This window comes from Scardinius erythrophthalmus (genome assembly GCF_964197995.2).
Source record: "Scardinius erythrophthalmus genome assembly, chromosome: 16".
In the NCBI taxonomy this organism is placed as follows: Eukaryota; Metazoa; Chordata; class Actinopteri; order Cypriniformes; family Leuciscidae; genus Scardinius; species Scardinius erythrophthalmus.
In genome coordinates, this window is record NC_138236.1 from 10,896,173 (window position 1) to 10,957,120 (window position 60,948).

At 37.9% G+C, this 60,948-nt stretch overlaps 3 protein-coding genes across 3 annotated transcripts; 2 read left to right on the forward strand and 1 right to left on the reverse strand.

Moving 5' to 3' along the window:
* The first annotated feature begins 18,333 nt into the window (after positions 1–18,333).
* On the forward strand, positions 18,334–20,118 carry LOC308704322 (uncharacterized protein). Its single transcript, XM_081388527.1, has 2 exons — positions 18,334–18,457; positions 18,940–20,118. The coding sequence occupies exon 2, from the start codon at positions 18,942–18,944 to the stop codon at positions 19,464–19,466; it is 525 nt and encodes a 174-aa protein (XP_081244653.1). The 5' UTR covers positions 18,334–18,457; positions 18,940–18,941; the 3' UTR covers positions 19,467–20,118.
* Positions 20,119–28,609: 8,491 nt separating this feature from the next.
* On the forward strand, positions 28,610–56,586 carry cep162 (centrosomal protein 162). The gene is made up of 26 exons (XM_081388590.1): positions 28,610–28,748; positions 28,997–29,070; positions 29,275–29,425; positions 36,757–36,909; positions 37,039–37,189; positions 37,307–37,365; positions 37,465–37,535; positions 38,142–38,172; positions 38,251–38,376; positions 38,471–38,632; positions 40,119–40,200; positions 40,282–40,522; positions 40,753–40,972; positions 41,520–41,635; positions 41,714–41,902; positions 44,526–44,663; positions 45,136–45,248; positions 45,364–45,469; positions 45,567–45,693; positions 45,781–46,049; positions 46,968–47,216; positions 48,373–49,019; positions 51,189–51,330; positions 51,509–51,607; positions 51,696–51,830; positions 55,918–56,586. Exons 2-26 carry the CDS (start codon positions 29,011–29,013, stop codon positions 56,137–56,139), a joined length of 4,059 nt encoding a protein of 1,352 aa, XP_081244716.1. The 5' UTR covers positions 28,610–28,748; positions 28,997–29,010; the 3' UTR covers positions 56,140–56,586.
* Positions 56,587–57,896: 1,310 nt separating this feature from the next.
* Positions 57,897–60,392, reverse strand: mrap2a (melanocortin 2 receptor accessory protein 2a; the record flags this gene model as incomplete). The annotated part of the gene is made up of 3 exons (XM_081387984.1): positions 59,955–60,392; positions 59,345–59,444; positions 57,897–58,317 (listed from the first exon to the last, which is right to left on the reverse strand). The coding sequence occupies exons 1-3, from the start codon at positions 60,070–60,072 to the stop codon at positions 57,897–57,899; spliced, it is 639 nt and encodes a 212-aa protein (XP_081244110.1). The 5' UTR covers positions 60,073–60,392.
* Between the last annotated feature and the right edge of the window lie 556 nt (positions 60,393–60,948).

Sequence of the window (60,948 nt, forward strand, 5' to 3'; positions counted from 1 at the left end):
AACAAAGAAAGTTTAAAATGGAAAACAAAAAACCTCCCACTAAATTGTCTTAGATCTCCATTCTCTCCTAATTGTGACTGATAAGTGGTGCATCCCGGTGGTCCACTTTCAGCACAAACACATTTATAATGGCCATCACTGCCAACAGCCCTGCTGTGATGACTGTGAATAAGTGAGGTTACTTAAGTTTCTTAGTGCATAGAAAAGCCAATTAATCTCCTCTTATTCAGTTCATCGATTGCATCAAGTGATAAGTCTGAAAAGGCCATTTCAGAAAAACTAATGCTGACAGTTCCTGTTGGCTCATCACAACTTAAACCTGCTTAATGGTGTTTCGGTATATCTTTAAATACATACTGAACAATATCTGTCTTGATTGTCTGTCATGAATGGATCAATAAATCCTTGGAGATTCTATTCTAGCTCTCGGCTCCAGTTTTCATGTTTACTTGTATATTACATATGGTAAGGGAGAGGTTTTATTGCCCATCTAAATCAGTCTCACCATTTAACAAAGTTACACTGTGAAACCGTTTACACACCGCTCATCAAAAACAAAAATTATGAACAGATTACTTCATAACACAGAGCAATATTGGACCCACAAAGCAGCTGATACAAGACAAGAAGACTTGTGAAGGCTGCAGCTCCTTCACTGTTACCCACGTACAAATTTGTATGTATTACGATTTATGAATATTAAAATCTTGGCATTAATGTTTTGACTCTATTGTGTTTTGTTTTGTTTTGAGTCGCATTTACTTAATAAGAAATAATAACATTTCACTCTGTTCATGACTTCTGCTGCAAACTAGTTTTGGAGGATTACTTGATGTTAAACAAGATTACACTTTCAAACCTTAAATGAATAACATTTTTTTTATCGTTTAACCATTTTGTAATATTTAGTTTGTTTGCCGTGAGACACAAAAGGCGCTTTCTCCTATACAGCAACTGACGAAAGAACCATAAAATACACCAAAACACAACATAAAAAGTTTTTGCTAAGACCTTTATTCCTAGGCTGGGATAGTGTAGAGCCCTTTGAAGCTGCATTAAAACTTTTGCATTAAAACTATTTTTGCCTGAAGAAAGAAAGACATGAATATCTTGGATGACGTGGGGGTAAATTTAATTCTGAAGTGAACTAATCCTTTAAATCTCATTTTCTTGATTTACCGCGTACCATGTTTTACCATGCCTAATATCGATCTAGCTCAATGCAGTGTGCAACAAGTGACTCATATAGTAGACGCTTAGGGAATGCACAGAGTAGCATTATGACAACTTTCAACACACTCAAATGTATCTAATATGACAAAACAGTGCTGCGTTACCCCACATACTCATGACCGGAAGAAGAAGCGGTCTATTGCATAATAAAAGCTCCACTGCTCTCGAGCTTTGTGTCGTGCTTGTCTCTCATTAGCAATCGCGACAGTTCCACTCCAACGGCTTTTGTAACATTAATAAATCTTTAATACATTTCTGGTCATCCATGAATATGATTTCTGTCACATCGGATTCTCCACCGGCTGCAGAGGTGAAGACAACAACTCCCATGATTCCGCGAAATCAAGGCGTCATCAAGCTACGCCTTTGTTTTGAATAATCGACCTCTAGTGGCGAAAAATTACATAGTGTGGCTTTCAAGCAGAAAGGATTCTGATTGGCTGTCAATGTTTTTATAATTCATCAGCTGAAAAAAAAAATCTATAAATGATTCCAATGATATAGTTTTTGTTTGCCGTTATCGTTATAGATGTGGTGTGGACTATTGTGTGGTGCTATTCTTTTATATTTAGAATGCTTTTTTTATAGTTATCGTCCTTGGTGTGAATGGGCCTTAAGACTGGAATTACTGTCAACTCATTTCAGAATCGGTTCTTTTGGGAGACAATAACTCAATTTATTGTGTACTTTAATGTTTGAAAATTTGCTGACCTTTTACATTCACAAAAAGCTGTATTTCACACTACATGAAATGTAATATCTGAGAAAGCAAAATAAGGGCACTTTAAAGGAGTGGGTGGGTGGGTACGAAGGTAGACAGACAGACAGACAGACAGACAGACAGACAGACTCTGTGATATCTTGGCTGTCCCTTAAGCAGAACTCGATTATTTGCCTGCTGTTCTGTGGGTTTGCTGGGTCCCTCGGATGAAGCTGAGACTGTCGGGAGACTGTCTGCTCTGGAAGTCTGTGCTCTCTAGATGGCAGGCTAGCTTGAGAGTTTGACAGGCACACCTGCGCCAGGCTCACACGATGCCAGTTCTGTCTCTTTATCAGCTGAGGATACATTTCTGATTGAGGGTACCTCAGATGATTAAAAATGTTCAAGCATAAATACCACCAAACTCCAGCTCCATTCATTGCATTTTCCAATGGTATTTTTTCCTCTGCCCCCGAAGTCAGCCTGCAAACACCTGGCCTTGTTAACTTCACAGCAAAGAACATTCCCATTTAACTTCTTAAAAATGAGCAACTATTTGAATGTATCATTGTGGTTCTTGAGTTGGAATACATCCAGAGCCTCTTATATCTGCACCCTTTCATTGAGTCTATTCTTCTTGCACACTTTTTTCCGCTACTCATTCATTCCATTGAAGCTTTAATAACATGTTTCATTTTACCAGGTGTGCCTCATGATAAATGTGAATGTTTCTCATATAGCTTGCACCCGTTAATTCTTTCCACTAATTATTGTACTGTGGCTTTGCGGAAGGAAAATCGCTACTTTCCTTCATGTCTTTGACTTTGTGTGCTCTCGCTTCCCTCACACAGAAGGGAACCAACTTGCGAATAGTTTTCAAATTATCATGAAAAATGTTGCTTTGCCTTTTGCCTTGCATGAATCAAAATCCACTCAAAATCATATTTTCCTCTTTCCAGCATCAACAGTCCAGTGTTGTCAAGCATAAATATCCGTTTAATCTGTATTCATCTGTATTATCTGAGCAATTTTTCAGGCTATAAAGTACTATTCTCCAAAAAAAAAAAAAAAAAAAAAAATCTGAGAAGTGACATCATAAGCTTCTGAAAAAAACAATTTCAATAAGCCCAATTACAGAATTAATTTATACAATAAAACTCAGCAAGTAAATAAACTGTTGTAAGTCTCACAAACCTAAAATACACATCGCAATAATCATTTCCCGATTTGTTTTTGTCGTAATCTGAAGCCCTTTTTGCTGGAAATCAAACGTCTGAGAAGGTAAGAGATTCAGCACCACTTCACCATATTTCTTCAACATTATCAGACACCTCCACAGAGTGCTGTTAAATGTACTTTCTTGGAGATAGCTTGCATTCACAGTTTGTTGACATCTACTAAAGTTGATTTTAATTTCGCTATATTACCTCTGAGAGATATCCTGTCATGTGAGGTTAAACTAACCATAATGAAGTCTACAGGCAGGCAATTTGGCAAGCCACGGGGTACATTGCTCCTAACAGGAGGATGTGAGACAAATCAAACTTTATAGACATTAAGAGAAGGAGAGCCGTTCTCCACAAGTCAAACTGTGCTGAGTAGCTTTTAATCAAAAGAAAGAAGCACAACTTAATTGAATAAAATGTTATCCAAGAGCCAGAAAGGGAAAGTGGAATTTATGGTACATTATGTTGCCCTGATAAACAGACTTGATCTGAAATTTAGCCCACACAAGTCATTCCATCACCCACTGCTCAAACTCTTCTCTCCTACTACTCACCCAAAACCATCTCAGAACATTGGCCAAATTGATTTTGTGCAAACTTCTACAATACACTGGAGACTTTTAGAGCGATGAGAAGCGCTTTTCATTCATCAGGCATTTCATTTTCATTTTTGCTTTTCATTCTTCAAGCACAAATACAGAATTATTGTCCTTATATACCAAAGGATGAGGTCTAGCAACAGGGTTTTGTTCTGTATTATATAAGATGCTTCAATTACGGTTCTCTCTATGAAGAATTTTATTATTTCTGCTCTGTTGGAATTGTATTATTATAATATTAGTAAGAGTTTTAATTCCTACTGTAGTTATACATTTTCACATTCTGCATGCAAAATAATGAATAACGAAAATGACAGTTCCTGCATTTATATGTGTTTCTAATTCTTAATTTATGTCTTTTAAATAAATTTATGAATTTATGATTTTTAAAGTCAGGTATCAGATTGAATTTGGCATCTAATGGCAGACAATAAACAAAGGTTGTCCATATTTGAGCATAAACATTCTGATATTTGCACACAAAAAAGACAATTTCTGCATCGTTCATTTGCAAGGATTCAGTTGATCTCAGAAGAATCTCAGAGATCAAAGATCTCAGACCCAAAACTGGCCATGGCTGGGAAACGAGAACAAAGATAGCTAACAAAAAGTCTAGCACTGGTCCTAAACTAGAACTGATCCATTTCTCACCTCCAGTGCTAATGTTTCATTATAGTCTTAAGGCCTATTCGGACGGTAATTGTTTCTCATGGGGACGCAAGGTATTTTCAACATTTACAGGGGCTAGTAGGTGATTTTATTGCTGTCCGAATCCAGAATGTCAGTGTTTTTCTCCCACCACCCTCATAAAATTCCCTGGCCAAATTGCCTACTGTTTTTTGACAAACACCAAGGTCATGTGGTCATTTAATTGCCGTCTGAACTCAGCAAGCAATTTTGCGTTTAAAAGACGTCTAATAGCCATCCAAACACAGCCCAGACGTCTTAGGCAAAAACAGGGCAGAATTTGGGCTGTCAGTGAAAGTTTAATAGATGTCTAAAACTCATTTAAATGAAATGAGTGAAGAAATTAAACCAAACACTGTTTACTTTGCTTACGTGATGGAATGTCATGCATCTCGCAAGTTATTTTGGCAAAAACGACAAGTAACCAAATTCAAGATTATTTTGGCTTGAAGTGGTTACTCATAGCCAGACTATATCGGGTCTATAACCTAGACAGTGAAATTACGGCTATTGCTTGCTGGGAATCTACATCTCTGAGTTTACAATAAGAGATCAATTCAAAGGGACCATCAATGTTACCATTTACTGTTTAAATCCTTTTTGACCATTGCCGAGCACCGTATGATAACTGTTGCACTTTTCTGTAATTTGCATGCAGTTTAAAGATGTAGACTTTTATTACTGAAATGCTGGAAAGTATTTACAAGAACAATATTTCATCATCACTTCACCGCAGCAAGTGGGAGCTGCAAAAAGGAGATGCAATACAATTTTAAAATATGTAATATGTATATTAAAAATACAAACCAAGTTGCACAACATAAAGCTTTATGTTCACCTCATGTAAATAAGAGACTGCATTAACTTATTTCTGCTAATTTCCACATTTTTTTAATGCCATCCATCATTTTGAGAGTTAAAATGCAAGACAAAACCATTCCAACTATAGCGCATCTATTTTCATATTTTTAAAAAGGAGGTTTAAATAATCAAATAATAGGATTGCACGTTTTGAGGTTGTTTTCAACCTGTTTTATTGTTCTGCTCATTGTTTTATTGTTAATGCAGCATCTGGACCAATCAGACACACACAAATTATTCATTATATTTAATGAATAATCCAGCAAACTCACTCTCCCAAGGTCTATGAAACTTCCCCCAAAACTAGCATCCCAAATGAAGCTAACACACTGGCAGAACCTGGTGTCCTGTTACAGGACACATTAAGACTGATAAGACTTTTTAAGACCCTAAAAGGAATTTGCAGAGTTGTGACTCTCACTTAATTCTTGCTGAGAAGGAGAAATAAACCCTTTTAATCCTATATATTCTATATATAACCACTTGAGAAATGTATAAACATGTATCTATTTTTCCCATCTCATGATTTTCCTTTTATGTGGTATGGCCTATGTATTCATTCTCTTTTAAACAATTTTGGATTAATGTTTCAGACTTGCACACTATGGTTAACCAAAATCATGTAGCATGTTTAGTCTCTATAACTCCAATCTTCGTCCCCCATTTGTTAATTTACATTACATTTTGCTAACTTTGTGACTCATTAGTATTATAAGAATCTTGAAGATTCTTTTGTTAAACACCCAATCAAATTACATGTTCAAAGGTCTGCTTGAACAAAAGGTCGTAAAGAAATTCCCTCCAAGGGAACAACTTCTTATTGGCTCACAACCCTCCAGAGGGTGTGACATCTTCACGCTTTAAAAATCACTGATCACAAGACCACGCCTCTTACTCTCTTAGCTTCTTAGTCTCTTGAGCCCTTTAGACACAGAGTTTTTTACACACAGAGTTTTACACACAGAGATTCCAGAAAATTCACGGATAATGTGTCCCGGTATTTGTCCCGGGATCGTTTGATTTTGGTTCATTCACACTGCCAGTGATTTTCCAGAATCTGTGCGTGCGTTCACACACATCCTGTAAAGATCCCGTAAAGACACGTGACATCAATGTGACGTAATGTCTCAGCAGCATCTTAAGTTTGCTTATGAGCTGCAATTTGAAACCACACTTGTGCATTTTTTTTTTCTGATTCAATCATAAACATGCGCATCACGTACCATTTCACTAGCTGGCGAACGATCTCAGCTTCAGCATCATCACTACGACACACCCCTTATGGCATTGATTACGGCTTTTGTTCACACAGAGCGTATTCCGGGACTGATCCCAGCAATGTTACTAGGTCCCCGTCCCGGGATCGATCCCGGCATCAATCCCGGGACGTGTTTGCGTTCACACAGAAGGCACTCTAGCAATTTTACGGCAATTTCCCGGGATCAATGCGCTGTATGAAAGGGGCTTTAGGCTCTTAGTTACTTTCTGAAATCCTGATGTGAAGATGATGCTGAACTAGAAGTCTTCTAAGGACCCCCAAGCTTGTGCCAGGCTGCGGCCTTGTCTTTCTATTCACCAAAGATCCTCTGACTCCCACTGGTTCTTTCTCTCATCAAGACAACATCAGCAAAGATCAACTGGAGCCTCAACAAATTGCATCAGGACAGTTTAATTCAAATTGGCAAGACAAGCAAGTATCAAACTTAGTCTTATTATTTGATACATTAAGTATCCTTACCCCTTTTTAAGAAGGGAGTGTTAGGCCGTGTGTCCACCAAAGCATTTTTAGCCAGCTGAAAACGCCTAGCTGTAGGCGCTTGAGAGTGTTTTGGTAGCGTAGCATTTTTTTCTTTTGAGACACTTTGCTTCTTATGATACGGAATATCTGCGAAAGTGTTACTGGTATCTCATTTCACACATATTTTGTTTCTGTGTTGAATCTATATAAAAATGTCGATATAATGTAACATATTTTCTCTGGCTCTTGTTTTAAAATATTTTGTTCCGTTATTATGCTTGTTGTTGTCATCTGTTGACGTTGCACAAGCAGAATGTGGCGGTTGGTCAGTGTGGTATTAGTCCTGCCCCTCCTCCACTGTGATTGGACGCTTGGGTAAAAAGTGACAGTGATGAACGCTGCGTTTTACCCAAAGTTGAACATTCTTCAACTCTCTGCGACCTGTAAAAAATGCAGAGCGCTCAGTGCTTCAGCGTGAAAAAAAAACGCTCAGCGTCTCGTTATGCTCATGGCGTTATAAAAACGCAGCCCTCCCATTGAAAACAATTGAAAAAATACGTCAGCCGCGTGAAAAAAACGCTTTGGTGGACACATGGCCTTAGAACTACAATGATGGTTTGCTCAAGGCTGTTGATCTGCTGAATTTCAAACAATGCTATAACTTCTTGCTTTCCTGTATTCTGCTTCAGCTCTCTTTCCCTTGGTATGACCCAAACTGCATGTATGTGTATGTTAGAGTAGTTTAAGTGTTTAATCTAGTTAGTAAAATCTTGTTCATGTCAGCGTAAAATTGTCTGTGTTTCAAGCTCATACATATACTGGAGTCCCTAATCATGGAGGTTTTGACTACTTGCTCTTAATATACTGTAAAGTAAGAAAGACATTTTCTATACCCCGGAAATGTACATTTCTTAGAATTAATAAACAATTAACACTGAGTGTTCACGGGACAAACAGGTTAATTGATTGTAATATTAATTTACAACATTAAGTTAATTCTATTAACTGATCCAAATATTCATGATCAATTATAACAAGTTATGATTGATTATTAATATTTCCTTAGAGCTACATTAATCTTCTAGGTTGTTTATTAGTTTATTTCTCCTCTGTTTCCTGCCTGTTTGTTTCTATGGTTACAGATTGATTTGAGTCCTCAGTTCAGCTGTTTCGTTAATCTTATTAACTTAAGCCCTATCACTTTCTGTTAGTTCCTTGTCTTGCATTGTTTTACGTCAGTGTGATAGTGGTTGTGTTCCCTCCGTGTTATTCTCCAGTTTAATGTTTTGATTCTTGGATTAAAGACCTGTTTCAGTATCTCCCTCGTTGTGCACATCATAACAGCCAACGACCGTGACAAGGATGTTGTTATTACCTTAAATATTTATTCTTATTATAAATTATTAAGTTATTTTTATTATTCAAAGCATATGACATTTTATTTAAATCAGAGCAGACAATCATGTGATTGACCACGTGAGCAGTGCGTTCCCGGGTTCGGCAAAACTCACTCCTCCACAGTGGTTCACGTTTATGTTTTACGTTAAGTCTTTTATTTAGTATTTTGGCTTAAGGTGTGTTCGACATCGGCTGCAGCTGGATGTAACCAATCGGCGAGAGTTGCCGTGTGCAGGCGAGGAGGAGCTGCAAACGGAGACGTGAAGTCGGACAATTTCTGCTTCCCGTAGTCGACACTCGCGCTCCATTTGCATACTTTACCACAGCTGAAGTGAGTATAAGTGGAACTGAAGGCGTGAGAATAAATACAAAACACACGTGATAGTTGTCATGCAGTAAATCTGGCCAATCATGGAACAGCTGTTTCGTCATCAAAGCTTGTGCAGCCGCTCTTGAGAAACTGCGCTGGCTGAGTCCTCTGGCTACTTTCGAATCACTCTCGCGGTACTTTGATGGCATACGTCACAGTCACGTGGCGTCGGCACTGCCTCAAGTCGGACACAATTTCTAACCGGCATGCACTGCTTCAAGTCAGCAGCCGATCAGTCTGCACATCGCTGTATGAAGTTGAACAAGCCTAATGTCGAGGTTCCAGGTTTTATCATGTGATTAATTTCCCGTCATGTGCTTCCCTAGTCTCTTGTGTCACGTCGTATTGGTTCATTGTGTTCAGGTGTCTTAAGTCATTAGTCCTTATATATATTTATATATATATATATATATTAAAAAAACTATAGCTCTTATGTTTCCATATCTTGTTTAGCTTTGTTTGTGTAACAACTAGTCTTTGGTTCTTTTGTATTTATATCATATTTTGGTTTCACTAAATTGCACTTGGGTTCAGCTGCAACTTACCTCACTTTCCTTTTGTTTTATTAATCCAGTCATAACCATGTTTGGTTCTCTCTGAAAATGTCATTTTAAAACTTAAGGTCACTTGTGCCCAGAGGTCAGGGGACGTCAGAGTCCAAACCGTAATTAATGGTCCAGAAGCCAAAGATAAAGATGAAGTTCAAATGTTCAATACTCCAGATAGGTTTTCCTAGCGGCAAAATACCCCCTTCCCTCACAATTCACACATTTCCTTTTCTTATCTTCATTTAACCTTGAATCAGAAGATAGAAGCCCTCATCTGTGGTCTCAGCCCTGTTGATAGACACAATTTATTATCTTGTCGCTTGTTCATGCACTTTCATATTTTCCCCCACCATCATTTATTTTCTTCTCTACAAAAATAAATTCATCTCAAAGCCCAGGCTCAGCGACAGGAACAAATCAATGTGTTTCTCATTTTGGACAGTAAATTCAGACTTTGTTCGGAAAGCTATCGCTTAATCTAATGTTAAAAAGTGTGTGGAATGTGTTGAAAGAGCAGGCGATGGATGTGGCCGTTTAGTTTTGATGGGATTCTTAGATCATTAAGCTGTGCTAGATTTCATTGGGCGAGAGGAACTGAACTCATCTCCTTTTCATCTGCCTTTGATATTCACCACCGACATGAGAGTCTAAAATAGACTTTTAATTTATCTGGAAATGCCATTTTATTTAAGTCAAACTTGGGGCGGTGTAAATACATTTTTTGCAGTGGTTCTCACTTAGTTTTGCTTCAGGACCCAGATTTACATTGGACATCAACATGCGACCCAACACCAACATCATACAAAAGTAAGCAAAAATGTCTTTCAAATCATACATTGAAATGTATTAACTAAATATGCCCCACAATACGCTAATTAAAATGACAGTCCTGGATTTTAAATGTCTTCTGGTCAGATTTACTAAACAGTGCAAAATAGCTTGAGACCGCAATCCCATAAAAGCGCAAATGGGAGTGGAAAATTCTGCAGCTGATCTGCTGACAATGTGCAAATTAAAGAACACAGACGCAGCCAGCTCATTTCCATAATGACCAAGGCAATCTTCCGAGAGCAACGAAAATTAGCGTAGGGTCGCAGCAAATTAAAAAATAACGTGGCTTGGTAATCGATATGTTCGGATAACGTCTTCCTCTGGCATTCCAAGTAAATTAACAAGAGTGGAGAAAATTCTCTCCTCTCTATTCTGAGTAATGCCTCCTCCTAGCAGCAAGTATCACAGCCATGTCAAGCGCAAAATGGGTTAAGACATTTTTGGGGCATTAAATCATGGCACAAATACTGGTAAATTGACTACATTAAGGCACCCACACACTACAAGATAATCGGGTCAATTTTGGGCCCAATCCGACAATAGGTAAAGTCCAGATTATCTTGATGGTTCTATAGATTATTTTATCAGATTTTACTGTGGTTAAGAGTGAACCGATCTCAAATCGTAAATATTCAACATATTGAATACACTGCTCAAACAAATAAAGGGAACACTTAAACAACACAATGCAACTCCAAGTCAATCACACTTATGTGAAATCAAACTGTCCACTTAGGAAGCAACACTGATTGACAATCAATTTCAAATGCTGTTGTCCAAATGGAATAGACAACAGGTGGAAATTATAGGCAATCAGCAAGACACCCCCAATAAAGGAGTGGTTCCGCAGGTGGTGACCACAGACCACTTCTCAGTTCCTATGCTTCCTGGCTGATGTTTTGGTCACTTTTGAATGCTGGCGGTGCTTGCTTTCACTCTAGTGGTAGCATGAGACGGAGTCTACAACCCACACAAGTGGCTCAGGTAGTGCAGCTCATCCAGGATGGCACATCAATGCGAGCTGTGGCTAGAAGGTTTGCTGTGTCTGTCAGCGTAGTGTCCAGAGCATGGAGGCGCTACCAGGAGACAGGCCAGTACATTAGGAGACGTGGAGGAGGCCGTAGGAGGGCAACAACCCAGCAGCAGGACCGCTACCTCTGCCTTTGTGCAAGGAGGAGCAGGAGGAGCACTGCCAGAGCCCTGCAAAATGACATCCAGCAGGCCACAAATGTGCATGTGTCTGCTCAAACGGTCAGAAACAGACTCCATGAGGGTGGTATGAGGGCCCGACGTCCACAGGTGGGGGTTGTGCTTACAGCCCAACACCGTGCAACACGTTTGGCATTTGCCAGAGAACACCAAGATTGGCAAATTCGCCACTGGCGCCCTGTGCTCTTCACAGATGAAAGCAGGTTCACACTGATCACATGTGACAGACGTGACAGAGTCTGGAGACGCCATGGGGAACGTTCTGCTGCCTACAACATCTGTGAAGAGCACAGGGCCCCAGTGGCGATTTTGCCAATCTTGGTGTTCTCTGGCAAATGCCAAACGTCCTGCACGGTGTTGGGCTGTAAGCACAACCCCCACCTGTGTACGTTGGGCCCTCATATCACCCTCATGGAGTCTGTTTCTGACCGTTTGAGCAGACACATGCACATTTTTGGCCTGCTGGAGGTCATTTTGCAGGGCTCTGGCAGTGCTCCTCCTGCTCCTCCTTGCACAAAGGCGGAGGTAGCGGTCCTGCTGCTGGGTTGTTGCCCTCCTACGGCCTCCTCCACGTCTCCTGATGTACTGGCCTGTCTCCTGGTAGCGCCTCCATGCTCTGGACACTACACTGACAGACACAGCAAACCTTCTAGCCACAGCTCGCATTGATGTGCCATCCTGGATGAGCTGCACTACCTGAGCCACTTGTGTGGGTTGTAGACTCCGTCTCATGCTACCACTAGAGTGAAAGCACCGCCAGCATTCAAAAGTGACCAAAACATCAGCCAGGAAGCATAGGAACTGAGAAGTGGTCTGTGGTCACCACCTGCAGAACCACTCCTTTATTGGGGGTGCCTTGCTAATTGCCTATAATTTCAACCTGTTGTCTATTCCATTTGCACAACAGCATTTGAAATTGATTGTCAATCAGTGTTGCTTCCTAAGTGGACAGTTTGATTTCACAGAAGTGTGATAGACTTGGAGTTACATTGTGTTGTTTAAGTGTTCCCTTTATTTTTTTGAGCAGTGTATTTACAATCATAAATCCTGTTGTGTGAGGGGAACCACGAGAACAAACTCACACACACTCTGTAGATTGTGGAAACGATACCCAATCAGAAAATGAGCTGACGGAAGACAGAAGCATAACACAACTTCATTCAAACCTTTTTCTTTCTTTTTTTCCCATTTTTTTCTGTAAAAAGCAGTCCAAACACTGTTATCGCCATTTCTTCTTGCCCGTCGTCCGCCATGTTTGTTTACTCTAAAGTTACGTTTGACCATGAGAGATTGTAGCGAGATTTCTCATTTTCACAGTCAGGACTGGTTGTTTGTTAAAAGAGAACTCCGGTCAATTTTAACATTGAGCTCATTTTTTTGTAAATTTGGAGTGCTGTCAGTACAGAGAACAACGACAAAAATCGGTGTTGCCTACACCGTGTTATCCTATTTTTAAAATTTGCACCCTGTTGAACAGTCTTTTAAACCATTCAAAACAGTCCACAATTAAATAATCAGTTACTGCATCACATCTTTGTAGTTCAGTTTGCTTTGATTAAGCCATTTTCAGTAGAATGAAACATTTGCAAGTTGTAAATGGCTCAGATTTGGAATGACCTGGAAGTAAAAGATGGCACAATAGATGATTTGATTTGATGTTTGATGAGGGGGGGAATGGACCCCAGCCACAATATTTCATTTTCATCAGACAACTGGGCAGTTCCATAACAAATTTTGAGTCTTAGTGTCAATTCATATACTTAAGAGCTCATGAATATCACAAAAAAAAAAAATTGAGGAAAAATTAATGGAAAAATAGCACTTGAACGGGCATTAGATGGTTCTTATGGTCGAGTTCTTATGGTTGACCTCTTTATCCACTGTAATAAATTTCCTCTTAAAGAAATATTAAAATACCATGCAGCTGTACTCAAGCCATCAAAACAAAGTGCTCGGAAAAGCCCCAGCATTCAAACAGTCATTAATAATAATGAAAATAATAATTCGTTACATTTATTTAACGCTTTTCTGGGTATTCAAAGCACTTTACATAGAAGGGGGGGAATCTCCTCAACCACCACCAATGTGCAGCATCCACCATGATGCGATGGCAGCCATATTGCGCCAGAACGCCCTCCACACATAAAAGCTTATTGATGGAGTGATGAAGCCAATCAGTATGTATGGGGATGATTAGGAAGCCATGATGGACAGGGGCCAATGGACAAATTTGGCCAGGATGCCGGGGTTACACCCCTACTCTTTTTTCTGAGGAACATCCTGGGATTTGTAATGACCACAGAGAGTCAGGACCTTGGTTTAACGTCTCATCCGAAGGACAGTGCTCTTTGACAGTATTGTGTCCCCATCACTGTACTGGGGTGTTAGCACCCACACAGGGTGAGCACCCCCTGCTGGCCTCACTAACACCTCTTCCAGCAGCAACCTAGATTTTTACCAGTAACAATGGCAATTTTTGATATCAGGAATTTTTTTTGACTAGTAAAAATATTCATTCATGATATCAACAATGACGTCATCACTCGCAAAAATACAAATTCTTGATATCAAGCCCTGACCCAAGCACTTAATTTTAAAAAGTTGTGGAGACACAACCTAGATTCAAATCCTCATAACATTGTTCTCAGGTCGGCTCAGCATCTTTGCAGGTGGGTTTATTCTTATCCTAAAACAACTTGTTATTCAAGCTCCCACGGCCAAATCAGAGTCAAAATGTGTAGTGTTTTTACACTGACCTCTACAAAGGCAGGGCTGTAGCATTTTTTATGGGATCACTCGTCATCCCTGCCCTGTCCTCGTGCCCTTCCATTTGTGTCCCATCTTCTGTGCCAATCATCTTTCCATTAGTATTCATTTAGCTCTTTATAGCTTACTCCCTCTTGGCCTCAGGGAGGTCTCGCTCCCTATTTTTCTCCCATTGTTTTTTATCTGCCCACATCGACATGCTTGGCAACCTGCCACTCCGCCACATCCCTCTCTCACTAACACACACACACTAAAAGCCTATCAATTAATGGTCTGCTGGCACAGGGACACACAAACATGGACAGATACACTACCACCATATAAAGGGATATAATTGGCATGTGTCATCCATTTACTTTATTTATTTATTTTTTGCTGTGACTTCATTTTGCTAACTCGTGTTCACCAGCTTGATTCACTTTAATTGTTATTTGCCAAATGGCACAGATTATAGTATACCTTTGATTACACAGACAATGAAATTGTTCTTGAAATGATAGGATTTTTTGTGGTAGCACCGTTGCCTGTTGTAAAGCACGGTTTGATGATAGAAATAACATGCCGAATTGAACCCTCATTTGAATTAAATGATTGCAAAACATATTTTTCGTCCCTAAAAGCACTGCCGTATGACAAAGATGCTTTCGATCATTATTCTTTGATTCTCTAAAGAAGAGAATAGAAGGACAATTAAACAGATCAGATTGAGTATACTTCACTAAAGTTGTTTTCTTGCTGCTTAATAGGTGGGAGTTTGTACAAGAAATTACGAGCCACTTGATATTCACAAGTGACAACACTTCACATAAATAGATTGTTTTATGCAAAATTAGGAATACCTGTGGTATGGCTGTGTATACCATTTCTTTAGGATTAAACTACTCATAACATAATATAAGATATTAGCCACACCACTCACCCCTAATTTGCTAGGTAGAAGATATTTCCTGTCTCAATTGGTACGTAGTGGCAGTAATAATGCACTTTCTATTTGTTCGCAAAATATTGTCAATTGGAACATATATTTATGGCTTATTTAGTTAGGATGTTAGGCTTTATACAAGCAAGAAATTTTCTTGGGTTTATCAAACACATCTCATGGCAAATTCGTTTACGCTTTGGCGAATTGGTGGCTAATTCATTTAAATTTGTACAATTTCATTTGTATCTTTTCACATGATCTACTTACTCCCCACCGAAGCTTTGGTTTAGGGTTGGAAACTTTATGCTTACTTTTTTTTTTTTTTTTTAAATACGTTTTCGTACTTATCACATTGTACAAATTCGTGTGAAATCGACACCTGGCGAAATACTTATGTTTTCTCATGATACTGAAGACAAGAGTAATGGCTAAATAAATGGGACTGATAACATATCTATCTTCACAAAATATAGACCTTCTTGACCTGAACCAAAGCTGAAACTCAACAAGTTTCTCCCCTACACTTACATATACATACAAGACATGTACTGTAGCATAAATATTATAAGCAGAACCACCTAAAACAACTCTCCCTCTGCAAAAGCAAGCACACATCAAACATGCAGTATGATGATGCACTCCAGATTCCTTAAATGTGACTACATGTAAGAGTGATTACACATATGGCTTCTGCTCTGGGTTTGATGGAGACCCGTTTCATTGGGGAGAAACACAGTGTAAATCGAGTGTGTAGAGCAATTTAAAAAGTGCCTTCTCGTGCAGGCTGACACTGCAGTGAGGGGATAAAATATAAAGCAGACCCTGGAGCGCTTGGCAGCACTGCGATAGAAGTGTCAAACACGCTTATGAGAGAGTTTTTACTGCCTCTCTAGCCCCCGCAGTCAATGCAGACAGACACTAAAAAATCCACCAGCTTGTGTTCCTATTGTGTCTCAGTGGGACTCGGCTGTCAATTCATCAGAGATATAAATATATATACGTTCACAAAAGTGCAACAAGAAGTGGCTTCTACTCAGTCTTCAGTGGGTTCGTCAGATGAAGTCATAGCTGGTTGGAAATACATTAGATGGCTGAGTGCACAACATACGTCTTCCTAATATCACTTCATTAGGGTTGCATCAAACTCTTCAACTCCATGGTGATCTAAACTAACTTTTATATTCCCTGCTAACTGAGGGCTAACCAGCTGTTTCAAATAATAGAGAAGCAATAACACCCACACCTTTGAGCCTAAAAATAACATATCCAAAGTAAAATTGTTGCAGTTCTTGATTAATTAGTTAAAATGAATAAAAGTAGTGTACTATGCAGAAACATCTCATGGATGCACTGGGACGCATCCTCAGTGATGTATCCTGGGATCATTGGGTGTTTCAGGTCTCGCAACATCATGCACCCTCACCCAGGTGACCCAGCCGGGGTTGATCAAACCCCGACTTGGTCCCAGTAGCAGTCCACGGATCAGCCCTCTTAATCAAAAGCCAATAGTATGTTTTTCGTCTTCAAATCGAACTTGGGTCTCCAGCCAACAAAGTTTAAATACCATATGGCTAGCACGCTTCCCATAATGTTTACGCATTAGGCCAGTATAGGCTGAGAGAAAGCAGTCTTTTGTGGCTGTTTGAACGCATTCGAGTACATGAGAAAAAAATAAAAATTGCAACTCAATGCGTTTTCAACTACCTCTGGAAGTGGACGAAAGCGGACAAGTCCAAAACATTTTAGACCCCATTTACACCTGTATTTAGTGTTTTTATCATTACTTTATTTCAATTATTTCATTAATAATTTGGCTACTTAAACAATGCACACAAATAAACAACTCTGTTAGTGGGAACGGCTCTTTTTTTTAGGAGAATTCGCCCCAGCGTTTGTATTCCAGCAAGTCGTTTCAGTAGGGCTCAGCTGGTTAACTTCAGGTCACACTTGGCATGAAATGGAAGAAACTGATCTTTATACTCAGTGCAGCTCTGGATGGCTTATAGCACCCAGAGGCAGGGGGAACTAATACGGTGTGACCCTAAAGTCGTGTATACATACACCAGAGGAATTAAAGAAACTACCCAAGAGCAAGAACGGCCACGTTGCCAGGGAGATTAGCCAAGCAAGCTTTTATGCGTGCATCAATGTAAGCAGGAAGATGGCAAAATAAATAAATAAATGCTGCAAAATGGAACATTATTTGGTGTTAAAGCTGTAGAAATGAAATGCTAATGCCTGCTCTCTCACTCTCTCTTTGCTGTCTCTTTTTTATTCATACCTTCCTCTAAAAGCTGGGCTTGTTTGCCATGCTGGGATCATTTAAAAGTATAATCAATTTGTAATGAAGTTGGGAAGCTTTGATATGACACTGTGAGTTGCAATGAGCGAACAGTGAAGAGAAAAGCCACATTTCTGTTTTACATGAAATGTGTACAGGAAAGTAACTGTCACTGCCCACATCAAGCATGTAGCCTACTAAACCAATTAATTTCTGGTAAAATATGGTGAAAAGTGAAGGGAAAGAGATGAATAATATGCTATTTATGTCATAAACATGGAATATATACAGCAAAATATTGTTGAAAATAACATTCTGCACTATAAAAGACACTCAACTTTTGAATAGTTTGCTTACTCAAAAAATATAAAAAGCACATTAGCTGGACCTTCTTGAAAAAAAAAGCGTTTTTGAGCTAAAATTTATGATACCATTGTTGTCCGATTTTATAGCTAATTTGACAAATGTTATTAAAATATTATCTTGACAAAGTTATGGACATCTCACTCTTTTAAACAGATTTCAAGAGTTGCACTTACATGCCTATTACCTACACAGAAAATAGCTGCCAGGGAGGGGGTTTCCAAAACAGCCAGAGTGAACTGAATTGCCTGAAAGGGAGTTTAGACATGAACAGAAACTGGACTTTCCACCTGCATATATTCTTTGAAAAAAATCTCAAAGCACAGATCCTGTAGGTTATCGCATGCCATATTTGCTTTTCTCTAGGGAAGAAGAAATGTGTTTTTTCTCTTTTCAGTCACCACATTATGTGTTTTAATTTCACAGCTGTCATGTTTTGAATTGAATCAGAGCTGTTAGGATTAAGATGAATGCATTTTGATAATTCATAATCCGGAACTGAGACCAGGCAACAGGGCAGAACACATCTGTCATGTAGATTTCACATATTTAACCACTTCCTCTTAGATAGGGCGAGAAAATAGGCTTGAAAAACGTAACTCTCAAACCAAGGACCCACATACTCACATACTATAGAAAAGATTCTATAAGAACGCAGTTAGCCTCACAAAATATAGACAGCCTCCTCAAGAAATTCCAAACCCACGGTCTGCTGCATCATTCAGGTAAATTAAAATGACGTCTTAATAGAGTGTACGATTTTTGCTGTTATTCTTTGTTTAAAAAAGCTCTGCACAGGTTCCAAAAACTGTAAATGAGATGCAAGAAACACTCCGGAATTCAAAAGTGTCTATTCCTGTTCATTTAAACAAGTTTATGTCTAGATGTATAACAATACCAACAGGAAAAGCAGGTACAAGACATTCTTTTCATGCCAACATGATAAAAATATGTAATAGAATAAAAAGGGGACAAAAAAGGATTGTTGACAATACTCTACTCAGATCAGTATATGATCAGTATATAGAAAATAACCTTGAGGGAACCTTGCCAGAATGTTAGCCAAAGTTCTGAAAATGTTCCCTGTGAATGTGCATTAAGAAATAAGGTGAATTGTGATTTAATGTTGACTCTAAGGCTTTAGTCATTATTTCCAGCTGTTTTGAAGTTAAATTAATATATAATTCTCCCTGCAAATTTCATACAGAAATGATAAAACATCTCAGCCTTTTGTTTGCCATCTTGGTCATCACCATTGAAACATTAAACACTGAAGAGGAGCTAGAGGAGACTGGATTTGGAACTCCACCACCCAGACACGGACTTGCTCTAATTAAGTGGTATGTGAAAAATTGCATTGACAATAACATGGTGGCTCTCTGCAATCCGGTGGCTGGAGAGTTTGGGTTCCATTTGTTTCATAACAGCGGGTCCCTGCTCCCTCCACTGAAGGACAAATGGACATATTACTTCACCATTGGAAACCTTCACTACCGACACTCTGAGGATCTTCCCTATGAAGTAAGGAAGTACTATGATCCACATAATGAACTGAGCAACATGGACAGAGTCATTGTGAAACTCAACATGAACAAGAACAAAATCGAAGAGATTTACATATCAGAGCACTATAATCCTCCTAGAACTTTTCAATTAGGAACCTCTCTCATCGATGACTTACGATGGCATCAGAACGCAGCAGGTTTTCCCAATAATCTCTCAAAACATTTTTAGCTGAGACGTTCTATTACACAATCACTGTATATTACCCCACAAGCTTCCACTATTTCCCCACAGCAGATGCCTTTTGCACTTTCAGTTTACTAGAGATTTATTTAAACAACTTTCACTTCTTCTTCTTTTTTTTTCTTCTATACTTCTATACTTATACCACTTCTCAATTTCTTTCTCTCCATCACATGCCATGAAACAATTTAGTAACTTCCTCCATGAAGTTGAGCGTGGACTTTCAACCTGGGTGGGTTTACTGTTTACTGTAATGATTAACATTTGCCTACCTTTGGTCATATATTATATTATAAATATAGGCTTTAAAAGTGAACTGTGCATTCTGTGCAATTTTTCTTTGTTAATATGTTGTCTACTTTCCCAGCTTAACATATAGCCATAGTGTTCATTGGTGTTTTTAGCACTTAAATGTACATTTTTGTATGTTTAAATATATACACTGAAAAATACAATACAAATGTAACCCATCTACAGGTAAATACACAACTCTAGGTTCGTATACAAGAGGTACAGACACAAATGCATGGATGGATTCACTGTAACAGTTTCAATGTAACTTTAGTCAGAAAATAATATTGTACAGAGTCACAAAATAATGTAGCCGGCATTCAAATAAAATATAATAAAACCCCTTTTTGAAACGAATATTGGTATGTGTTTCTCTTTTATTATGGCCAGAGAAAGTCTACAGGCTTTGTTATGACAGACTTTGTCGATGTGCTCTGATACCGAAGTGGTTTTTGTGTGTTTTCAATATATTAAGTTATTGTCCCCATAACATATTAGTCCACGCAGATAATTGTTAAACGTTCTGCCAACGTTGTTAGCTGGAAACTAACTGGCTAGCTCGCTTCTGGTCACTAAATAGATGCATTACCGGCGTTTGTACATTGTTGTCCTGATATCTGAACTATTTATTTATTTTTCAGATTGAAATGTTCTGTCCGTTTTGTGCTGCAAACCACTTCGGTATCAGAGCACATCGACAAGTCTGTCATAATAAAAGAGAAATACCAGAGAATGTCTAATAAGGCCGTAGACGGGCTCTGGAAATACTTACCTCTTGTAGCCGTCACTGATTATGGCCCCCTGGAAACATTTCCGTTGTGTCTTTGCGGTTTGCAGTTTGTTCCCTATTTGCTTGTGCTGTGAATATTTGCAGCGTACGTGATGTGAAATCGACAAAGTTGTTTTCTGAATATGTAGTTGTTGTGGCGTTTGTAGGCTATGTGTTTTCTGAATATGTAGGCTAGTTGTTGTGGCGTTTGTATGTGTTTTCTGAATATGTAGTTGTTGTGGCGTTTGTATATGTTTTCTGAATTTGGAGGTGTTTTCTGAATATGTAGTTGTTGTGGCGGCGTTTGCATGCGTTTTCTGAATATGTAGTTGTTGTGGCGTTTGTTTGTGTTGTGACCCTTCTAGGCCACCATAGATTAGCCTACATGGTGTTAAACAAGAATACACTTTAAAACCTTAAAAATACCTTATTCAATCGTTTAACCATTTTGTAATATTTGGTTTATTTACAGTGAGACACAAAAGGCGTTTTCTCCTATAGACCCATAATACACTAAAACACAACATATAAATTCACAAAAGACATAAATTTTATTAGCTTGATGTATTTCAAATCTTTAGAATCCATACGTTGTTTGCAAGAAACAGTTCCAAATTCAGCCCTTTATCCAGCGATCTTCATCCATTCTCAGCAGAGACCGTAAACGTCAAATCCCGCGCTCGTAGTGAATTCAAATTCAAACTTTTGGTACCGGTTTTGACATTTTCTTAATAAATAAATTATTGTGATTATACGTGTCTGTCTGTTGTTTTTCTTTATAATTGTAGCCTAACGTTACGCAGTTTTAAGAAATTGTTAGGTTTAGGGGTAACGTTAGGGGTAGGATTAGTGGCTCAAACTATGTTTGAATGCTTTAATGTTAATAAAACTGCCATTTCCCTACACATATCTGTCCATTACATTTTATCCTTTTAATATTGTCAATAAAATGGGTATGTTTAGGTGTGGGAGTAGGGTTAAGGGATCTTACATTTATAATCTATAAAATGGTAACGTTAAAAAGGAATTTATACAGATCTTTATGATATGAAATATTTGTAAATGGTTTACGTTTTTTAGCTGTAAAAACGTAATAATGTTACGTTTAAACGTTGCAGATACGTCCATATTATACGTTTCAGCATACAAACGTACAAAACAGTACGTTTTTTATCTTTGAAAATTACGTATTAATACCTACGTATTAACAATGAGACCAGGCTGATCTGTATGACCAACCATCAGGAAACATTACAATATCTTAAAACATTTATAATTTCTGCAATTTTAGTTGATGATGTGGTGGTGGAAAAATTATACATTTCTGTATAATTCTGATGTAATTCAAATGATTAAAATCACTGAAGAAGGGCTAATGGGTTGTATTCATTAATTCTGTTTATTAATGCAAATTCAAGACAATTTCCCTTCTACAAATCAAAAAAAAAGGGGAAGACCTCGGACAATAAAACATTATACGGCATTTTTGCGCAATGTAAACATCTGCCTAGAAAGTAACAGTGACAGATTACTGCAATGCTTACTAATGGACAAAAAAAATTGTTTATTGTGACGTTTACGTGATGGATGCAAACTATAAGCCTCGCATGATTCAAGAATTACAACACATTCACTAAAGAGCTGGATAAGCTTTAAAATGTGAGTGGACAATTTAAATCATGGGACAGAAGTAAGAGTGGACATTACAATAGTTTGCAAATCAAAGATTTGGATATTTGGATGAAAGGAATGATGTAAGAACATGAACAAAGCAGCACTGCCACCAAAAACCAGGAGTGCTTATAGACATATATCTAGAATAGTCAGAAATCAGAATCCATTTTCTGAAATGTCATTAGTGTAAATTATATCTCATTACTGTCTAATGTGCTTCTGCAATTTAAAATACATGGCCATTGGACAACAAACCTACAATAGTCTTCTTTTTCATTAGTCAAGAGATCTAATTTAAACAACTGTCAAAAAACACACACAGCCCATTTCTTTGGCAAACTCTTTACAGACTCTTTACAAATGACACGCATAATTGCCTTAGTATTCCATCGTGTTAAGAATAGACATTACACTGTATCAATGGCATTATTTGTATAAATATATTTAAACTGGAGAAGACGCATTTCAGTATGTGCGTCTAAACGGTGCTGGTTTATGTCTGAAGTACTACTACTAGTCAATTAAATGTCCAGAAAACAACTGAACATATCGCTCAGCTATGATTCCGCCGTGATTAATGTTCAATTTACTGTAGCAGTACACGGAAAACGCGATCATTGTCCACCATAATTTGTCCACGGAACACGGTAGTCGCGAGTGTCCAGTTCATTTTCAATAGGAGATATGCGGAAAGCAGCAAAACGCGAGCGGTTTCGCTGGTGGCGCAGAGGCGATGCACAAGCGGTGCTTGTGCACCCAAAATCCTGCGCTTTCACAAACATGGCTCTTAGTGGCAGGTGCCACCAAAGATAAAAATATTTGATCTTTTTGTCAGTGGCAGCTGAATGTGAATTGAAATGAGAATTGAATTGAATGTGAATTGAATGTGAATTGAATGTGAATTGAATGTGAATTGAATGTGAATTGAATGTGAATTCAAATGAATGTGAATTGAATGTAAATTGAATTGAATGTGAATTAAATTGAATGTGAATTGAATTGAATGGAAATTGAATTGAATGTGAATTAAAATAAATGTGAATTGAACTGAGAGTGAATTGAACTGAATGTGAACTGAATTGAATTGAATGTGAATTGAATTGAATGTGAATTGAATTGAATGTGAATTGAATTGAATTAAAATTAATGTGAATTGAATTGAATGTAAATAGAATTGAATTGAATGTGAATTGAAATGTGGATTGAATGTGAATTGAAATGTGAATTGAATTGAAATGTGAATCAAATTTGAATTTAAATTTTAATTGAAGTGAAATGTGAATCGAATGTGAATTGAATTGAATTTAAACGAATGTGAATTGAATTGAATCAAATGTGAATTGAAATGTGAATTGAATCGAATGTGAATCTAATGTGAATTGAATGTGAATTGAATTGAAATGTGAATTGAATGTGAATTGAATTGAATCGAATGTGAATAGAATGTGAATTGATTGTGAATTGAATGCGAATTGAATTGAATCGAATGTGAATCGAATGTGAATTGAATGTGAATTGAATCGTATGTGAATTGAATGTGAATTGAATCGTATGTGAATTGAATGTGAATTGAATCGAATGTGAATCAAATGTGAATTGAATGTGAATTGAATTGAATTGAATCGAATGTGAATTGAACTGAATTGAATCGAATGTGAATTGAATTGAATCGAATGTGAATTGAATGTGAATTGAAATGTGAATTGAATGTAATTGAATTTAATTGAATGTGAATTGAATTTAATTGAATGTGAATTGAATGTGAATTGAAATTTGAATTGAATTGAATTGAATGTGAATTGAAATGTGAATTGAATGTGAATCGAATATGAATCAAATTGAATGTGAATTGAAATGTGAATTGAATGTGAATCGAATATGAATCAAATTGAATGTGAACTTAATATGAATTTTAATTAAAATGTGAATTGAATTGTCAAAAGTCAATTGAATTGAATGTTAATTGAATGTGAATTGAATGTTAATTGACTGTGAATTGAAATGTGAATTGAATTCAAATGTGAATTGAATTGAATGTTAATTGAATGTGAATTGAATGTTAATTGACTGTGAATTGAAATGTGAATTGAATTCAAATGTGAATTGAATTGAATCGAATCGAATGTGAATTGAAATGTGAATTGAATTGAATTGTCAAAAGTCAAGTCAATTGAATTGAATTGTCAAAAGTCAAGTCAATTGAATTGAATTGTCAAGTCAATTGAATTGAATGTGAATTGAATGTTAATTGACTGTGAATTGAAATGTGAATTGAATTGAATTGTGAATTGAATTGTGAATTGAATTGTGAATTGAATTTAATCAAATTGAATGTGAATTAAGTGTGAATTGAATGTGAATTGAATTGAATGTGAATTAAAATGTCAATTGAATTGAATCGAATGTCAATTGAGTGTGAATTGAATTGAATCAAATGTGAATCGAATGTGATTTGAAATGTGTATTGAATGTGAATTGAATGTGAATTGAACATAACTGTGCATAACTGCTTCAAAATGCGCTTTTTCGGTATGGGTGTGTGTAATTTACATTGTAGAACAAAGCGTTAAAGTATCGTGAAGTTATGTTTCCCACAGACTATATTTTACTCATAAATTGAAAAATCGCATAGGAAAATCTCAAGGAAACCAGAGTTGAATTAGGCTAGTCTTCCGGGATCTGGTGTAATCCCTGCAGGTCTCTATAGGGAAGAAAAGACTAACGCATACTTGCATTTCATGCCGACTTTAAATGCCCACTATAGCTGCCTGTCAACGACTCAAGTAAAATGAAATGGAATTTAATGAAATGTGAAGATCATAGACTTAAATCTAATGTTTCACTCAGTCTGACCATGACAAAGAGATGAGAATTTTTGGCTTTTTCCACCAGTTCTCGTCTTTCATTTTCTTTTTACCATTTTTCTGTTCGGCAATAGGGGGGAAGTCAGGAGTGCTTTGACAGAATTCTAAAGCAGAAGAAAGAACAGATCTTGGGATGATTAATGTGCCTCTCCTCCTCTCCACTGAAGAGCAGTGAGTCTGTGCCTCTCCAGAGTTACTGTGCAGAGTCCCTCCCTCCCATCCCCCAGAGTCAGGGCCACCCTCCAGCTCTGCGTCTCGCTGCCCATCTCACTCTTAACTGAGGGATCATGAGAAGGTGAACTGCAAAGAGCCAGTCAACTGAGATGAAAATCCAATGCCCGTGAACGTTGAGGGCAGGATAGCTCACTGGAGACAGGGTTTTAAGTGAAGGGCCTCTGAAAGGTGAAGTGATTCTGTGAAGATAATGAGCTATATTAAACTGCAGTTTTGTTTTCTCATAGTGGGTTATATTTTGACACCTTTGTAGTGGTCTTAAGACAGATGCACTTGGTGATCAATGGGCTTTGGTCGGTTAAGGAGGAGTTTGGAGGGCAGGTTTGTATGCTCAGGGGATTACACCTAAATCCCACAGATTGAGATGGGCAGGGAGATGAACAGAAGCCAAGTGTGACTGTTTCTAGTGGTCAGGGATGTTACAGCTAATAACGCATACACAGAGCAATCCTGCCCCCTTCTGGAAGATGGTGGATGTGCAATTTTCCCTCACTGGCAGACTAAACTACAGTAAACCTACATCCGATATGTATAATTCTCTAGAATATAGTATGGGAAAACAGAATGCGAAAACAATAGGCTACGTCCAAATTCACAGTATTCATTAAACAGAAGAATGATCTTGCAGAGCATCGCGCTAGCAACAGCAAGGTCATGGGTTTGATTCCTAGCAAGTAGCCTACACATACTAATATTGCGACTTTTAGATGCAGAGTTAAATTTTTCATTTTCTAGAGCAGGGGGTTTAAAAAAAATTGTGCCACAAACCCACAAATATTATCATCCTCATGCGAAGGAACCCCCAAACTGTCCTAAAACTGAACAGGTTTCTATATAGTTTCTTGTATAAATTAATCAAATATGTCAAAAAATATATATATATTTGGAAAATATTTTGTTTATATTAAGTTTATTACATTGTTTTTCTACTCATAGTGCTGTACTGTTTTATTAATTTTATTAAAATTGGTATAAATATTAATGCTTACATTTTGTATTTTACATCTAATATAAATCCAATAGTAAGTGCTTTTAAACATGAATTCAGATATCTCTGGATATTAAAAGATTCTCCCAGTCCAGCCGTCATAATCTTCCATTTATTCTATAATATATGCCGATGTATATATCTCCCAAAACACTTGGTTTTCATCAGCAGATGTTATGACAGGTTTACAAAACTGAACAAAAGGGCCTGAAACTTTGTAAAACGTAGGTCATGAATCACAATTATAGATAATGAGTTTGTTCAGAAAGGAATTACAGTGAAGAAGCCCTGTGTGTGTGTGTGTGTGTGTGTGTGTGTGTGTGTGTGTGTGTGTGTGTGTGTGTGTGTGTGTGTGTGTGTGTGTGTGTGTGTGTGTGTGTGTGTGTGTGTGTGTGTGTGTGTGTGTGTGTGTGTGTGTGTGTGTGTGTGTGTGTGTGTGTGTGTGTGTGTGTGTGTGGCCTCAGTGTCATGTCAGGAGCGGACACACACGTCTCAATAACCAAAATCCCCACTCATACCATCATAAACAGCTTCTCCTCCTCTATGTGGCAGAAATGGGCCTGAGGCAACAAGCCCAGAAAGCTGATGATGAAGCGGGCTGCCAGGCTTGAGTGTCCCCCGCCAAAGTGTTTCAGGAGGCAGTAGTAATTGATCGGCCAGGAGAAGAGAACGAGTGAAGGAGATTATGTCTGGAGAGACTACCAGCCTTAGTGTCTAATGGGCCTCATCTCTTCTCACATGTGCAGGCTCATTTTTCTTCACCACTTCTCAATCTATCTGAGCCACATTTAAAGAGGAATCTACATTTATATCCCTCTTTTCTTTAAATTCAAGACTGGAGAGTGGACTAGAAATTTATTATGAATTATTGTTTTTCCAAAAAAAAAAATTATTTTAAAATATAAATTAATTATATATTGCATTCAAAATATTTATAAATTAAAATATATGAATTAATACTATTATATTCACACTATGACTGAACAACAAAATAGACGGTGTTTTGGTTGACTTTACTTTGAATCCACTTGGACAAAATCATTTTTGGTTGAAATAATCTCCATAAAAACATTTAAATATATCAGTACGACAAAGTTCATGTACCTTGGAAGGACATCGCTATAGCATCTGAAGAACTGGTTATCAATCCGTTGGATTTATTCAAAGTTACCTGACAAATTAAACTCAGAGCCATTGCAATCTCCAAAAAAGCTGAGCCTGATGAAATGCATTCCATGTGGCTTTTAAATATATAAGTTTGCTAAAGGACGGTCAATGTCAGTGTACTGTATGATGCTGAAATACAACTGAAGGTCAGTCCAATTATCTGTAATGGAGCCCCTCCCTTTCAAGATGCACACCCCACCAAAATATTAACAGGGCCTTACATGAATATGAATTACAGTGAGGGTGGGGTGGACAGGGTGATCCTGTCCAGATCCTATCAGTGAGTACACCAGCATCCCAATGTCAAGTCGACGGGAGAGGACACTGCCTTCATTAAGGTATAGGGTGGGTTTGGTGGACGATAGGGGTGCATTTACATGAGAAATGAGGGACAAGGGAAGCATTTACATCCTAATCACTCATTCACTTATCTCATTCAGACAGAGTCAGATAGAGCTCTGATGACACAGGGTCACGATTAGAATGCATTAAGCAGAAATCGGAGACAAAGATGAGCGTGAACCACACTATAGATGTTCTTATTTCTGTATTCCCGGTAGTGATTTGCTGATTGTCCCATTCAGGCACCCATCAGGGGGCTAATGCAACCGAAATGACAAGGCAAATGATGTGGAATGGATGGAGCTTTAAAAAAAAAAATTTTAAAAAGGTTTTTATGATCTCAACTCACTTAAGGTTCAGATATTCATACTGCACATGCTTAATTCTGTTACATTTCAGATTCAGGTGGTGGCAGTAGCAGCAGTTGCAACAGTATGGTGTTGGAGAGACTGTTATTATTTGTTATCTGCAAATGTTGTAACCTACAGAACATGTGTAGCCTATGCAAAAATTGAACAGGCAAGAGTGAGTAATCTGTGGAGCAATACTGCCCCTCGACGTCACTCACAGTCAGTGCTGTACACAATATCAGAAGAAGGCTTAAATAAGTAAAAGTGCATTTTGCGAACATTTTTTCGTTGTTTGAACAAATATCATGTGATAACGTTACATGTATCACACACACGAAAAAAAAAAAAGTATAAGAATCTCAAGGTAAAGCAAGGCAGTAAAGTACGCATTTCTCCAACATGGCAACCCAACTAGACGGAACTGAACCGCCCAATCGTATCTCCGAACCGATGTGACGTCAGATGGCCAATAAGCTGTCAGTAATCCCCCGGTTATTGTAGCGGGAAACTTTATGATAAACTGTATCATTTCAAAAACAATGTGAACATTAAAGGATTTACTGTATTCATATTCCATCTCATTTTGTATTGGTGAGTCTTTTGCGTTCTGTGTTTTCTTCAGTTGTCCGTTTCTCTCGGTTACCATGCCAAACGAGCTAGCGAGCTGTTTGTTTATAATGCATTCTCTCTCCCAGAATCTTTCTCTTTAGGTTTTTAATGTTTAACAGGTTGAACTTTGTTTAACGTTATATGTTTTAAAGGAGTTATTATTATAATAACACGTTTATATAAAACGTACTGGCCTAATTCTGATGTGAATTTTAATATGTTTGTCACAGTTTGTCAGTGAATCATGGCTCATAGACTGACTAAAGAGGAGTTGGACCAACAGTTCGAGCAATTCATGAAAGAGGTAACGTTACTTTTGATAATCTTTTGTTTACTTCTTACAGTTGTTTGTTTAATTACGTTTGTGTATGTTTTGATATGCTACTTGCTATATGACATGCTGTATTCCATCTACAATTATTTTAAACATGTTTATTTTATAATATGCAGTCCAGTGTTGCATGTAAACTCTATGTTGTTATGTACTTGTACTTATGCTTTATTTCAGTCTGTCTCTGATGACTCTGTTGAATTGGGCTCCAGCACCAAGCACTCTAGTGTCCTTGACAGCTTGGGAAAAGCACCTGTCAGGCCAGTGAAGAAGGCTTCTGTGTCTGTGCCGTGGTGGCAGGACGATGATGACAGTGAAGAGGGAACAGGTGAGTGCTGGTGTTGTTACCTGAATTAAAACTGGGGGGGGGGGGGGTCATTGCGACGTTCGTCTGTTATAGGACAACTTAGTTTGAATAAACGAGCAGACACTGATTAGCTATTTGATCGCCTAAATTAAAAAAAAAAAATGTATATTTGTGTAGTGTTCAATGTTGTTATCAATAGAGATATTTCATCCGCAACCGCATCACAAAACTCATCATCCGCACCAATGCTTTTTGACCAAATTTCAAAGCCGCACCCGCCCGCCAACCACTGATTGTTTTGCGGTCTATGGACGATGCAATGCTCTGCTGATGCGAGCCGCAAGAAAGCCCTTGTCTGTTCTAGAAAGGATGCAGCAAAGATATTTAATGCTAATGTATGAGGCATAGGCCTATGCTGAGTTTCATTCATTTATGATGAGATGCGCTCTAGTTCACAATGCAATGCAAGTGAACGCAGCGCACCGGCGCCTCCATGTCACGGTTATTATATTGTCTGCTATATTTGCTTTTTATTTATTAAATATATGTAATTGGTTAATGAAACGTTTATTAAAATTAAAGGGGTCATGACATGGTTTTTGTTTTTGTTTTATTATGTTTCCTTCAGTGCAATTATAGTATTATTATAGTTTTTTGGACAAAAAACGTTAAAATTGTTGTGATTTATGACCTTTTCCCACCCTGTTTCTCATCCTCTGATTCAAACAGTCTGTTTTGGGGGTGTTTCCCCTTTAAGAGTTCAGTGTTAACGCCCACTGTTATGATTGGCTAACGTCATTAGCTAAAAGTAGTTTTAAGATGAAATACATTACTTACAGTTTGCGGCGTCGTTGGGACCCTGATTAGTCGGCATGGCCTGATCTTTAAGCAAAGGTATTCTGGCAAAGCCAGCATCATACTGCGATTTGTTCTCAAAACAGTCATCCTTGAAATGTAGAGAACACACGCTTAAATTAACACAGCTGTGACTGGGACGTCCGCAAAAAATAAACTGCATCCTTTTTTCCCTGACGTCTGGATCGTTCGGTAGCGTTCAAACATTTTGTTTGTCCACAGCCAGGAACAGCACATCTGCGTCATCGCAATCTTCTGTAAACAGACACTCGCTGCACGTCAACTGAACACCTGTGGGGTGACAATGATGCGAAATGAGGTGTAGTTGTCTTGCGCTGGAGGCGGTCATATGCAAACGACTGGTACGTCACTTCGTACCGTGACGTCACTTCTTACCATGGATCCCCAACGAGCTGTAATCAGAGCTTGATTAAATAAATGCTTTGTTTATAATGGGGAGGACGTCTTAAGCTATGAAACTTGCAGGAAGTTTTAATGGTACAAAGACCTCTTATATACCAAAAGATCAAGGCAAATTTGGTTTCTCATGTCATGACCCCTTTAAGATACAATTTGTACAAAACGAAATTCGCTTTAAAGAAAGGCTTTTAACAATGCATTGCAAGTGAACGCGGCGCGCTGGCACCTCAATGTCACGGTTATTATATTGTCTGCTATATGACAATATAATATTTTCTTGCTTTTTATTTATTAAATACATGCAATTGGTTGATGAAACCTTTATTAAAATTAAGATACAATTTATACAAAACAAAATTCGCTTTAAAGAAAGGCTTTCTACAAAGAAAAACCTAATGAAGTGGTAAAAATCATGTCTGACGATTTACAAAACAAAACTTGCTGTGGTACTTGGCAAAGAATCAAATACAGTTGGAAACGATGTAGACCATTAATGACACAGACTGTTAACAATTGTTTTTAATTAGTATTTAAACATTCTCTATGATAAAAAATGTTTGTAAAAAATATTTTAATAACAAGGTTTTGGCGGTTATAGAGATCTAATGACGGTGTTCAACTATAACCGTCGGTCTCACGGTTATATACTAACCGCCACACCCCTAATCTGAAGTCCTGGCAGGAGTTGGTGCCGTCTCTTCACAGGTGTTGGGGCATCTGAAGTCTTCATAATAGGCTGGATCCAAACTGGAGCTGACATACTCTCTAGTTACCTCAGGATGGGCATCCTGAGATAAAACAGAGAAGCAAGTTGAAAATAATTAGCATAGCTGCTGTTCATAACTTGAAGCACGGATAATCATGTGCATTTGTTCTGATATAACTGGTGTATAAGGTTATGAGATGCATTATATGAATGCTTGGCTAAAGAGATGCGTCTTTAATCTAGATTTAAACTGGGAGAGTGAGTCTGAGCCCCAAACATTGTCAGGAAGGCTATTTTAAAATTTAGGGGCCAAATGTGAAAACACTCTCCCTCGTTTAGTGGACTTGGATACTACAGGTACCAATCATGAGGTCATGAATGCATGAACTAACTTTTCTGCATCAGAAACAGATAGCATGTTCTGTAGCTTAGCATTGTTTCTGAGGTGGAAGAAGGCTCTTTTTGTATGAAATGTGATTTTTGAAAGTCAAGTTGCTGTCTAATATAACACCCAGGTCTTTAACTGTAGAGGATGAAGTAACAGTACATCTTTCTAGATGAAAATTGTATTTTAAGAGATTCTGTGTACAGGTTTTTAGTCCATTAAGTAATACCTCAGAAAATTAAAGATCATCCAATATTTTATATCTTTAACAAACCCTGTCAACTTAATTTTAGAGATAATTTAGAGATTTCATCTGGTCGTGATGAAATATATAACTGCCTCTGAGTATCGTCGGCATAACAGTGGAAACTAATTGCATGTTTTCTTATAATATTACCAAGTGGCAGCATATATATTGAAAATAGCAGATGGCTTAACACAGATCATTGCAGCACTCCATTATTTACTGACATTATCTTAGATTTTTCCCTGTTAAAATAAACAAAATGTCAGCAGTCTGATAGGGTACGATCTAAACCACCTTAATGCCTGTCCCTGAATACCAGTGTAATTTTGTAGTCGATCTAAGAGTATTTTATGATCTATAGTGTCGAATGCAGCACTAAGATCAAGTAAAACTAGTATTGAGATGAAGCAGCCTTGGTCAGAAGCTAGAAGTAAATCATTTGTAATTTTAACAAGCACAGTTTCTGTGCCATGATGGAGCCTGAATCCAGACTGAAATACAGCAGCCTTGGTCAGAAGCTAGAAGTAAGTAATTTGTAATTTTAACAAGCACAGTTTCTGTGCTATGATGGGGCCTGAATCCAGACTGAAATTTTTCTTACGAATCATTATTTTGCAAAAAAGAGCACAATTGAGCGGACATGACTTTTTCTGGTATTTTAGATATAAATGGAAGATTTGAAATGGGACTTTAATTTGCTAATTAATTTGGATCTAATTGTGATTTCTTTATGAGAGGCTTAATAACTGCCACCTTGAACGAGCTTGGAACGTGACCTAGAGATAAAAACGAGTTATTTGAAAATTGAGATCGTGATGCACCTGCATTTTTCCTGCATCCGTTTTGATAGCCTCATGGGTACGCTTACATCATTACCAAATCAGCCAATGCATATAGGTTTGTTATGTCTGGACACACAAATCTTATTTGGTCACTTGCAATTAATAGTGCAGACATTCTGTCTGAAAAGATCTGTTTTGAGAAAAAATCTGATTTGCTTGCAGTTTGAACATAGTCTAACTGGTTTTTAAACAACAATATTGTAGTTTAGGTGTTTGTCCACTTGAGGGCAGCAAGCACAAAGCAGTAGACAAAATAAATTATGCAAAGTCAGTTTAAGATTTATATCAGATCTGTTATGAGGAATCCCCTAAATTGCAACTGTGAATTGCACTTGTTTTGTTTCTAAATTGCTTGAATTATCCACATCTGTAACTTGAATGATTTATTTTTTTTAGCAAATTGATCAGCAAATTGTTTTTATTTTTCTGAATAGAATAAATTGAACAGCATAGCAGATTAGAGTTGTTGTCTTATGTTGTTGGCTTGCACATTATAACACAAACAAAGCTAGACTGGTGTTTTTTGTTCAAGACATCATTCTGGATATGAACTGATGCATGTTTGATTTGATATGATTAAACCTGATTTAGTCTTCACCTGATGTTTATCTAGACAGCCTAATTACTTTCTCTTCTGCGGTTAAGGAGTTGCCATTTTCTCAGTATGCTCTGCTCTTAAAGTCTACTTATTTATTTTTTTATTTTTTTCTGTTCTGTACAGCACTTTGGTAAGCCTTGGTTGTTTTTAAATATGCTTTATAAATAAATATTGTATTGCAATGATGATCCAATCATAGACTCTTAAGCATTTACAGTATATCTATAATGAGCATTCAATGAAGAGCTTCATTGTGAGAACAATGGAAGATTTTTGTTTTATATTTATAAATTCTGCATGTCTAGTTTTCTATTAAGTGTGTTGTTTACTACTGATAACAGAACATTGTGTGTATAAGTATTGTGTCTGATAAATAGTAATAGTTCCAAGAATGTTTTTTTGCACGCTGTACCTTGAACATCTGAAGTGCTGTTCACAGAGATGTGTCGTTTACTGTTATTACTGTTCAGCATTTCAATGGATGAAAAAGTCGGCACCGTAGGCACCACTTATTATCTAATTTGCCCTTATTATGTAATTTGTCCAATTTCACATTTTATCCATCAATCTGTAGTGTTTCTGTTCCTCTTTGTATTTGACATAATCATCTTGTTTGTACTCTCTCTCTATTTTTTTATTCTGCTTTTCTCTTTGTCCATCAAATTTGCAGAAAAAAACACTAAACATCGTTTTGCTAAAATTCAGAAGTCTCAAGCTGTGGACCCTCAGGTGGAATCCAGACAGAGAGAAAGCCCCCCTCTGGGTACATCTCACTCAGTATTCAATGAAGTGTGTAATTTCTGCAACAGAGAATTGCCAAAAAAAAAAGTCAAACAGGTTTCCTGAAAGTACTGTAACATTGCAAACCTACACACTTCATTCCACAGTATTACTTGTTTAATGTCTGTTAGACTTAGTTTCTAGATCCATCTTTTTTTTGTTTTTCGTTTCCTTAATTGAAAAAAGAATCAAGTTTAGTTGTCTAAACTTCAAGGATCATCTTTCCTATTGCTGAGCACTGTATGACTTTTTAGCCTCTTTAGTGTGTCTACCAGTTTAACTTTTTCGTGTTTCTTCTTTGTCTGTCGTCCTTATACATTGTAGTACCTATTAAGCCCACCCCTAAACCTCGTAGCATAGCTCTTGATAGGGTGAGCCAGCTGTCCAATCAGAGGGCATCCCACTACGCAAGCCATCAGAAGAGTCCTGAATATGATGCAGTAGAGAAGATGCCATCACCTGAACATAGTTACTGTTTAGAGGAACAGAGGGTCTCAGAGGAAGACTCTTGCTGTGTTCCAAGTCCAGCACCTGATAACTCCTCCAGTACATCAGGACAGAAGAGTCCCATTCACACTGATTTTAATGAGTTTTCTGTGGAAAGCAATGCTAGTGATTCATTCGCGAGAGAAGATGGTAAAGTTTCAACACGTGACAAATTAGTAGATTGTGTTATTTAGATTTTTAACATGATGTTTTGTGTATATTTACTCCCCGTTATTGACCTTATATCTATCTAGTTTTTGAGAATGAACACTCTCGGTGGGATTTTAGTTGGGAGCAAATCTTTTTGCTTTTTTCCCTTCTAATTTTACCGTAATATATGCATAATTAAACACAACAGACCAGGGCCCGTATTCATAAAGATTCTAAGAATCCTCTCAGAAAATTCTTAATTTAGCTTAAAAACTTTTACGTAGGAGTCTTAGCTTAAGAGCAATTCGGGACTGATCTGAGAGCAACTCTGAGTAAGGAAAAGACAAAAACTTTTATCTTAGTAAGAAGGCGGGGTTGACCCCGTTGCTATGTATGACACAATCTTTTGAAGACTGTGATTGGTTGGTTGTCCAAGAAGGGGAAAAAAGTGATTTTAAGTATAGGGTCTATTCTAAGCCTTCACTTTGAAATTACATGCGTAATTTTTCCTATTTGACCGTTCTCACACACACACATTATATATATAAATCCTTATTTTATTAACCATGCTGTTGATTTCCTATAAGGTATTTGCTTGGCTTAGAATGATAAAAATTGTTCCACTCTTTCTAATTACACTGATTGTTGGCATGTCTATTTAAATGGTGGTTTGAATGTTGGTTTTAATGTATCAAACATGGAATTTTCCGAGTTGCCAAATATCGCAATGTAGTGATTACTTTCATTTCGGGCGCTATGGCATTTCTGCGCTGTGTTGGAGATATTAGCGTGTCTCTAAAAAGATCTGTCACAAACATGATCCCTGCATGATCTAATTTAAAGTGTCTTATTAACTCACTGTCATCCATTGTCTGCAACACATTTCTTCTCCTTCTTCGTCTTTCTGCCATTTTCTCCTCTGCTAAAGAAACTCTTAAGCCTCTTAAAAGTCCTCGTCCGTGCTCCTAACAATTTTGACCTTAAGACCTCTTTTAAGGGTTAAGATGCTTTCTGAATTACTTTTTTCTTTACTAGGATTTTTTCTTTAAATTTAAGAGTAAACGCCCACATTTCTAAGAATTTTCTTAGAATTTTGTCACTAGGAGCTACTCTTTGCATTAAGATTCTTTATGAATACGGGCCCAGATCTGTTGTTTTGGCTATTTGTAATTGCAGTTGCAGTGTTGTTAGCACCAGTTTTTGGTGTAAACAAATTTCCGGGAATAGTGCATGTTTGAAGAACGTGCTGTGCCAGTTAGTAATTTCTCTAATGTCTAGTTAATTGACTATGTGCAGCTCAGAATGATAATGTGCCACACAGAGGGCCAATGCATCAAACAGTGGATTTAAGGCCTTTTCACTTCAAGAATGCTAACTATATTAGCGTCCACACCAATGGATGAAAACGTTTTGTTTACTACAAGCACGCACTGCTGTTGTGGCTTATTACATGCTCAGCCTCTTTGAAGTCGGGTGGGTTTGTATTGGCTGCCAATGGTTTTTAGTCCTTTGTTAGCTGGAAAATATAGTTAACACTTAAGTTATAGTAATCATTATAGTTATTATCCTTGATGTAAATGGGCCTTTAGTGAAAATAAGTATTTTACAAATTTTAAGGAAATCTGGTGAACTGTGTAGACGTTCTTTTTTTTATGTGCTGTCTTGAAGTTCTCCGACATGCGTATTTGCTAAATTGCTTCTATCCAGTGGCTAGTGAAATGAAAAATCTGTTCTAGATAGTTTGCTTTATTTGTGTTATATATATTTATATTAAGTGTAAAAAAACAGACAATAAATTTTAATGTATATTGTACTTTTTAAAAAAGGTCTGGTGTAGGAAAATGACTTATTTAATACTTACAACATATTTGCTTGGCATATAGGGATGTCGTCTACCGGAAAGTCCTTCCTGAAGTCAATGAGAAAGACTCCATCCATTAAGGAGGTGGATGAAGAGCAGTCGAATGATCTATTCTTGGGGGATGAAAGGAATAGAGACCTAGTAATCTTTAGCAGAGACAGTCTTGAGCCTGAAGGTCAGTCTAACCGATTTTCCTTCAATCCAGCCTACCTCTGAATCCATAACATCCACCACTGCTCTGTTTGTTTGACTAGCATTATCTGTTTGTGCTTCTTTACTCATTATGTGATGGTCTCTGGAACAGTACCAACTGCAGGTGCTCTTCAGCTGGACCTGTTGGATGAGGATGACAATACCAGGTTTTTATCTAATCTGATGAAAGAGTCCTCATCCTCCATTGACTATTCCAGACTGAATCATGAACAGGAGCCATCCACTCCCACCAGCCCACAAAGGTGTCTGAAAAAAGCTTTATGTGACTCAAAAGCATAACGAATTCCAAGAATGCAGTTTATGAAAGAGCATTTGCTTATTGTCCTTCTTTAAATTTAGTTTCACTGTGTTCCTTTCAGGAGAGAAGAAATGGATTTAACAAATGAAGAAGAACAGAGGAAAAATAAAGACGCTGCTGGTAAGAGCAGAGCAGAGAGAATAAGAATTTGAAATGGATGTGTTTTATTGTTATTACTTCCTGAAGCAATAAAACACTTGTATATTGCTTCTCTCTCAGCATCTCCTGCATATAGTGAAGATTTTGAGGAAGAGGCAAGTGAGAAAAGTGACGAGGGGCTTCAAGAGAAGGTGAATATAAATGTTTAATGCACTTGAAGCTTATAATATGATCCCTGTTATAAACTGGGGAACTGAGTATGAGTTATGTAGAGAAGATGCATAGAAACAAATGAAGGTCGCGCTTGTTCATTTAATGGCAGTAAAAAGCGACCAGCATCAGGATTTTAACAAAAAATAAGCAAAAGTATCACAAAATGATCCCTTGCGACTCGTGTCGTACATCCCGTGTGTTCTTGGGGTATACGATAGGGTTTGGTAAAAAAAAATAAAAAATTGAATATATTATTTCATGAAAATTCCTTGGCCGTTGGTCTTCTGTGTATATTTGTAGAAGTATTTATTATTATGATGACTAATAATATTATTATTATGTACCGTATTAGGGAGAGATTATTGGCTGAAAAACTAAGAAATCGAAGATTATAGCACATGCTAATTTGCATCGCAGGTCCCTAGATATCTGGAGTCAAAATTTCTCGAAATGTTGTCTTTGCTGTTTTTTGTTTGTTTTTTGCACATCCTAGACCTCAGTCGCAATATTTGTCAAAATAAATATAATTGGATTTTTTGGCAACATCTCTAATTTTAACCATTCCTTGATCCTCTTTGTTCCAGAAACCTGAAAGACATGGGATGCTGGCCAAAGGTAAACAGCATCTCAATTTACAGTGTAGATGTTGTAAATGTTCAGATCAGGGGGTGAAATGCTCTTCTTATGTCCCAGTGTCACTACATGACTCTCTAAATTCTACGGATGGAGCATTGCCTACTGCAGTTCCCAGTTTGGCAACTGGAAAAGAAAAATGTCCAGACACCAAACAAGCAGTGAGGACAGCACTGGAACCTGCAGGTTTGAGAACCAGTTTATTTTTCTTAAAGCTTGTATTGTTTAAGTAAACTTCCAACAGGTGATGTGACACATTCTCTCCTCCATATCTTTGCAGTCCAATCATACGGTCAGAGTGGAGGCAGTGAGATAGAGGCGCTGCAGGAGGCGTACAGGCAGATCAACAGCTCAGCAGGGGAGTGTGAGGACGGACGAGCAGAGGCCGGCAGGACTCCCCTCTCTCTCTCTTCACTCCAACCTGTCTCCACGGTGGAGTCAGGTCAGACTCAGCACCTAGCTCATTTTTGCCAGTCACTGTGTGCATGCCTGCGCTTTAAACTTTTTGATTTGCAGCTTTCCCCCTCAAATGCTTCCAGTTATGCTTTAAACCGAATACGTGAGGTTTTTACCAGCCGCTTTGTTTGCGTCATCGGTTTGGGTGAAGTCCTGCTAGCTGACTCTAAACAGCTCGATTTTGCTTGAAGGTGTCACACCAACTGTTTTTCCTGAAATCTTGCTGTCTTCTGTTGGAGGTCTGTCACCCTGACTGAATAAGAATGGAAGGGGGTGATGGACTTAAACAGCTGTCTCTGACATTTCTTTCTCATTCCTTGTCACATATATTGCAGTGCCTCGTTTTGGCAAATCAGTTGAATATTGGATATTTATCAGATAATATTTAATTGTTGACTCTTGTTTCCCCCTATTTTAAGATTTATATGACTTTTATAAATAGCAATAAATTATGACAGACAGAGCTCTGTGCATTTGTGCATTAAATGAGCTCCTTTCCTGTAAGTACAACGACCTTTATTAATGTTACTTACTTCATAAACTATTTACTACAGTTTTTTAATGCTTTTATTCTGCAAGGATGCATTTAATTGATCAAAAGTGACAAAGACATTTACAATATTACAGAAAAGCTATTTAAAATAAATGTTCTTTTTAACTTTCTATTCATCAAAGAATTCTGACAAAAGGTATCAGTTTCCACAAAAATATTAAGCATTTTCAACATTGATACCGGTAATAATATGACATATTTCTTGAGCACTAAATCACCAAATATTACAATGATTTCTGAAGGATCATGTGACTGGAGTAATGGCTGATAAAATTCAGCTTTGATCACAGGAATAAATTACATTTTAAAATGTAAAAACAGTTATTTTAAATTGTGATAATATTTCACTACATTGCAGTTTGTTTGTTTGTTTTTTCCCTCCAAGCTTTCTTCTGTTGGTCTGATTTTTTTATCAAATAATGCAGCCTTGCTGAGCTTCTCACTCTGACATTTAAAAAAACAAACTTTTGAACTGAAGTATATATGATTGAATTGATTTATCATACTATACACTATAATGCTGTGATGTCTGAAATCACTTTTTTTCAGCATACAAAACTGTTTATTTGAGTTTTCCATGTGTTTTTAATTTCCTTTTTTGACACAGTAGGATGGATTTATAATATCATTCAATTACTGATTATGGGACAGAATCAGTTCATCCCCACAGTGACTCATGCTCATTTTGTTAGTTATTAAGTTAAAGTGAATCACAAACAAAACTTGGTTTCAAAATCGCCATTGATGACAATCAAAATCTGTGATAATTGGCTTTGCATTGCTTAGGAAGTTTGTATCTGATCACACCAAATCTCGATAATAAAAAAAATGTAAAAAAAAAATTAAGACTGTAAATCGGCTAGTGTGACTCCGGCCCTAGTGACATTTTTGTCACCAGGGTCTCATTTATGTACCGTAGATTTACCCACTGCTGAGGAACTGATGCGGCCAATTGGACCAGACTCTGTTTTCACGCGTGGCTTCTCTCTCCAGCCTATAAGGTGAGTTCACTATTTGCCTTCACACACCATGAGTCATATATTCTCAGTACAGCAGCTTTAGTAGAAGTATTTGTCTTACAGTGAGGCTGTGCCTCGAGGCAGCAAAAATCATAGTCCATTAAGGATATCTTCAGATGACAGCCCTTTCAGTTCCACTAATGAGGGCTGTGGAGGGGGTAATAAAGCTAGTTTTAAAGGAGAGGAACATCCAGCCTCCCTTCAGTACACTCAGAAGAGCATCGCTGAGGAGATCAAACGGCTGATGCAGGAACAGGACAGCTCCTCTGTGGAACCTCCTCCTGTTAAACCCAAGAAACGGCAGGTCAGAGACTCTGCTATTATGAGTCATTTGACTCATGAATTTCCTCCCTAAATTAGATCCTGTTATTTCTGGGGTTTAGAGAAATGATATTTCAAAGATAGAGACACGTACTCTGTGAAGTAAATGAGGTATAATCATTTTTGTGGGTAACTACGTGCTGCCTTCATTCACATGGTGATGATAGTCACATTTATGAAGATAATGATGGAATATTAACTTCTCTCTCTCAGGTTCCTGCCAGAACCAATCCATTTGCATCTGCGTCCTCTAGAAAAACTCCTGTTCCATCAACAAGGGCCAAAAAACCTGAGAACAGGCTGTTACCCAGAGGACCTGCAACCAGCAGAACCGGCCAAGCTGCTAAACCTCCGTCTCCACTAACACAGAGAAAAGCTCAGAACCAGACCCCAAAAAAAACTCCCAACCTCAGTCAAACACAAACATTCAAAGGTACCTGTACTTCACCAAAACTGTGTGAAAAAAATAAACAAAATTATATTTTGCATGAAGAAAATGTAGCTGATTTTCATTAATTTTTTTATAATTTATTAATACATTTTCATTATTTTCACGAAATTTTAACATTTTCATGACAGTTGACATAACTTAATGGTCTATTGTAGTGCAAAAAAACTCATGATCATTACATTAATGCAATAAATATATATAGAAGTAGGCAATTTTAATTGCATTAAATGTAGATACATTAGCCAATTTGATTACAATTAATCAATATTTACCAAAATGAAGAAGATATTTATTGAGTTATTGGAGTTTTGTGCTGTAATGAGAAATTAGGGGGCACACAATAGTCTTAATTGTTATGCAAATAATGTCACAATGCAAAAAAAATGTCTAATAATAGTGGTCTTAAAAATATGCAAAATCTTTTCTTTTTTTTAATCTGACTTTTAATTCTTACTAAATTCACAGCCATATTTGCTTGCTTGATAATAAATGGTCATCTGTCTTTTTTAATTTTTTGCATCCCTTACAGGTTTAGACACGAGTTTAAGGCTAAGCAATGAACTGGTGACATCCGTGCAGTCCTTTGCTACATTTCTACAGCATCAGGTTGAAGCCAGCAGGATCACACCAGAAGCAGTGACAGGAGTGAGTTAACTGGGACTGAATCAGAGCATTGGATCAAATCCTCCAGCTCATTAACCACCTGTTCTGTGTGTCTGTCAGCATGAGGTGATGCAAGAGAATATGGATGATGGTACGCCCTTTCAGCAGGAGCGCTCATCACTGGAGCGTTTCCGTCTTCAGCTCGCCCAAAAAGAGAGAGAGCTCCATCTGAGGGAAACCCAGTTACAAGAGGAGCACAAACAAGAGCTGGCAGCACTCAGACAGGAGAACTATATGTTACAGAGCAAGGTAAGCTCTTGTGTAGTTGTAAAGCTTAGATTATGTTTTTAGAATATTTTAGAATATTAGGACATTTTGTTGTTTGGTGGATAGTTTTACCATGGCTCTACATTACCAGCGGGTAGTTTTGTGTGTTCTGTCTGTTCTACCTCTTCATAATTATTACTGAGGACTTAAAGGGATAGTCCACCCAAAAATTATAATTCTGTCATCAATTACTCACCCTCGTGTTGTTTCAAACCTATAAGACTTTCGTTCATCTTCGGAACACAAATTAAGATATTTGTAGTAAAATCGGAGAGAATTCTGTCCCTCCATTTAAAGGCTGTAAAACTTCAAAACGTTCATAAAGAGATCGTAAAATAAATCTATATGAATTGAGCGGTTCAATCCAAGAAACACGGATCGCTTTATATAATGAACAGATTTCATTTATGTTTTTATTCACATATAAACATTGCTAAGCGAATGTTCACAGAGCACTCAAATTTGGTAAACAGAAGCTCAAGCATGCTCGCTTTGTGCACAAGAGCAAAGCTCATTGTTTTAAGCAAGCATGTTTGAGCTTGCGTTAACCATATTTGAGTGCTCTATGCATGTTAGCTAATCATTGTTTATATGTGAATTCATATGATGGATTTATATATTTACTCTTTAAAAACCTTTTGAACTGGCAGAGCTTTGGGTGAATAGACTTTACTCTAAGATTTCACTAAAAAATATCTTCATTTGTGTTTCGAAGATGAACGAAAGTCTAATGGGTTTGGAACAACATAAGAGTAATTGATGACAGGATTTTCATTTTTGGGTGAACAATCCATTTAAAATGTACTCAGGTTCATCTATTTTCATGGCCTATTTAACCGGCCTTGAAGCACATAGGAGCTTCTTGTTAAAGATCAATAGAAAACCTTCTGCTGTCTTGCAGCTCTCCTTAAGAATGAATGAAGTTTAAATTGTATGTTTTCTAACATGCTGTATAAGTGCGTTTGGTAAAAAGGGCAGTCTGTACTTGTAGGTGAATGTTTTGGTAATGCAATCATAACGTCTATGGCAGTATATTTCAGTGGCTGCTCTGCCAACAGTATGAACATAGATTTCACTTGTATGCTGTTTAAGTAGCTGTTCAATACTCTCTTAGTGATGATGAATTTATGCTTTTAGCACAAGTACATTATGTAAGGTTTATTCTAGTTATTTGTTTCAATACCCTCAAAGATTTATAGAAAAAAAAATCTGATCATGCATTACCAAGCTGTGATTCAGTTTGGAAGTGCTTTTTGTTGTTCTGGCAAATAATGAGTCTCATTTTTAAAACTTAGCTTTTCAACAGTAAATGAACATAAAACAGGGCACATGGGGGCACGCAGCTTTTTATCCACTCTGACCCTTCTGGTGAAGTATAAATATTGATAATTGACAGCAGATTACAGGAAGAAGAATTAATTACATTTAAACAAATTACCATAGAAAATGACCCAGGCTGATTGTTTTCATGATTTATACACAATGGCACCATAAATGTATTCCAGGGACAATTGACCTGGAGCAACCTGGAGTTAAGGGTGCAATGGAGATGACTCACAGCTCACTCCTTACAGGGTGCCCTGGGCCATTAAACCACACCATTAGACCTTTCAAAATTGTTAAATAACCACCTAATCTTAATTATTTGATCTAATCTGGCCGCATGATCATTATGCACTTTAATTTCCAATTACATAATTATAATTCAAAATAAACAAACTTTGTACTGCAAATGTACGAAGACCATTTTTATGGCTTTCCATTTATATTTTTATGTATTTGGCAAATGCTTTTATGGAAAGCATCTTACATTTTCAGTAGATAAATTTTCTTAGTTCATACATTACCTATGATCAGATACATTTTCACACAACCTGGCTCTGCTAGTGCATCTCTCTACTGTTTGAGTTTAGTGCCCTATCCAGTGCTGTAGTGTGTTATGTGAATGCCCCATGATTGGCTGTCTTGGATCTTTTTAATATGGTCCGAGAGCACAACAAACTCTTTGTTCAGCACTAAATGTTTTTGCCAGGTTACCAACTTGAAATTGTTTTTCCACATTTGGAATAAGGGGAACCTTACATTCTAACTGACATGAAGAAAAAAAATACAATTAAATCAATAATCACAATTACTTGCCATAGTGAAATCATTGTGATAAACAGCCATATTAACCTGCAACTAAAGATTTTATTTGCTACACAAATGCATTGATTCAAGTAAATTTGTTTTGTTTTGTAACCATTCATGTGAACCTGTCTAAATGAAATGGCTTATTGATTTGGACTTACCAAAGCTGTTTTAGATTGACTGAGAGGAAGACAGTACATCTCTGCCCACTCTGTTGAAAGGCTTATGCAATTGTTGCATACAAAAAAAAAACAATGTAGCAAAGCCACAAAAAGAAAAGCTTTAAATGTAAAAGCCTACACTATTATAAAAAAATCCTTAACTATTTACATACTCCTGAAAATGCATTTAAGTTAGTAGCAGCAATATTTTTTTACTTTAATAAACTGAACAGCCTCGGCCTAAAGTCTGAGCAAACAATTCCCTGTCATTTCTCAAGCTTAGGTTCTAAGCTGTTACATTTATTATTCCATAGCTACACCATGCCGAGGAGGCAAGTAACCGACGAAAGTGGAGTTTTGGCGAAGCTTCAGACCCTGTGACTGAAGAGAAACTCAAGCTCATAGAGAAAGAGATGAAAGAACAGGAGACTCTGATTCAGGGTTACCATCAGGTGAGTCTCTCTGTCTCCCCAACTTTGCTAATTTTTAGGCATATATTAAAATAAGCCATTCTGAAACATGGCTCACATGAACGTGCATTTATTATAATTTATTTATAATTTATTTTCCCTCGTCCTAGATCTCTTTTTATGGTGAGATCTTACAAAAGTCAACTCTGTAGCCTCTCATTTTTTAGATCATTATACACCATTTCAGCTTAATGGGGTGCATAATTAAACACAGTTATTTAAAATGACACTAATACTACTCAGAATTTAGAAAAGCGTTGGTAATTACTTCTCACATTTCCTGTAATTACAGAAGAACTTGTGGCCTTTCCAGAAACCAAACCCAATTAATTCTTATCTGGAACTATATTCAATGTAATACATGCGCTGAATATATTTGCATTTTGGTCATTAGTATTCATATGCTACAAATAGGTTCAGAATATGTGAAACTTCTTTCCGATGGTTTTAACAGGAGAATGAAAAGCTATATCTGCAAATGAAAGCACTCCAAGCTCAAAGCAAACAAAACGAGGAGGCTTTGTTCATGGAAAACCAGAGACTTCTCACTGAGCTTGCCCTCACCAGGTCAGTGCTCTAAAAGTGCGTTTGCAGTGTTATAATACATATCACAGCAGGTTTTTACTATTCATGCTGTTCTTTGCAGCAGCTGATATAAAAGCAAAGAATTTTCATTCCCCAGGGACCGGTTGAACATGAACAGCTTTCAAAGAACCGTCGGAGGGAGAAGCATTGCTGACCAAAGCTTTAGCATTGCAGAGTTGACAAGTCAGGTACAAGCTGCACAGGTAAGAGAACTACATAATATCAACAGATCTGTTCCAAAACCAGCTGCCTACCTAGACTGCAATTTTCGTGCTTCTGATGCAAAGTCTATCTGTTTAGAAAAAGGAGGAACGACTGCAAGATGAGATCCACAGGTTAAAACAGGAGAAACAAGCCCTGCATGTGGATCTGGAGATGATGAGGAAAGAACGAGACCTTGCCAGAGTTCAGGCAGTCTGTACTTCAGGTAAGAGCCTTAGATATGGAAGTGTTATGGCAACAGTCTATTTTTGGCGATGTAATTGTCATATTGACAGAAGTAAGCTACTGGCAGGTGATAAAGGTTTCGAGCTAAAGATGCTCCAGGAAAAGCATCGGGAGGAGGTTGCAGAGATGAAGAAAAGACTGCAGTGGTATGCTGAGAACCAGGAGCTACTGGACAAAGATGCATCCAGACTCCGAGCCGCCACGGCTGAGACTCAAAGGCTCACTGAGCAGGTGGAAAAGCTAAAGATGGAGGTCAGCAAGAGGGCCAGTGAGCAACAGAGAAAGACAAAGGAAAGGGCGGGTGAAGCTAAAAGAATCCAGGACCTGGAACGACAGGTCAGAAACAGCTTTCTCCCTCTCCAGATATTCTTGTTGCCTTGTTCTGCAGGTACATTTCATTCAGGGCACGTTCTTCTTTGCACTCTATTTCCTAAGAGCTGGAATTATTCAACCGTGTCCGTGAGTAGCAGACCATCCGGGTAGTTGGTTTTCCAACCACCTTCTCCTTAAGACCTCCTCTTTATGTTAAACTCCTTTCTTTGACTGATGTGCATCTGCAACTAAATTAACAACTTTGTATTGAATTGGCTCAGTGGTTAGCACAATTTTTCTATTCAGTTTGAGCCATGCTGCTTATGTAGGTTTGAGTTTGGCTTGTCGAGTTCACGCGCATAGGTTTAGATACCTATGATCACGCGCATGAACTCGACAATCGATTACTATGGACTTCGACCGAAAACAGGAAGAAAATACAGGTATGTGTGCTGGCTGAAATAACATCATTTTTATTCATATCTTTCACATCTACTGCAGTCAGATTCACCCGTGTTCACTCTGAAGGAATCACTCACATTAGCTGTGCACTTGTAATGACACATCAAGGATGTTAAGAGGCTAAAAGCAGGTTTAAAACTTGCCCCTTTGAAGTCAACAGGGTGCAAATTTTAAAAAGAGGATAACATGGTGTAGGCAACACCGATTTTTGTCGTTGTTCTCTGTATTGACAGCACTCCAAATTTACAAAAAAATTAGATCAATGTTAAAACTGACCGGAGTTCTCCTTTAATAGTTTCATGTCACTGTTTCTGTATCTATCTAAAAATAAAGCAACAAAAATAATGCCAAAAAAAGTCATGAATGAATTTCGATTTCCGCCTCCTGAGTGTCTTGTAATATTTATTAATGGCTGCATCATTAATAGAACTTCTTAGATTCTGTTCCATCTTTCACTCATGTTGCCATTTCCTCTCTCAGCTCAAACAGATGGAAGAGCTCTTGAAACAGAGGCATCCAAACTCCCTGCCAGCCCTAATCTTGGCCGCTGCGTCTGCCGGTGCAGAAGTTGACGGATTGGACATCCATCCTCCAACTGCCCCTCAGTCCTCCCAGACAGCGGCTCTTTTGGAGAGACGTGTACATCGACTGGAGGCGGAGCTAGAGGGCCGCGATGAAGCAGCCAAACGCAGTCTCAGAACAATGGAACAACAGTATCACAGAATCAAGGTACTCATATCAGATTTAGATTCAGTACTGAAGGTCACACGGAATTTTGTGTCAAAGCATTAAACGTTAAATCTATAGAATCTAAAATTGAGACCATGTGCGAAAAAAGTTTGACGTATTGGAACTAGGTGACCCTGAACTCACTGACGCAAGTGCTGTGTGTCCTTAAATTACTATGGGATTCTTTTTTCCAAGTATGTTATTTATCAGAGCCCACAGCTGGATTGATCGATTTCCAGAAAAACAAGTTTGCCAAGAAAATTAGGTTTCTATTTTAAGTCTTAAGTACACAGGGCCTTTAATATGCTTTTAGAGTGGCATTATTTCTCTAATTTCTAAACCCTGCTGTGTGCCCTCATGACTAGAAGTTTGGAAATAGAAATAGAAACTGAAGCAAAGTAAGGCTTGGTGATATATTGAAAATTCAGTATATATATGCTTATATACATAACTGTTCAAAAGTTCATGGTCAGTAAGATTTTTATATATATACATATTTTGAAAGGATCCTCTTATTCTCACCAAGACTGCATTAATTTGATAAAAAATACAGTACTCCTGTCTTGAGTGTCAGAAATCACTCTTATATGCTGATTTGCTGCTCAAGAAATATTTCATATTATTATCAATGCTGAAAACAGTTGTGCTGCTTAATATTTTTTGTCGAAACTGTGATACATTTTTTCAGGATTCCAGGATTCCATTTTTTCAGGATTCCTTGATGAATATAATTCAAAAAACAATGTTTATTTGAAATAGAAATGTTTTAACAATGTAAAAGTCTTTACTGTCGCTTTTCATAACTTCCATGCATCCTTGCTGAATAAAATTATTCTTTCGAACAGTAATGTAAAATAAGCAATATTGTGAAATGTGAAAATCGCAATTGTTTTAATGCATATTTTATTAGTCCATTAAGTTTGTTAAAGACTGTCATTAAGACTCTATATTATTATAATAATAATATAATTTATAAAATAAAACAAATAAATATAAAAATAATAAATGTAATTTATTCATTAAATATAATTTACTTTTAAGCGATATAACCCAGCCCTGATGCAATTAGACTTAAAGGACTGATATATTTAAATGCTATTTTATGCCAGCTCAAAAATGTTTGCACTTTTATGTATATTCTTCTCTTCTTTTTCAGCTCCAATATGAACAGCAGATCACAGATCTGGAGCAGCGTTTGGCTGAGAAGAACCAAAACAATCAGGCCATCTCATCAGAATTGTCTGAATCACAAACTCAGAGGTTAAAGGCAGAGCTGGAGGAAGTGAAGATGGCCCATCAGAAGCAAGAGAGCACCCTCCAGGCAGAGGTGGCCTCTCTACAAGAACAGCTCCACCAGGCCCAAGCTTTGACGCAAACAGACAAGCCTGCCCGCAGCCCCTCACGCCACCAACTCAATGCAGAGGCGGCACAAGCAACCCGCATCGAGAGACTAACCCAGGAGCTGAGCTCCAAGAGCCGCACCATTCAGGAGCTGAGTCGCACTGTAGAGCGTCTGCAGAGGGAGAGGAAAACCATGCTGACGGGTCCTGGCTTCGATCGTGATGAGCCCAAGCGACATTTGGGTTCAGCCAAAGAGCCCAAAAAAAATGCAGCCGAGACTTTCCCCCCTACCCAAGATGAGAAAGACTACCATCCTGGAGTGTTCTCGGGATCACACATCTCAGAGGTGCAACTGGAGAATGATAGTTTGAGGATGAGATTGGAACAACTAGAGATACATAGAGACCAGGAGAAGGTTTCTTTGCAGGCTGCAGTCACACATGCACAGAATCAGCTCCTCAGGTAAAGTCTTTTGGTTCATGTTTTTATAAACCATTTGAAGCACCCTTGAAATGTTCTGAACAATAGATGAAAAACAGCAGCCATACTACATGAAGTGAAACCTTGAAACAGTCCCATAATTCTTTACACAGGATTTGAGCCTGTTAGAAGGACCTGGCTGCAGCCCCATACTTATTCTGATTGGCTTGGTCGTCTTTCACAGGCATACATGATAGGAAATGTGTTCGGAGTTGTCTTCACTATAATGCACAGACAATACAACATTAGCCTACGTCCCGCAGGAGAAGATCTTGATTTCTTCACTTTAAAATAATGAGGAACAGCATGTTTTCCTGAAATGAAGTGGAGAAAAATGTCTGATATTATGCTTTGCAGTGTTGTGAAGAAAAAGAAAGTTTCATAACATTCAAATTAACAAGGTAGACACATTAGCCTATTACAGTGTCTTTTAGTTTACATACAGCTGCACCCAACATGGCTTATAAAAACCAATAACACATTCTGTAAATTCTTATTTTTCATTTTCTTTCTCATACTATAGGTAAAGTAAGTAATCACATTTCATGAGTCATTTCATTCCTGTACCTGAAGACCTTACCCTCCTGCTGTGAAGATTCAACAAATACATTTTTGTTTAAATGTTGTGGGGTTGTTCGTGCGTTAGTCTAAAGACCAGCTTAATTTAGCAAAACCATTTGAGGGACATTTCTGTGCATTATAATGAAGGGTTTTGTGAAACTGTACAGCTTTTCCAGGTCTTATAGATTTGAACAACAAATACTTCATCCTACACCGACTACGAACACATTTCCTATCATGTTTGTCTATGAAAGACGATCGAGCCAATCAAGAGTAGGTATGGGGCGGAGCGACACGTGCAACCCCGTCCTGTTCTGCAGGCTGCAGCCAGGAGTACTTGGTCAAACCCACAATCAAAAAAAGGAAATGAGAAATTATATTTTAAATCCTTTTATTCTAGCTAAATGCATTCTTTTTTTATCAACTTTTGAACATGGGCAAGTTTCATTAAAAAAAAAAAAACATTTTGAACAAAAAGCTGAGAAAATAGGGTTTTTGTCAAAGAATACGTCCGGATCGGATTCCGAATGATGATCAAAAGATGGAGTAGATCGAATCAATCAACACCCTCAAAGTTTCACAGTCCCATACCTTCATTCAACCTTTCATTCGGTAACGTTAGCCAGTTTTGATTTATATGCCGTTTGATGTTCACATTATTTTACATGTGCATAACATAGCCTGTAAAAATAGATGGACAGCGGACAACTCCGCTTCCTTCCACTGTAGAAAAATGAAGCCAAAATATCCCAGTAACGGTCATTGCCGATTACTTCTTTCGGAGCCCGAGTATGCGCACTAATGATCTTGAGGTGGAGCCACGGCATCAAGGTACTGCCCACACTCCCGCTACCACAGACTCAATCACAAACACAGCTGTCAATTCAACCAACACTTGAACATAGGTCTGTGTGATGAACTACCTTAAATGCTTTGGGAAAAAAATATTTTAAATGTAATTAAATTTTTTTAGTTTGGCTCATGTCCCATTTGATTACATGGAGAGGGTGGGGTTTTAGACCTATACTGCAGCCAGCCACCAGGGGGCGATCAAAATGCTTTGGCCTCACTTTTCAGGACTTGTGCGGCACACTTGGGCCTTCATTGTTTCTTCACTCCTCCGTCCTCCAGCCTGTGACCCGGAAACCGATCGAACTTAGCCATCTTGAAAGACATCTCAATTATCTAATTGCACCGCGAGAAATGAGGAGTGAGGAAGCTTCTTGGGGAGTCATGAGCGAGGATACCAAGGGTGCTTCTCATTTCTTATTTTAGTATCCTCATTTCCTTCCCTCGCGTTTTAGCTCCACCCCCTTAGGATACGAGGAAAGGAAACGAGGATGCTCAAATAAGAAATGAGAAGCACCCTTGGTGGTGCTATCGCTTGTTTCTGCTTCTTCTCTGCCTGTGTTTTGATCTGGAGATTCTGTACTTTCAGAAAATGCGTAATAGAATGCGTTATATAGAAAACCGTATAACAGTGAAAACATGGATTTGCTGGACAATTCTGTCAATAGTGGGGAAAGAGTTAACATGATGATTCAGTGTTATGGAGTATCGTGTAACAATATTAAAATATCCCTTTTTCAGGATTCAGGAGCAGAATTCTGAGCAACTTGCCTCGGTCAAGGCTGAGCATCAAAGAGAGATTGAACGCCTTCTAGCATGCCATGCCCTTGATCATTCCTCCTCCAAAGTGGCTGAACTCCGCAATCAAGTGAACACACAGGAGGTTGGTTCTTGAATGAATGAATTTGACTATTTATGTTTTGAACACTAAATGTTTCCTTGGCACTAGAAACACTGAGGTCATGGGTAAAGAAAATTAAATGCTTTGCTTGCATTGTAAGTCGCTTTGGATAGAACTTTATTTATTTTGAATTCTGAATTCATGTAACTTTTCTATTCAGATCATAGTGCAGCATTTACAGGGGCAAGTAAAGGAGCTCAAGGGAACCAAAGATGCTCTGGCTGTGTCTAAAATCAGAGAGGAAACCCTGCAGAATCAGGTAGTTACTCAGTCATTTAATTTCCATTCTTCTTTAAACTGGATTTAGAATTTTCTCTCCATATTTCCTGTTATGTGTATGTAAAAAGCTGTCTAAGCTTCTGGAAGAGCTGAAACAGGCCAAAGAAGCCCACAGTCCTCAACTAAGACACTTCACTAGCCTGGAGCAGAAGATTCAGTCCATGGAGCTCCGCTACCATCAGCGTGAGAAACAGCTTCAGCAGGTAACACACCCACACACAATACATCATCTACCATTCAAATGTTTTGAGCTTTAAAGAAATAAATACTTTTATTCACCAATTACTCAATAAATTGATCAAATGTAACGTTAAAGTTAAATGTTACAAAAGATTTCTGTTTCAAATAAATGCTGTTATTTTGAACTTTATATTCATCAAAGAAACCTAAACAAAATGTAACATGGTTTCCACAAAAAGCAGCACAACTTTGCAGATTTAAATCAGCATATTAGAATGATTTCTGAAGGATCATGTGACACTGAAGACTGGAGTAATGATGCTGAAAATTCAGCTTTGCCATCACGAGTAAACAAATAGATTATAATATAGATATTAGAACAGATTTTACTGTAGTTCTGACCAAATAAGTGCTTGGTGAGACTTAAAAAAAAGACATAAAAAAAAACTTTTGAAAGGTGGTGTGCTAACATTAGGGCTGGGGTAAACGATTATTAATTAAACGATTAGTCGGGCGATTATTTTATGATTAGTCGACTAATCTAACGACTAATTGGAATTAATTATCCTGTCTGTTATTCGCATATCTCTCGAACCGTTACTCCGATGGATTTCAAACTCGCCAGCTGTCTAGGCACGAGTAAGTGCAGTGCCAAGTTTGACGTTGTTTGGATGAGAAATGCAAAAGATGTTAAATATATCGGTAAAAGAAGCACTTAGAAGGTTGTGGTTTAAAAATAAACATTCTGACATAAACACACTGTCAGCTACAATGTTTACTTCTAAATAATATAGTATAAACAATGATAAATCCATTTTGATTAATTAATTTGTTTTCTTTACCAAGAAAGTGGCAAGATGAAAACCACTATTTTCTGTTTCAAACTTTCACATAGCATCTTTAGGTTATAATAACTTATACCATGGGCTGTTTAAATACTCGATTCTGATTGGCTGGAAGGTGTGCAGTAAAACCGTTTAATGCACAGGTAGTTCCAGTCAGTTTGATTGCAGTTCGAAATTAATCCGCTACATTGGTAACCATAGTAACACAGATACACTTGCAAGCAGAGTGAGAGACGCATATGAAAACGTTTAGGTAGGCTAAATGGATGATTTTTGAATATCGTTTAATTTGTATCAGTGTTGCCTGTCATTCATAAATAATTGTAATAAATCCATTAAAGAATCATTAAGTTAGCTATATGCTTAAGCAACGAGGGGACTGTAGCTGCTAGACTTTAAAGAAGAGATCGACGCACACAGGTAACTCGCGCACGCATCTCTCTCTCTCTCTCTCTCTCTCTCTCTCTGTTCCTTCTTCAGTTCTCTGTCTCTCTCTTTTAATAATGAATTTAAATAAATGTGAATTCATTCAAATAAAAGCAATCCGATGGCTCTACTTTATTTAAAGCGGATGGAGTGCAAGAACTGACGAGCCTTAACTTAAGAAATAACCGTCATTTTTACACGTCTGTTAAAAAATTACACTGTAAACATCAGTTACAGCTTTAACTTATTTTTAACTTGGCAAATAACCAAGGTATAAGCGGGATAATCCACGGCTAGCCATGCATTAAAGAATTTTAATGCACTTCGTAGAGGCAACCACCCTCCGCTTCGCGTCGGGTGGTTCTTCGCCTCTACGTCGTGCATTAAAATCCTTTAATGCATGGCTAGCCTTGGATATCCCTTACATAAATAATTCAAATCCAGATTTTGATTTTCAAAGATTTATTATAAAAACAGATGATGTTTTCCCAAAAATGCAATAAATTCATGACACGTTTTTTTTTTATGCAATTAATCCATTGCATCAATATAAAAGTTATTTTTCATATTGAAACTGTTGAAAATACACAACAAATTAAGTTGATATCACATATGACAGCCTCTGAACTCGGTCAATACTAATCTTATATAGAGCTGGTAAGTCCCGCCCATCCGTAAAACCCCAAGTGGACCTCTAGGTTGAAAAATCGTCAATGCAAGTGAATGGGAGAAAATAATTATTTTCTGGTCCCGTTTGAATTGTGCCATGATGTGAACATATGTTGTCTGTGGATTTTTTATATAACTTTTCATGTTACGAGTTTGACAGTATATGGTATGATTCTTCAGCTAGCAGCTGTGGAAAAGACATAACGAGAAAGACTACATGTCGCCTATGTGACGTCACCCCATAAAGTTGACTTACCCGTGGTTTTCACCAACTTAAACGATTTTGTCCTCTGCCTTAAAGAAGGCGGTGAAGTGCACCAAAGACACAGCCATGTTTAGCGGGATCCGTGAGCTAGTGTCCGTTTGTGAGTGGTGTTGACGTGTCAAACGTGTCGAAAGCAGCGAAGAGTTGTAGTCCACAAAGTGCTCTCACACAAAGTCTAACCGTATCAAAGTTCTACCCACTAAATTGTAGCATTATTTACACGAAAAGTTATATAAAAAATTCACAGACAACATATGTTCACATTCATGGCAAAATTCAAACGGGACCAGAAAATAATTATTTTCTCCCATTCACTTGCATTGACGATTTTTCAACCTAGAGGTCCAGTGGGGTTAGCGGAAGGGGCGGGACTTACCAGGCACGCACTGGACTAAACATACTTAGGCTACATTCAATCAGCCATCGCTAAGAAATACCTTCTGAACTTTTTTGACGGCGATCAGCTGTAAAATGGCTTGGTCCTGCTCGGTTTTCGTTGACTTTGAGTACAAGAGTTGAAAGTTTTTTAAAAGATCCCCTGGGGTTAACGTGTCAGCGTGAGTGACAGAAGTTTGATGCTGTCGTGTGAGAAGTGATCAAGCAACAGTCGGCATTTTTCCTCCTCCCGCGTGCCTCATCTTCTTAATCTCCTCACGTAAATGATTAGATTTCGATGGCTTACGTTTCTTCCCTACGGCAGAATCTACCACAGGTTCATCAATGCTGTTAAATGTATTAATTTTTTTGTTTGTTTGATGATCAGTGCAAAGTAGATTAGGAAAACAAGGATGCCGGGTGTATTCAAAGCGCCACCGTTACTGTTTACAATGCGTGGAATGGTGCGCTGTGATTGGTTGAGCGGATTTATCGCATTCTGCAGAGAAAGAAGACTGGCGTTTGTCGCGATTTGGAAAGAAAGGGAGAAAACATGACAGAATAACACGGCGGACGGTGTGTGTGTGTGGCGAGCTGTACCTCCGGGAATGGTGAAAAAAAAAAAATAATAATAATAATAAAGAAGCGTCGACGCAAAAAATATGACGTCGGCGTAATTTTGACGTCGACGACGCACCGCTACAGCACTAGCTAACATGTATACTTAATTGCACAGTTTGACACATACAAAGAGTAAACGATCAGCACTCGTCTTGTTTTCTGTTGCTGTACAGTAAATACTGTATTTGTTCATAATGGATATCTGCAACAGTCTGCTGTAGGACAACCTCTGCACTAAACTTAGTTTAATAGTAATAGTGTAATATTTAATAGTGACATAGTGACATGAATTTGTACTCTGAATTTAACTCATCCAAGTTAAGGCCCGTTCACACCAAGCACGATAACTATAAAGATAACGACAAAGATAACTATATATGCGTCCACACCAACGAACGATAACGGTCTTTTTATTCTAAGCACGCGCGCGCGCGCCCCATTTTAAATGCGCGAGACCTTTAAATTAGAATGGATTCTGATTGACTGTCAGTGTTTTATCGTTTGACAGCTGAAAAAAAATCGTTCTGAAAGTGATCCCAACGATATCGTTCCTCATATCTTTATCGTTATAGTTGTGGTGTGAACTCTGTTATTCTTTAATATGGAGAACGATTTTTAGAATTATATCTTTATCGTTATCTTTATAGTTATCGTCCTTGGTGTGAACGGGCCTTTAGAGTACACACATTAGGAGTAGTGAGTAGTTAACACGCATTACAAACCATGGACACACACACACACACACAGTAGGCAGCCATTTTGCTGTGGCGCCCAGGGAGTGATTGGGGGTTAGGTGCCTTGCTCAAAGAATCGAACCCGCAACTTTCGGGTAACCAGTCTGACAGTCTGACTCTCTAACCGTTGGCCCCTATATTGTGATTGAGGACACTGATGTTAGGTCTGTTGCAGGTGATCGCAGACACACGGCGGGTGGTGGAACAGGAGCAACAGGATGAGGTGGAGCGCTGGAGGAGACTCGCTCACGGCAGGGCTAAAGAGCTGGATGCCTTCAGACTGGAGCTGGACTCCATACTGGATGTGCTCCGAGAACTCCAGAGACAGGGTGTAGTCATCCCCATCCCCGAACACACCTCCACCACTACCCACACATACCTGCCTCTCCGATCCTGAGCTGCCTTTGCACCACTCAAAACTTTTTCTTTCTTTTTTTTGTCAAGATTATTTAATTATTGTCAAGGAACATGCTGGGTATGTAACATCAAATACAAGATATTTGGTGTTAGTAATTGTAGCACAAATCCAAATGTTATTTTGTATTAAAGTTAATTATTATGTGCACAAATATTTGTCCTGTTTTGCTGCTCCGTTGTTTTTACAACATTGAGCAGAATCCAAAACCGCTGAACAAACAGCAGTATAATGTTTGTTGATACACCACCCACATAAGAGTTATAAAAAGGCTTATCTCAAAAGCTTAACCTAAAAGTATGTTTAGACAATATAAAATACTGTAGACGTCATGATTTGTTACTCGCCTTAGAGCTGGCCTCAGAGGACACAGTCTGAATGCTAATGAACCACTAAAAGAGCATAAATTGCATAAAGTGACTGGAGATGAAGCTGCTGCGTTGTGATGATTATTAAGAGCTGATCAGCATGCAGAACTGTTTATAAACACCTAGGGTCCTGACAAAATATAATTTAATTGGGAACATAGGATACATTAGTGGAGAGAGGTCATGAAGTATTAAGAAATTTGAATGGGAAATGTACTTAATGAAAGCAGAATCATTGGCGTTTGCATAATCGCAAAAATGATAAAGTCTAGTGACTGAGTCAAAATAAGAACTGATAACCTGCTAAGGTTCAGCTAGTGTCACATTTGATCTCTGTTCAAAGCTGTCCTTGGCTGTCTAAATTATGAATTATTTGTCTGCCAGTTTGAATGTGTAAATGTTTCATCAGTGCTCGTTTTTATCTTAGCTAATGATAGATACTGTAATAATAATAATCATATTTTTTGAAAGGTTAAAACGTATGTTATCCCATAATTCTACACTGTAAACTACAACAGTATTTCCAGAGTGTTTTCAGTGGTTGCCAGGACATAGCTGTATGGTTGATATGGTTTTCTGAGTGGTTGCTAAGTAGCAACTTGGCAAAAAAAATGTATGATATTCTGGCCTCTATATATGGCTGAATGATTTGAGGTTTCATTCATGTGCGGCCTTAAGGTTAGAGATTTGTTTGCGTCAGACAATATCACCACAGGAAACTACGCACTGAATTTTATTGGCATATAGGTGTTCAGTAAAACAAGAGATAAAGAACTTAAGTATTGAATTGCTCAGGCAGCTGTATTCAAACAATTACAGATGCAAGTATACTGCAGATATTCTGCAGAAAGCCACAGATTCAGCTAAAACTATTTTCTACTCAGGCATTTGCTCACACGACAAGCCCAGAGAACCAGGCAGTGCGATACCAAATTGCTGCAATTTTGTCATTAGGCTACACAAGTACAATGTTGCATCGACGTCTTCCTACTGCACATCAAGAGATTTTTTTGAATAATGCTGATAATAGGAATGAAGTATGAACCAATTAGGCATTGCAATCTGCTGGAATGTCTTCCTACGTATTTTCTTTTAAATATCACTTTCTAACCAGAGGCTTCCCAACATTCTTTTAACACGCTGTCGCCGCTGTCAAGAGCATATTCTCAAAATCCCATTCGTGCCATCCAATCTTTTTCATCTTGCACGCTGCTGCCGTTTCTCACTGTAGACCCCAGATGTCAGAAAATAGCTCCACTTTTGAAGCGAAACGCATCACTCTCCACTTTTAGAGATAATAGACTGAGTTGAGGACAGTGATGGAGCCATGATGAGTAAATAAAGGCATCTGACCATCTTTAAACCGGTGGTTTAGTCAATTATGTGATGGGTACAGCGCGGACGGGCCTCCTCCATTATGATCGGTGGATCGCCCAGTAGTAAATCTTCGTCTCCAAGAGCGGAGCTCAGTTCTGAGTTCACAAAGTTGGGAATGTTGAAATGTGCCAGGAGCGCTGCCTCTCGTTCCGCCCTGGTCTCCATTCCCATGCTTTGGACGACAAGGCCGACCACTTCCACCTGCCCTCTGGAGTGGCCGCTGCCCGTACGTCCAGCGTCACTCGTGACCCTTCCTCCATCTCGCTCTTCTTCATTAATATAACAGTGAAACAGAGACCGGGACTCCTCCAGCAATGGGCGGGAGAGACCCGTTCGGGTGTCCGTCTCACGTTGGCGTCCCAGGCCCTCTGCGCAGCTGGTGAGACGCATCCTTTTCTCGTACGGCTCCGCAGCCCTGTGGGATTCAGAGAGGAATATTGAACTCGAAGCTTCATCAGCAAAGTTTAAAGAGCTTTGTTTCCCTCTTCTAATACAGAGGTGAAATGAGCACCAGTGCTTCTGAAGAGTGGTAGTACCTTCATCTTATATTCTATCCACCGTGTGTGTGTGTGCGGGAGCGCATTTTCTTCTTTTCAGTGATATGGAGTGTAAGAGGTTTCTGCCGGGCAGTGTCAATGGATGACTCACATCTATAGAGCAGTTCAATTAAAACTCTAAACGGACTCTCAGCCTGACCCCTGAGCTTCCTCACTGCTCCATTAGACCAGAGGATGGGGACTAATAGTGCTTTACTATTATAACTGAGTCTAATTACATGCAATAAGCAATAAGCGCCCTTAAAATTATTTGGCCAATGTATTTGTGTGTAAAAAGAGGGCTTTAGTGGACATTAATTGCTTTTAAATGAATTCTGGGTAGCTACCAGAACACTGACATAGATAATAATCGTTTGTGTGTGTGCATGCATAATATGAGTGCATTTGTTTACATTAATAAACATTAGAATGCACCACTAGAAGAATAGATTGGATTGAAACGGCATGAAATAAAATGGATGAATGTTTGAGTATAGGATAAAGACTTCATGCTAATTGGCCGAGGTTGCAGACCGTTTTTGGTTTAATTCAAGTTTTTTGAAAAGATTGTTTGTTGGTCTAAAGGAGTGCAACGTCGGAGACACTGACCTAGCACAGAGAGCTAATGAGAGTGAGGCTGCCGCAAACACACACATTCACACACACGCAGCTCTCTGAAGCAGAGGATAATGAGGCAGCTAGGTGGCCGGAGCGCAAGCAGTGGGAAAACTGTGCTGAAAAAAAAACTGTGCTGAAACGCTGACTCGGTCTAGGATATCGTGCTTGTGGTGCAGATGTGAGAGAGATGATTCCATTGGGAATTTACGATGTTTTGTTCTGTTCTGTCCTTGCCACAGCTGATTCACAAAGCTAGTATTTCACAGTTTACTGTCTAAAAATACTTACTCGGGGTGTGGGGCTCCTGTTTTGGTCAGAAGAGTCAGAACAAAAAACATAAAAATGACAAAAACTGCAAGACCCACCCAGAAGCCGATCACAATGGAATCTGGAGGAAGAAACAAAGCTGAGTGATGTGAAAATGCAACTGAAATGCTAAAATGTTTCATTCAAATGTATCTAGCCTACTTATATATAGCCTTAATAATTTTTTTAAATGGACATTAATAAAAATGTTACTACAAATAATTTAATAATAAATTATAACTATAATAATAAACATAAAATTATGTAATTATATATATATACACACAGATATATTCATGTTTTCATCTTTTTAAACAAACAAATGGTGCACTTAGAGATGACAATGCTACTCATATATATATACTGCATATAATTTTATATATAAAAAGGTATATATATGGTTGATTATATAAGATTTGCATTATTTTCATGTCTTGCTGTATGCTGGGTAAACTTTTATTTTATTCAATACGCATTTAAAAAGGCATTTTTATATCAAAGAATACATTTGATCCTTGTTTCATAGTTAACAAAAACAGGATCAAACACATCAAGCTCTAATGGACTTAATGCTGCAGAGAAACAGACTTACATCGATGTGCTTTGAGTCCTTCAAAAGACACGGGCTCTTCGTCGTCGTAGTATTCGTAGCTCCATTCATAATTGTGATTTGGCATACTAGTGCTGTTTAAAAACTGGAACCTCGGCATCTTAAATCACAGATCAAAACTGATAATAACAGCTCTTACGGGAAAGAAGCATCCCCGTTCCTCATAGCAGTCAGTGTGCGGTCCGCGAGCGCCTCAAACATCAACTGCATCCAGAGAACAAAACCAGCTCTTTAACGCCGATGCTGACGGTGATTTCATCCTTATCCCGCGAACATCTCACGTCTGCGTGCTCCAAGACAAAATTGGGGTATAGGTGGGCGTTCGGTAAGTATCATCGCTACTCGTGAGGTCTCATGTGGTCTCGAGAGAATGCAGCCCACTGAATATATGATGAGATCAATCACGCATCTCTCATCCATGAGCTCGCGTGCGTTGTGAATGGAGAGATTTCACGCGCCTCAGGGGGCATCCGAGAGCGATCTTTTTCTTTCTTTCTTGTACAAATTTGTTTCATTTATATAATTTTAGGATTTGTGGCACTTAAGCCTACTCCAATTAATATATTATTTCTACTCTTTATATATATAGGCACAAACATATAAGGTATTTTTTAACAATAAAAATCTATTTACATTTCTACCATTTTTGTCCAGAAGAAAGAAAAACAGTTCATTAAATACACTTTGATCATTTGGTAGGCTACAACATGCCCCATTGTGTTACATTATATGGATAAGTTGTCACAATTCAAGCTAATTTGGGTGCTTCGGCAACATTTCAATTTTTAAAGAAATATGAAACAAATCATGCAACAGGAAAAAGCAAAAGATTTTTTAATTTTTAAAGAATTTTTTTTTTTTTTTTTTTGCATACACAAAACACCTTTCAGTGGACCACTTGCACTGAGCTTCGTGACGCACTTCCGTTTGGAAATAGTACATCTCACTAATTTCCGGTTATGTTTACTTTCAATGT

What these genes read in the sequence shown, in the direction of transcription:
- LOC308704322 (XM_081388527.1), top strand. Translation starts at nt 18,942, where the DNA reads ATGATAAAACATCTCAGCCTTTTGTTTGCCATCTTGGTCATCACCATT.
- cep162 (XM_081388590.1), top strand. Translation starts at nt 29,011, where the DNA reads ATGGCTCATAGACTGACTAAAGAGGAGTTGGACCAACAGTTCGAGCAA. An exon ending in GACAGCACTGGAACCTGCAG is followed by an intron (nt 38,377 to 38,470) that starts GTTTGAGAACCA and finishes ATATCTTTGCAG; the next exon opens with TCCAATCATACGGTCAGAGT. An exon ending in AACAGTATCACAGAATCAAG is followed by an intron (nt 47,217 to 48,372) that starts GTACTCATATCA and finishes CTTCTTTTTCAG; the next exon opens with CTCCAATATGAACAGCAGAT.